Genomic DNA, 72,089 nt, shown 5'->3' with positions numbered 1-72,089 from the left:
GAGCTTCCTCAACATCACGGAGCAGCAGTGCCAAAGGAGGCTCAGCCTATTGCGCCAGGTCGTCACATGCATTTGCAGCTTGCTGGAGCCTTACCAGTGCCTGTCAAAGTCACCAGCACCCTCAACTTCTTCACCTCAGCCTCCTTCCAGGGATCTGCAGCAGACATTTGTGGCCTCTCGCAGTCGGTCATCCACAGATGCATCATACAGGTCACAGATACCCTGTTTGACAAGTCAGACAATTATATCAACTTTGCCACTGATGATGCCAGTGTTACTGAGTGGGCGCTGGGCTTTGCTGCTCTGGCTGGCTTCCCATGGGTGCAGGGTATCATCGACTGCAGACATGTGGCCATCAAGGCACCCCATCATCTCCCAGGAGTGTTTGTGAACCACAAGGGCTTCCACTCCCTCAATGTGCAGCTCGTCTGCAACCATACGAAGATCATCATGCATGTGTGCGCCAAATTCCCTGGCAGCTGTCATGACTCTTTCGTCATGTGCCAGTCCAGCCTCCCTCAGCTCTTTGTACCTCCAAACAGACTTTCCGGCTGGCTGCTTGGTGACAAAGGCTATCCACTGAAGACATGGCTCAGGACACCCTTGAGGAGGCCGAGTACTAAGGCCCAGGAGAGATACAATGAAAGCCACATTTCCACCAGATGTGTCAAAGAGCAGACAATGGGCTTGCTGAAAATATGCTTCAGATGCCTTGACAGATCTGGGGGAGCCCTTCAGTACGCATCATCCAGGGTCTCCAGAATCGTTGTGGTCTGCTGCGTGCTGCACAACATAGCGCAGCAGCGAGGATTAGCGCTGCATGAGGAGCAAGGCACAGAGCGCACAGCCTCTTCGGAGGAGGAGGAGCAGGAGGACCATCAGCTGGAAGACGAGGAGGAGCAGGAGGACCTGTGGTCCAGATGCCACCAGCACTAAGCACATTGCTGCCTGGGAGGCCAGGGATGGGCTCATCATGGCCAGATTTACTTAACTTTACACATTACACCCATGTGGCTGCCACATGATGCGCCACCCAACAGCAACACCATAAAGCATCGCTACAATGACCAAGCCATTCCTTTCACACTCACCATCATTTCTGGAGGTAACGTTATGTCTTACCATTCACTCCAACTCACTAAGATATATTTAAGGTTCAAGGGATCAAGGGATATGGAGAAAAAGCAGGGACAGGGTACTGAATTTGGATGATCAGCCATGATCTCATTAAATGGCGGAGCGGGCTCAAGGGGCCGAATGGCCTACTCCTGCTCCTATCTTCTATATTTCTATGTTTCCAACATTGCACACAAATTTGCTCATGATCGGAAAGTGGTGAAAATAAATATTTTTATCTGTGACATCACAGTAATGGAACCTTAACAGAAACAGTTCTTTAAACACCCACGTGCTTTTTTGTGCATCTACTGCTGTGTCATGATAGCAAAATACTGCGGATGCTGGAAATCCGAAATAACAACAGAAAATGCTGGAAAAACTCAGCAGGCCAGGGCAGCATCCGTGGAGAGAGAAATAGAGTCAACGTTTCAGGTCGAAACCCTTCGTCAGTTCTGCTGTGTCATCTTTCTCTTCCGCGTGCTTCTATGACATGCAACCCCAGTGCCTTCAGCAGAGGTCGAGGCAGCTGCTCACTTCCCTGCTCTGACTGCTTAGACACTTTCAGCGGACGTCCTCTGGGTTTTGGAGCCTGTGATGGCCCCGCCAAAGTCTGCTCCTCCTGCGACTGTGCAGGGGCAGACTCGGCCATCGAGTCCGAGGAGGCATCTGACTGACGGGGAGGCAATGGGTGAGCAGTGTGAGCGCTTTGAGAGGAGCCCCCACTTTCATGTCCCCTCTCACCAGCACCCTCTCATGGGCTGGACAGCACCTTGCTGCACAGCAGTGGGGCCATGAGGACCCAGATTTATGTTGACATCCCTCCGAGACAGGAGGTCTGTGAGTCTCTGCCATCTATTCTCCATAGAGACCATGTGCTCCTGTGAGTGGTGCATTAGCTGCTCCATGCAGGTGGCCATCCTTTCCATGGAAGAGCCTTCAGTCCCCATCACCTGCGACACGGTGGTGCTCATGTTGGAGATGGACTCCTCCATTCTCAGAACATTTGCAGACATCGCGTTCGCAAAACTTGTCAGAGCCTCCTACACTTCTTGCTGCATCTCCAGGAACGCCCTCTTTCTGGATGGCCCCCGAGGCTCAGTGTCTGCATGCGACTGAGCAGAACTGGGAGCATCCTGCACCCTCCGGCGAGGACTCTCCACTGCTGTCCCTGTCTCCACCATCTGCTCTTGCTCACTTGTGACTTGTGAGACACCAGGTGACAACACTATTCTATGTCGCATGGCATGCACCAAGGCATGCGTCTCTGCGCTAGTGCTGGGTGTGCTTATGTCTGGTGACGCTGCGCCCTCAGAGGCTGGAGGCTCCTCTGAGGAGACGTCTTCCTCTTCCGCCTGGACAATGGGGGAGGGCTTTTGATGGACCTGTGGGAGAGTAAAGAGATGAGTTAGATATATCATATGAAGAATGGGTACAGATACTATTATGCACATGATGAACATTCATTGGCTGCTGACATCAGTGCCCCATATGAGTGACTGCTGTATGCCTTGTGGCTGTATGCGATGTAATTCTGTCACCAGGTTGCTGAGATGTCCCCCTCTCGCCGTCTCCCACCACCAGCGGCTCTGCAACCCGTGAGACATCCAGGGCCACCTCCTCTGCTGTTAAGGTGCCCAATGATGGAGGGCCACCTCTGGTTCTCTCCCTCTCCCTCTTATTGTGGGCTCTCTTCTCCTGCAAGGAGGGAAAGAAGAGAAGCTTGAGTGAGAATGATGGAATGAGTGTAAGGAATGGATGGGTTCGACCTTTAGAGGGTGACTATGAGGGAGTGGGGTGGCAATGCCAAGTGGCCTCCTTGTGTGGTGTTATTTGCTTTGATTGCATTAGGATGCGGCTGAGTGTGAGGGGTGGTTAGTCAGATGGGGATGTGATTATGTAGATAGAGAGAGAGAGCGATGGGTGGACGTGCAAGGTATGTTGGTGTGAGTAAGGATGTGCAGGAGGAGGGTAGGAAAGGCAGAGTGATGGGGATGTGATGAGAGACACAGCAGGATGAGGTTAAGTGTGGCTTTGTAATCACCATTCCTGATCTAATGAGATAATTGAAGTGCATCCGGCACTGCACCCAGGTCCTCCTGACCACATCCTTGCTGTTCACCTCCTCTGCTATTTGGAGCCAGGCTCCTTTGGTCTCCTGGGGAGGTCTCTTGTGCCCAACAGAAGGGAAGAGGATCTCCCTGCGTGCTCTCGCTCCCTCCACAAGTATATGGAGGGAGTTATCTGAGAACCTGGGTGCAGCCCTCTGTCTCTTTGTAGTGATCTCTGGCTTGGAACACGCCAATGGTCCAGTGTGCTGCCTGCACACTCCTAGATGAACCTTCAAATGCAACGTGGCCATGGCTCCTTTAAATATCCTGGCTGAAACCGTGTCATCAATGACGTCATCAGGCCCGCACCAATTAATCGGGCTGGGTAACGCGCAGGGCGGCCTTAATAGGCCCCATTAACGGAAAGTCAATCTCAGGAGGGGGATGGAATGAGGTACGGGGTCGCGACCCACCACGGTGCCTGCCCCCACCCGACCCTCCCAGGTACAGAAAATTCAGGCCAATGGCTTCGATCTTCCCAACATTTAGTTGGAGGAAATTTCTGCTCATCCAGTACTGGCTGTCGGACAAGCAGTCTGACAATTTAGAGACTGCGGAGGAGTGGTGGTGAGGGTCGAGGGAGCAGGAGGTGGGTCTCATGGACAAGATGAGCTTGGAGAGGGAAAATAGTGGGAGATAGAAGGGAAAGTAGACAAAGATGTGAATTCAGGGCTAGGGTAAGGGGGTATTCTTTGGGGAAGTTTGGCCCGGTGGGCTAGGGGAAGGATGGGAAGTAGCAGAGGCAGCTGAACGGCAGATGGTCTCAATCTTAGAGACAAAGAAGTCCAGGAGCTCCTCACACTTGTTGTCGGAGGTGAGGGTAGAGGAGACAGGGGAGAAGGGTTTAAGAAGACGGTTAGCAGTAGAGAATAGAAGCCAGAGGTTATCTTTGCATTCGAGGTTGATCCTGGGATAGTGAGCAGTTTTGCCAGACGAGAGCATGACCCGATAGTGCTTTATGTGGTCCAGCCAGATCTGGTGGTGAATGGTTAATATCCGTTCAAGTCTGAATCCCTTGGACTTAAGGGAGCGGAGATGAGGGCTGTGCCGGCGGAATGGCCAGAGTGAGAGAGAGGGTAATGGTTTTAGTAGGGGCTAGGGCATCAAAGGTGGTGGTGAGGGTGTGGTTGAGCAGATCGGTAGCTGCAGAAATGTTGTGGTGAATGGAGGGCCAAAGGCTGGACCTTTGGGATTTTGAAAGTGCAGTTGTAAGCGAATAGGAACAGAGTTTTTTCCAGGGCGGACACAGAAGGAAGTGGGGTTGGGGGAGGAGGGGGATGTGGGTGGAGGGCGATACGAGGAAGTGGTCAGAGATGGCCTTATCTGTGATAGTTACGGTGGGAGTAGCGAGGCCACGAGAGATGGCAAGGTCGAGGGGGTGGTCGTGAATATGGGTTGGGGAGTTTACATGGAGGGAGAGATTAAGGGAGGATAGGAGGCTGGTGAACTCAGAGGAGAGAGAGCCTGATGAGTTGAGATGGAGGTTGAAATCACCGAGGATGAGAAGTCGTTCAGTGTAGAGGCTGAGGGAGGAGAACAGTGAAGATATCTCAGTGAGAAACTTGCCATGGTTCTTGGGCGGGCGGTGGAGAATGAGGATTTGAAATGAGAGGCGAGAGGGGTGGAACAAGGTGAGATGCTCAAAGGAGTAGAACGTGCCAGAGGAGTAGGTGGACAGACCAAAGTGTGATTTGGTGATGAGAGCCACACCGCCACTGCGACAGTCTGGGCGGGGCAAGTGGTGGAAGGTTTAGCCAGGTGAGGAGGCTTCATTAAGGGGAAAGGTGTCATCACCCCTCAGCCAAGTTTCCGTCAAGGCCATGATGTTGATGCAATCATCGACAATAAGCTCAAGGATGGCATTCTGGAGTGAGATGTGGAGAGGGACACTGATAGCCGGTCCACTGGCAGGGTTCAATGAGTCAGCGCTGGGAGGAGTGAGTGGGATGGGAAGGAGATTGGCGAGATTAGCCCCCAGTGGGCGCGCTGGGCGGGAAGGTCGGCGAGAGAGTAGGATGGGGCAGTTGGGGTTGCTGCTTGTAAGGAGGCAGCCAGGATCCCAGGTATCAGTCTGGTGAATCTTCGCTGCACTCCCTTCATGGCAAGAACATCCTTCCTCAGATAAGGCGACCAAAACTGCACACAATACTCAAGGTGTGGTCTCACCAAGGCCCTGTACAACTGCACAAGACATCCTTGTTCCTGTACTCGAACCCTCTCGCTATGAAGGCCAACATACCATTTGCCTTCTTAACCGCCTGCTGCACCTGCATGCTTACCTTCAGCGATTGGTGCACAAGGACACCCAGGTCTCGTTGCCCTTCCCCTTTTCCCAATCTATTGCCGTTCAGATAATAATCTGTCTTCCTGCTTTTGCCACCAAAGTGGATAACCTCACAAATATCCACATTATACTGCATCTGCCATGCATCTGCCCAATCTCCCAACCTGTCCTAATCGTACTTGAGTTTCTCTGCACCCTCCTCACAGCACGCGCCCACCCAGCTTTGTGTTGTCTGCAAACTTGGAGATATTACATCTAATTCCCTCGTCTAGATCATTAATATATATTGTGAATAGCTGGGGTCCTAGCACCGATCCCTGCGGTACCCCACCAGTCACTGCCTGCCACTCGGAAAAAGACCCATTTATTCCAACTCTTTGCTTCCTGTCTGCCAACCAGTTCTCTATCCAAGTCAGTACATTACCCCCAATCCCATGTGCTTTAACTTTGCATGCCAATCTCTTATGCGGGACCTTATCGAAAGCCTTCTGAAAGTCCAAATACCCAACATCCACTGGTTCTGCCTTATCTATTCTGCCAGTTACATCCTCAAAAAATTCCAGTAGATTAGTCAAGCATGATTTACCTTTTGTAAATCCATGTTGACTTTGTCCGATCCTGTCACTGTTTTCCAAATGCTCTGCTATTACATCTTTTATAATGGACTCTAGCATTTTCCCCACTACCGATTTCAGGCTTACTGGTCTATAATTCCCCGTTCTCTCTCTACCACCTTTTTAAATAGTGGGTTTACATTAGCTACCCTCCAATCCATGGGAACTATTCCAGAGCCTATAGAATTTTGGAAGATGACCAGCAATGCATCTGCTATTTCTAGGGCCACTTCCTTAAGTACCCTAGGATGTAGATTATCAGGCCCTGGGGATTTATCGGCCTTCAATCCTGTCAATTTCCCTAACACCATTTCCCTACAAATGCTGATTTCATTCAGTTCCTCCCTCTCATTAGACCCTATGTTCCCTGAAATCTATGGATGGTTATTTGTGTCCTCCTTTGTGAAGACAGAACCAAAGTATGTATTTAATTGGTCTGCCATTTCTTTGTTCCCCATTATAAATTTCCCTGATTCTGACTGCAAGGGACCTACGCTTGACTTCACCAATCTTTTTCTCTTCACATATCTATAAAAGCTTTTACAGTCAGTTTTTATGTTCCCGGAAAGCTTATACTCTATTTTCCCCCTCTTAATTAATCCCTTTGTCCTCCTTTGCTGAATCCTAAACTGCTCCCAATCCTCAGTTTTGCTGCTTTTTCTGGCCAATTTATATATCCTCTCCTTGGATCTTATGCTATCCCTAATTTCCCTTGTTAGCCACGGTTGAGCCACCTTTTTTGTTTTATTTTTATGCCACAGGGATGAACAAATTCTGTAGTTCATCCATGCGATCTTTAAATGTTTGCCATTGCCTATCCACCGTCAACCCTTTAAGTAATGTTCACCAATCCATCCTAGCCAACTCGCGCCTCATGCCATCGTAGTTTCCTTTATTTAAATTCAGGACCCTTGACTCTGAGTCAAATACTTCACTCTCCAAATTAATGAAGAATTCTATCTTATTATGATCGCTCCTCCCCAAGGGGCCTCGCACAACAACATTGCTAATTAATCCTTTCTCATTACATAATACCCAGTCTAAGATGGCCTGATCTCTAGTTGGTTCCTCGACATATTGGTCCAGGAAACCATCCCGTATACACTCTAGGAATTCCTCCTCCATAGTATTGTTACTAATTTGATTAGCCCAAACTATATGTAGATTAACGTCACCCATGATAACTGCTGTGCCCTTATTGCACGCGTCCCTAATTTCCCGTTTAATGCCATCCCCAACCTCAGCATTACTGTTTGGGGGTCTGTATACAACTCCCACTAATGTTTTCTGCCCCTTGGTATTTCTCAGCTCTACCCATACAGATTCCACATCATCAGAGCTAATATCCTTCCTTACTATTGTGTTAATTTCCTCTTTAACCAGCAATGCTACCCCACCTCCTTTTCCTTTTTGCCTGTCGTTCCTGAATATTGAATACCCCTGGATGTTGAATTCCCAGCCTTGGTCACCTTGGAGCCATGTCTCCGTAATTCCAATTACATCATATCCGTTTGCATCTATTTGCGCAGCTAATTCATCCACCTTTTTACGAATGCTCCTCGCATTAAGACACAAAGCCTTCAGGCTTGCTTTTTTAACACTCTTAGTCCTTTTAGAATTATATTTTACTGTAGCCCTGTTTGATTTACACCCTTGATTTCTCTGCCTTCCACTTTTGCTTTTCTCCTTCCTGTCTTTTGTTTCTACCCTTGCTTCCCTTTCCTCTGTCTCCCTGCACAGGTTCCCAACCCCCTGCCATTTTAGTTTAAACCCTCCCCAACAGCACTAACAAACACTCCCCCTAGGACATTGGTCCCGGTCCCGCCCAGGTGCAAACCGTCCAGTTTGTACTGGTCCCACCTCCCCCGGAACCGGTTCCAATGTCCCAGGAATTTGAATCCCTCCCTCTTGCACCATTCCTCTAGCCACGTATTCATCTGAAATATCCTTCTATTTCTATTCTGACTAGCACGTGGCACTGGTAGCAATCCTGAGATTACTACCTTTGAGGTCCTATTTTTAAATTTACCTCCTAACTCCCTATATTCAGCTTTTAGGACCTCATCCCATTTTTTACCTATATCGTTGGTACCAATATGCACCACGACAAATGGTTGTTCACCCTCCCCCTCCAGAATGCCCTGCATCCACCCCGAGACATCCTTGACCCTTGCACCAGGGAGGCAACATACCATCCTGGAGTCTCGTTTGCGGCTGCAGAAATGCCTATCTACTCCCCTATCACTATAGCTCTACCCCTCTTTTTCCTCCCGTCCTATGCAGCAGAACCACCCCTGGTGCCAGGAAGTTGGCTGCTGCTGCCTTCCCCTGATAAGCCATCTCCCCAACAATATCCAAAGTGCTATATCTGTTTGAGAGGGGGATGGTGACAGGGGACCCCTGCACTACCTGCTTGTACCTACTACTCTGCCTGGTGGTCACCCATTCCCTTCCTGCCTGTGCAGCCTTTACCTGCGGTGTGTCCAACTCATCAAACGTGCTATCCACGACGTCCTCAGCATCGCAAATGCTCCAGTATGTATCCATTCGCAGCTCCAGTGCCGCAATGTGGTCTGTCAGTAGCTGCAGCTGGATACACTTCCCGCACACATGGTCATCAGGGACACAGGAAGTGTCCCTGATTTCCCACATAGCGCAGGAGGAGCATGCTACGGGGCCGAACTTTCCTGCCATGACTTACCCTTTAATTAATTTAAATTAATTTAAATCAAATCAATACCACTAATTACACTACAATTAAATGATATACTCAAGGGCCCTTGGTTACTAGCACTCCCCGATACACAACAGAGAACTTAGAAACTATAACCACAAAAATTAAGACCTTCTAAATTTTATAAACTATTAATCTTAACTGTCAAACTATAGAGTAGTATAAATACTCACCTGGCCGTACTCACCCAATCAGCTGCTTCCTCTTGCCCGCCTCACTTTTTGAATCGTGACATGGTTCCGGAACGCCACTGCCGCCGTGAGATTGGTAAGCCTCTGTAAAAAAGCCCGCGAAAGTGAGTTTAAATACTCACTGTACCGCTGTTCTCTGCTCATAGAGTCATAGAGTTATACAGCACAGCAAGAGGCCCATCGGCCCATCGCGTCCGCGCCGGCCATCAAGCCCTGTCTAATCTAATCCAATTTTCCAGCATTTGGTCCATAGCCTTGTATGCTATGGCATTTCAAGTGCTCATCCAAATGCTTCTTGAATGTTGTGAGGGTTCCTGCCTCTACCACCCTTTCAGGCAGTGAGTTCCAGATTCCAACCACCCTCTGGGTGAAAAAGTTCTTCCTCAAATCCCCTCTAAACCTCCTGCCCCTTACCTTGAATCTATGCCCCCTTGTTATTGACCCCTCTACTAAGGGAAAAAGTTCCTTTCTATCTACCCTATCTATGCCCCTCATAATTTTGTACACCTCAATCATGTCCCTCCTCAGCCTTCTCTGCTCCAAGGAAAACAACCCCAGCCTGTCCAGTCTTTCTTCATAGCTGAAGCGCTCCAGCCCAGGTAACATCATGGTGAATCTCCTCTGCACCCTCTCCAAAGCAATCACATCCTTCCTATAGTGTGGCAACCAGAACTGCACACAGTATTCCAGCTGTGGCCTAACCAGCGTTTTGTACAGCTCCATCATAACCTCCCTGCCCTTATATTCTATGCCTCGGCTAATGAAGGCAAGTATCCCATATGCCTTTTTAACCACCTTATCCACCTGTTCTACTGCCTTCAGGGATCTATGTACATGCACAGCAAGGTCCCTCTGATCCTCTGTCTTTCCTAGGGTCTTACCATTCATTGTGTATTCCCTTGCCTTGTTAGTCCCTCCAAAATGCAGCACCTCACACTTTTCAGGGTTAAATTCCATTAGCTACTGTTCCGTCCATCTGACCAACCCATCTATATCATCCTGTAGACTGAGGCTACCCTCCTCGCTATTTACCACCCCACCAATTTTTGTGTCATCTGCGAACTTACTGATCATACCTTTTACATTCACATCCAAATCATTAATGTAGACCACAAACAGTAAGGGACCCAGCACCGATCCCTGCGGTACCCCACTGGACACAGGCTTCCAGTCACAAAAACAACCTTCGACCATCACCCTCTGCCTTCTGCCACTAAGCCAGTTTTGGATCCAATGTGCCAAGGCACCCTGGATCCCATGGGCTCTTACCTTCTTGACCAGTCTCCTGTGCGGGACTTTATCGAAAGCCTTACTGAAATCCATGTATACCACATCCACTGCACTGCCCTCATCCACACACCTAGTCACCCCCTCGAAATTTTTTCCAATAATTTCCCTACCACTGGTGTTAGGCTCACTGGCCTGTAATTCCCTGGTTTATCCCTACTACCCTACTTGAATAATGGTACTACATTAGCTGTTCTCCAGTCCTCTGGCACATCCCCTGTGGCCAGAGTGGTTTTGAAAATTTGTGTCAGAGCCCCTGCAATCTCCTCTTTTGCCTCACACAGCAGTCTGGGATACATCTCATCCGGGCCTGGGGATTTATCCACTTTTAAGCCTGCTAAAACCGCTATTACCTCCTCCCTCTCGATGATAATATGTTCAAGTATATCACAGTCCCCCTGCCCGATTTCTATGTCTACATCGTCCTTCTCTATAGTGAACATGTAGTGTATGTAACCGTTCCACCTTTAAGAGAACTATTTTAAGGGTTGCACTACTTTATCTTGGCTGCTGTATACTGTAATACCGGGGGTGACCACACCGGTATATAAGTGCTGTGTAATGATTTATTGGGCAGTTCCGCCCTGACCTTCGACTAGTAAAGACCTGTTAAATTTTACTCTTGTGGTCTGTGTAGTAATTCTCAAATAACACACAGACTTAACAGTGGCGACGAGTACGATCTTACCCTGCGGCAGAGATACATCCAAGGCAGTTTAACGGGCGTCGAGAGGAGACATCCGCCCTCATCATTCTGCTGAGAGAAGACTCGGGTCTGCAGAGCAAAGGAAGAATTCTGACACGAAGCCTTCCATCAGCAACAGGCAGTGATCATCCCTTCTATCACGGTGGTGGGTAAGCCGATCAGCGACGAGCAGCAAGTCGGCCACGTTGGCTGTGAAATAGGGGAGGGAAGATCGGAGGATATGGGGCGGAGAACTCGACCACGGCCGGGGAAAAGAGCCGGACAGAAGTCGGGGCCAGAGGCGCTGAGACTGGGGCAGCGTAAGGCATGGAAGCCGCGGTGAATGCAAACGCAGCCGGTGTGAGAGACCGGGCTGCAAGCGGGCTGGGAGACGCAACAGCGTCGAGAGCAAGCTTGACCGCGACCGGTGAAAAAGGCCGGGCAGCTACCGAGGCCGCGAGACGCAGCGACCGGGACAGCGAAAGGCGCGGGAGAAAATTAAAAAAAAAAACTGTGGAGAACTCAGCCGCAGCCGGGGGGGAAAGGACCGGACTGCAAGAGGGGCTGGGAGGCACGATTCGAGAACCGCTGGGGAGGGCGAACGCAGCAATACGGCAATCACCATTACAGCCAGCGGGGGAGAAAGGCAAACGCGGGAAGCCACCATTTTCGTGGGCGGGGAAGAAGACAAGCGCGGGAAACCGCCATTTAAAAAAAAAAGTTAAAGAAAAAATTTCTTTTTGTTTCTCAAGAAGATTGCGAGGATGCCTAAGCGTGGTAACATCAACGATTTCGATCCCGATGTTGAAGATTGGGCCACGTATGTAGAACGCATAGAGATATATTGTAAGGCAAATAAAATATCAAATGAAGATAAAGCACTAACCTTACTAAACTCAATGGGTGCAAAGACATACGGGCTATTGAAGCATCTTCTATCACCAGCTAAACCGGCGGATCAGACTTTCGCTAATATTGTTGCTGTCCTGAAGGATCATTTGAACCCCACACCGCTGATGTTAGCGGAACGATTTAAATTTTATGCGAGAACGCAACTGAAAGAGGAAAGCAACGCGGAGTACTTAATTGAACTGCGTAAGCTAGCGAAATACTGTCAGTTTGGGGAAAGTCTGACAGAGGCACTGAGAGACAAATTCGTGTGCGGATTGTCGAAAGAAGGAACACAAAAGCGGCTGCTTGAAGAGAATGATCTTACACTTGATAAGGCTGTCTCTATTGCAGCATCGCACGAAGCCGCAGCGAGAGGCACTGCGGAAATGCAGCTGAAGGCAGCGGTACTCGGCGTAGATCAAATGGCTTTGGGTACAACGAAATGTTATCGTTGTGGGAAGACAAAACACGATCAGAACCAATGCTGGTTTAAAAACCAGGAATGTAGAAAATGTGGCAAGCTTGGTCACATAGCTAAAGTATGCCGGTCAGGAAAGAAGACCAGCAACAAAAAGTCACCGCAGGAAAAGTGCAGAAAGGTACATAAGGTGGCTGAGAAGAGTTCGGATGAACAGAATTCGGATTCAGACTCCAACAGCAAGGAACTGGGTAGTCTGAGAATTCACAATGTGAGTAAGGAAGCCGACCGACAAACTATCTGGGTCACACTGCAGATAGCAGGAGTCCATGTGAAGATGGAATTGGACACCGGATCGGCGTTGACGGTCATGAATAAGCAAGATTACAAAAGGTTATTCACACATATTCCCCTACGGGATACGGAGATAGTATTGCAGACATACACGGGGCAAAAAGTATACCCCATCGGAAAGATAAAAGTCAAGGTGATACACAAGGGCAAAGAACACCAAGGAATGGACATATATGTACTACCTGAGGGAGGTCCACCACTTCTGGGATGGGAGTGGATCAGGAAAATAAATATGGACGGGCACTCCCTAAAAGCAATAACGGTAGATTCCGGAAAGAAAGATGTCAAACCTGAACGATTGTCCAGAATATTGGATGAGGCTAAAGAGGTGTTCCAACAGGGACTGGGAACACTGAGAGGAATTAAGGCAAAAATCAAGATTGCAGAACATGCAAACCCAAAATTTTTCAAAGCCAGACCGGTACCTTATGCGATACGACCTGCTGTGGAGGCTGAACTGGAAGGGCTTGAACGTTCAGGAGTACTGTCTAAGGTGGACTGGAGTGAGTGGGCCATGCCCATTGTTCCCGTCATGAAGCGTTCATCGAGTAACAAGCCAGGGGAACCGGGGAAGGTCCGCATCTGTGGAGACTTCAAGATCACAGTTAATCCGGTGCTTCACACGGTGCAATATCCGCTTCCGCGGATTGAGGATATCTTTGCTTCATTGTCTGGCGGGAAACACTTCACCAAGATAGACCTGGCGCAAGCGTACTTACAGATGGAAGTTGAGGAAGAGTCGCGCCAGTATCTCACAATCAACACGCACAGAGGCTTGTATCGATATAATAGACTGGTTTTTGGAGTGGCTTCGGCTCCAGCAATTTGGCAGAGGGCCATGGAGCAGGTATTACAGGGAATTCCAAGCACTCAATGTTACTTGGACGATATCCTGATTACAGGAGAGGACGATGAGGAACACCTCGCAAATTTGAAACTGGTGCTCACCAGGTTGAAGGAATATGGCCTTTGAGTTAATCGCCAGAAATGTGAGTTCTTTCAGAAACGGATCTTGTACTGTGGTCATGTCATTGACCAGGAGGGGCTGCACAAGTCACCTGACAAGATCGAAGCTGTTGTGAAGGCTCCCGCTCCGGAAAATGTATCCCAGTTGAGGTCGTTCCTAGGGTTGATTAACTATTACCATAAGTTTCTGCCAAATCTATCCACGGTGCTGCACCCGCTGAATGCTCTGTTGCAGAAAGAAGTACCATGGAAGTGGAGCGAGGACTGTAAGAAGGCCTTTCGCAAAAGCAAGGCATTGATCACCTCAGAGGAAGTGTTGGCTCACTTCAACCCAACGCTACCTCTTCGTCTAGCTTGTGATGCTTCCCCTTATGGTATTGGAGCAGTACTCTCACACAAGTTGCCAAATGGCTCGGAAAGGCCAGTCGCATTTGCATCCAGATCATTGACCTCCGCTGAGCGCAACTATGCTCAGATAGATAGGGAGGCTCTCAGCCTTGTGTGGGGAGTAAAAAAGTTCAATCATTACCTGCAGGGCAAGAAGTTTACACTGCTGACAGACCACCAGCCGTTGGTACCCATATTCAACCCTAAAAAGGGCGTTTCCATTATGACAGCGCAAAGGCTACAGAGGTGGTCCCTTTTCCCAGGGGCACACCAATATGACATAGAATACAAAGGATCAAAACAGCATGGGAATGCTGACGGGTTATCGCGCCTACCGTTGCCAACGGTAGAAGAGGCGCCTACAGTGGACCCAGTGGAGATATTCCACTCAACCATAGTGGAATGTCTACCAGTAACAAATTCTACCATCGAAAAGGAAACGAGAAATGACCCGACTCTCTCACGAGTCTACGATTTAACGGTGAAGGGATGGCCAGCACATGGCGAACCACTGTTGCCAGCATTCTCGCAAAGAAGAGAACAGCTGTCAGTGTGCCGAGGAACTTTGATGTGTGGATCCGGAGTGGTGATTCCACCCAAACTCCAGCATAAAGTGCTAAAGGAGCTTCACGAGGGACATCTGGGTGGAGTGAAAATGAAAAACCTAGCCAGAGCGTTTGTGTGGTGGCCAGGTATCGATGGAGACATCGAAGAAATGACCAAGAGCTGTCTAAGATGCCAGAAGGTCCAAAACGCCCCACCACAAGCCCCTCTACATCCATGGGAGTGGCCCTCATCTCCATGGCAAAGGGTACATATCGACTTTGCTGGTCCATTTATGGACTCAATGTTCTTAATCGCGGTGGATGCACACTCCAAGTGGCCGGAGGTAATAAAGATGTCCTCCACCACCACGGAAAAAACCATCACAGTATTAAGGACCATCTTTGCCAGGAATGGGCTGCCAGAACAGATCTGTTCTGATAATGGACCGCAATTTGTGTCCGAAGAATTCAGGAAGTTCTTAAAAAACAATGGGGTTAAGCACTACACGTCCGCCCCATACCATCCCGCCACCAATGGATTAGCTGAAAGGTTTGTCCAGACCTTCAAGAAGGCCATGGGTAATGAAGACATAAATCTACAACATAAGGTAGATAACTTCTTGTTGGCGTACAGGAATGCAACACATGTGGCTACAAACCAAACTCCCGCTATGATGTTTTTCAATAGAAGACTAAGATGCCGGCTGGATTTGATCAAGCCAAACATCAGAAGGGACGTAGAGAACCGGCAATTTCAAGGCATGAATGAAAGGCCAACTAGAACCTTCCAGATAGGCCAACAAGTTTTGGCCCGGGACTACCATACCAAGAAATGGCAGCCTGGAACTATTTGCACACGACTAGGACCGCTGATGTATACCGTGGACATTGGTGAAAGCATAATAAGGCGCCATGTTGACCAGATCATAGAGTCATCCGAAAAGGGACAACCTACTCCACAACTCTATACGCCTAATGATGAAGCAGAGAGACCCATAGTATCTACCTCCGATCCGGTGATACTGGAATCAGATGAACCCGACACTGGCATTCAAGCCGAATCGACCTTGCTAAAAGAACCTACTACACCACCGAAAACTACTACACCACCGAGGCGTTATCCGGACCGAGTCAGGAAGCCTCCAGAGAGACTGAATCTGTAAACTGTTTTACATGAAGTTGTGTATATATGTTATGATGTTATGTCTAATGGGGAATATATACTGTTAAGCTAAAAAGGGAGGATTGTAGTGTATGTAACTGTTCCACCTTTAAGAGAACTATTTTAAGGGTTGCACTACTTTATCTTGGCTGCTGTATACTGTAATACCGGGGGTGACCACACCGGTATATAAGTGCTGTGTAATGATTTATTGGGCAGTTCCGCCCTGACCTTCGACTAGTAAAGACCTGTTAAATTTTACTCTTGTGGTCTGTGTAGTAATTCTCAAATAACACACAGACTTAACAGAACACAGATGCAAAAAATTCATTTAAAACCCCACCTACATCTTCTGGCTCCACACACAGATTGCCACTTTGGCCCCTAATGTAATGATCAGTAACCTGTCATTCTGGAATGGTACACTAGGTGGTGCTGTATGTATATAAGAGTGGGCTACCCATGATGCACTAGGCTACCCACAAGGCAGCAGTCAAGATGGACGCCTCTACAGACATTGTACCTAGTCCACATGTGCTCAATAAAGTGTCTAGCAAAAGCTAGCTGTTCTTAATAAAAACGACTAGTTATTAATGAACATAACATGGTACCAGGATTGGTAAGATCTGCTGAATATTGTGCAACGCGACATGGAGAATTTGAAGCCACCAGAGTGTTTGAAACTCACAGGAAATGTCGACTACAATTGGCAGACTTTTAAACAACAATTCGAACTCTACATTGCTGCCATCGGGTACGGTACGAAGCCAGACGCAAGGAAAATAGCGTTGCTGCTCACGGTTGCAGGCCCACAGGCGATAGAGGTATTTAATACATTTGTATTTAATCCAGAGGAGAACAGAGAAAAATTAGACGATGTGCTAAAGAAATTTGATACACATTGTTCTCCCAAAAAGAATGAAACCTATGAGAGGTACATCTTCCGTTCTCGGACACAGCAGCAAAATGAGACCTTTGATAGCTTTTTGACTGATCTGAAACTGAAAGCACAGACATGTAATTTCTCTGAGCTGAAAGCATCCATGATTCGTGACCAGATTGTGTTTGGTATTCATGATAAAAAAGTCAGGGAACGTCTGTTGAGAGAAACCGAACTAACATTGGAAATTGCTGTGAAAATATGCCAAGCTAGCGAGCTAGCTCAAAAGCATGCCAAGACTTTCAGTGAAATCAATGATGATGCGATTGCAGTAAGTGCTGCTGTCGGTGCTGTGTCCTACAAGGGGAAGAAACATGGGCAGAACAGAAGTGAAAAGCAATCGGAGGAAGGAATTTTTAATTGTAAACGCTGTGGTTACAAACACCAGTTAAAACAATGTCCAGCGTTTGGAAAAATGTGCATAAAATGTCATGGAAAGAATCACTTTGCCAAACAATGCTTTTCAAAAGTAAAAACTAAGAAAGGGCAACGAGTTAATATAATTGAGGACACCGATTTAAGTGAGACATGTTTTGTAGGAATGGTGTCATGTGACAATATCAAAAAGGATACAGAAAATGTGCAGCCCTCAGGAATTAACAATGCTGAACATAAAGTTAATGCAGTAAAAGAGGACAAATGGATGATCCCACTGCAGGTAAATGGAGCATTAGTTACATTGAAACTAGACACTGGGGCAAAAGCAAACTTAATCAGTATGAGTGACATTAACAATATGAAAGAAAAGCCCAAAATACAGAAAAAGTCAGTACTACTGAAGGACTATAATGGACAGAAAATAGATAGTTTAGGTGTATGCAGACTTAAAGTGACAGTCAAAGACAAAGTGCATCATCTCATGTTTTCTGTTGTGGCTGAAGGACTTGATTCACTACTGGGTGACAAAGCTTGTGAGGACTTAGAACTGGTCAAGAGAGTATACCGTATAAACTGTGCCATAAGCAGGCCAGATGACTCGCTGGATTCTGTAGTGAATAATTTCCAGGATGTGTTCAAAGGATTTGGAGTTCTACCATTCACTTACAAGATCCAGCTAAAGGAGGATGCTCAGCCAGTGGTACATGCTCCACGAAGAGTTCCAGCACCCCTGCGTGACCGGCTCAAGAATGAACTGGACAGAATGACCACACTAGGAGTCATCAGGAAAGTCGAATAGCCAACAGACTGGGTTAACTCCATGGTATGTGTAAAGAAAAAGAACAATGATCTAAGAATATGCATGGATCCAAAGGACTTAAATGCAAACATAAAACGTGAACACTACCAGATTCCCAAGCGAGAAGAAATCACCAGTGAAATGTCAGGTGCCAGATACTTTACAAAGCTCGATGCCTCACAAGGATTTTGACAACTAAAACTGGATGAAGAGAGCACCAAATACTGTACCTTCAACACACCATTTGGCAGGTATTGTTTCCTCAGAATGCCTTTCGGGATAATATCTGCATCTGAAATCTTTCATAGAGCGATGGAACACATAATTGAAGGTCTGGAAGGAGTTCGGGTCTATGTTGATGACATCATCATCTGGGGCTCCACACTGAAAGAACACAATGAGAGACTGACTAAAGTGCTACAGAGCATACGCCAGAATGGACTGAAGCTCAACAAAGCCAAGTGTCAGTTTGGCATCCAGGAAGTCACTTTCCTAGGAGATAATCTATCTGGTAAAGGAATAGAGCCAGATATGGAAAAAGTAAATGCCATACTCAAAATGCCCCGACCCACTGACAAAAAAGGAGTGCTACGCATCATGGGGATGATAAACTTCATTGGAAAGTTCATTCCTAACTTGTCAGCCAAGACAGCCTGTCTGCGAGACCTGCTACGTAAAACAAATGAGTTTGCATGGACAGAAAGACATGAACAAGAGTGGATAAACCTCAAAACAGTGCTGACAACCACACCTGTACTCACCTTCTTTGACCCAACAAAAAGAATCAAAGTGTCAACGGATGCATCAAAAGATGGCCTAGGCGCGGTCTTGCTACAAGCAGAGGGTGAAGATTGGAAGCCTGTTACCTATGCCTCCAGGTCTATGACTGATACTGAGTGTCGATACGCCCAGATTGAAAAGGAATGTCTAGGCTTGGTAGTTGGACTAGAAAAGTTTCATGGCTACATATATGGACTTCCCACCTTCACAGTTGAGACAGACCACAGCCCACTGGTTGCCATCATAAAAAAGAACCTGAATGAGATGTCTCCAAGGATTCAACGACTCATGATGAAGCTGCAAAGATATGACTTTGAACTGATCTACACACCAGGCAAATACATAGGCCTAGAAATTCAGTTTTGCCAGTTTTGGGGTGCTAACGTTAGCGACCGCCCGACTTTAGCGCCCGCCCCAAAGTTGCGCCCCCTTCGCCGAAATTCAGTTGCTTCGCCCTAAGATGTTGCTGGAGCGCTAAAAGAGGCGTTACACGACTATCTTTAGGCGCTAAGCCAGCGGTGCAGAGGGATAGCGCCGAGGCGGGGCGCAGCGCGGGTGCGGTCATTTTTTGATTGACAGCAGACCCCGTGGCGCCGGCCAGCTCTTAAAGGGGGAAGGGACGATTTGGTCTGCTGCCACGCCCTGCACACTGCAGCTTTCAAACTAGGCCTCAACACTGCTGCTGAGCCCAAGGAGCCATGGCAACGCATGATAAGGCCCGTGAGCGTGCCCTGCGCTTCTCAGAGCGTGATCTGGATATCATGCTGACAGCATTGGAGAAGAGGCGCAGGATCTTATTCCCAGACAATGGCAGGAATCCCACCCACCGCGTCTACACCAAAGCCTGGAGGGAGATCGCCACCAGGGTGTCGTCTTACGGCGATGCCCCCAGGGACAAGGTGCAATGTCGGAAGAAATACAATGACCTGACCAGGATTGTCAGGGTGAGCACCCTTTCCACTCTCCTCCTCATTCTTGCATGTACACCTGACATGATGGGCAAAGGGACCTGAAAGGCCTAATGGGCAGCCCTCAGCCAGCAGCTTTGGGACAGTCATGAGCATCAATTGCATATTCTGCACTTTACACACTGGCCAAGCTATTCCACCATGAGAGGCAGTGCACACTAGATCAGGGCTACACTCTGCCCAAGCTATTCCACCATGAGAGGCAGTGCACACTAGATTAGGGCTACACTCTGGCCAAGCTATTCCACCATGAGAGGCAGTGCACACTAGATCAGGGCTACACTCTGGCCAAGCTATTCCACCATGGGAGGCAGTGCACACTACGTCACGGCTACACACCGTACTTAGAGCCCGTCCTTTCTCTTGCAGGCTAAACTTGCGAATAAATCGCAAGCGCCGCGACATCACCGGGGGAGGCCGCGCCAAGTTCCAGAAGCTCACTCCCCTGGAGGAGCGCATGAGTGGCCTCATGGGAGGCCGCGTGATTGTGCCCAGAGCGTGCGGAGAAGCCGACCCTCTGCTGCCCAGCAATGGTAAGGACCTCGCCTTTTGGCCCTCTCTCGTCGCACTTGCGCATCCGAGCTACCTCCTTTGCCACTGTGCCACCAATGCGCTGAATGCCACCAGTCATGACTCCCTCGCTGACGCCCTCTCCTCACTCTGAAGCTACTCTTGTGCCTTCCTGCTTTCAGCTGGTGACGAAGAGCTCCCTGAAGCTGCCAGTGACAGCCCCTCCGAACAAGAGGAGGAGGAGGAGGAGGAGGAGGAGGAGGAGGAAGAGCAACCCGGACCATCAGGGGAGGACTCAGGTCCCGCAGCAGAGGGCGAAGTGTTGGACACGTCTTCCCTGGACGAGAGCCTGGAGCAACTTTCGGAGGGGAGTGCAGCTGCTGGGACCAGTGGCATCCAGCCACCCAGGAGGGCTGCGGGTGGGCCGCGGCCTTCCCCCCAGAGGGGGGAAGGATCGGAGGGGAGTGCAGTTGCTGCGGACATTCGGCGCCAGCAACGTGCCAAGGGTCGCCTAGCTTGGACCCCTGCTCCCCAGCGGGAGAGTCCCGCCTCCAGTCCGGCCACCTTCACCTCGGAGGAGGTGCGCCAGCTGGACCAAATGGCCGAGGATTCGGACCGCCGCCACACAGAGCTCATGCAGGTGGTGGGACAGATGCCTGAGGCCATCGAGTCGCTGGCGACCAGTGTGCGGGAGTTTGGGGCATCAAATGCCGAGAGTGGCCGGATGATGATGGAGGTAGTGGAACGGATGCCTCCGGCGATGGAGTCGCTGGCTGATGCCGTCAAGTCAGTGGCGGATGTGATGCGGGCGCAGACCAGGGCAACAGGGGCACTCACTGCTGCCACACGCGCTGCCTCAGCCAGGCATCGCCAGGACACCCGCCGCGCTGCAGTAGCACAGTGATCCGCCCTTCGGCTGATTGGTGCGGATCGTGCAGTGCGAGCCCGGGCGAGTGCCAGCATGCGACATCACCAGCCAGCGCCTCCAATACGCCAGCTTGCCCACATTGCGCCATCCGTCGCCGCCACTCCCCCAGTGGAGCGTCAACGGCAAGCGGCTGGAGCTGATGGTGGCCATGCACATGTGCGCCAATCAACAGCCGGCCCCTCGAGGCCCAAAGCCCGTGTAGGCCGCCCCCCAAGGCCATCTGGCGGAAGGACATCTGACCCTCAGGCGCCTTCCCCCAGCCTCGCAGCAGCCACTGGGCAGAGCTTGCTGAGGAGCAGCAGGCCGGGCAGGGGCGCCAAAAGGCTGGACAAGGTCTCGCCCTCGCGGGCCACTAAGTAGAGGGTGTGGCCAGCTTTCATTTTATATGGCGGTGGACATCTTTATTTTGCCCATGGTTGTTTTGTTTATGGGTATGTTTTTTGCGTTGTACTGAGCCGAGGTTGAGGCCTGGTTTGTTCAAATGTGGAGTTACTCCTCCCCAGGTTGTGGGAGTGAGTCGTTTGTTGCACTTTTTGTGGGGGCCGTTGATTGTTTTTGGGATTCATGTGGGAAGGGGTTTCATTTTTGTCAAATATAAATTTATCTTTATTCAGACAGTGTCCATGGTTGTTCTTGTTAGTCTTTGTTGCCTTCGCCGGCTGAGGGCTTGCGGAGCGGCTGCATTCATCTTGCTTCATGGCCACAAGGCATTCCCTGACAGGGGGCTTAGAAGTTACGTTCAATAAGCTGGCGACGGACGGCCCTTGGACCTTGTCGCTCCCTCCTGGGAACGTACTCCTCCTCCTCCTCCTCCTGCTCCTCCTGCTCCTCCTCCTGAGGTGGTGGTCCAACGTCAGGTGGCAGTGCCTGAATCCTGCGGAGAGCCAGGTTGTGTAGCATGCAGCAAACTACGACAAATTGGGAGACCCGTTGCGGCGAATACTGCAGAGATCCGCCGGAACGATCAAGGCAGCGGAACCGCTGCTTGAGGACCCCAATAGTTTGCTCGATGATGTTTCTGCTCCTTTGATGGCTCTCGTTGTATGCCTCTTCAGCAGCGGTCCTGGGCGCGCGGAGCGGGGTCATGAGCCAGGTACACAAAGGATAGCCTTTGTCCCCGAGTAGCCATCCTCTTGGGGGAGGCTGTGCCTCGAACATGTCATGCACAGTACTCTGCCGCAGGATAAAGGCATCGTGGCAGCTGCCTGGAAAGCAGGCATTGACAGCCAGGATGCGCTGCTTGTGGTCACACGCCAGCTGCACATTGAGAGAATGGTAGCCCTTCCGGTTGCGATACTGCTCGCCATGCTCCAGAGGTGCCCGCAAAGCCACATGCGTACAGTCAATGGCGCCCTGCACCAAGGGGAAGGCCGCGAGTCTAGCAAATCCCACTGCACGCTGATGCTGGCTCTCCAGGGCCATGGGGAAGGAGATGAATTGGCGTCTCCTTCTGAAAAGGGCATCGGTCACCTGGCGGATGCAGCGATGCACGCCAAACTGGGATATGTTCGCTATGTCCCCAACAGCGGATTGGAAGGAGCCGGTGGCATTGAAGTTCAATGCCACTGTCACCTTCACTTCCACCGACAGAGACGTCCTGCACCTGAGCTTTGGACGCAGATCTCTGCGAAGCAGGTGGCAGATCTCTGCAACCACCTCCTTTCGGAATCTCAGCCTTCTTACACATCGCGTGCCACTCATGGTGAGGTAGGAGCGCTGCTGGCGGTATACCCTGACTGGGTAAGGCCTATTTTGCCGACGCCTGTTACCCCCTCTGCCTCTAGCCAGGGCTGCCCCTCTGACCCCGCGTCTGCGAGCCCTACGCACCCCATGCAGCCCCCATCAAATGCTGGCAAACAGTCAAATTTCCAACAGGGCACTTGCAGCGCTTTGGCCTGAGTCCAAAAATACCTGAGCTATTGCTGCACAAAACCAGTTAGCTCTCCTCCTTGTTGTGTGTCCAGAAATCCGTTGCACAAGAGTGTTTGCTGCAAAATGGCTGCCCTTTATACTGCAGGGTACGTGCCCTTTAATTTGCGCTCCCCGGGGCCCGCGTCGGCTGTGTTGCGTTCCATTTTACAAACGCTCTGGCCGCCAGCCGCACAATGGGGCGGTCCGACTGAAGTTTCGAATCGGGGCGTGCAAAGGGCGTTGCACGAGGATGTGACGTCATTTTCTGCGCGTGCAGCCGGGCGGGCGCTAAACTTTACGCCGGCGCTAAGGGTCGACTTAATTTGGGGCGAGGCGCAAACTGCGCTGCGCCCGGGCGCTACACGCATAGCGCCCGAAATTCATTTCTCTTAAGGCGCTAACTGCTGGCGCAACCAACTGAATTTCTAGGCCATAGTGTTAGCAGATACACTATCCCGAGCACCCACAATGAGTCATGTGAGCTCTACTGAAGAAGAGGTGGATGTTCATGTGAGTATGGTCACTGCTGCGCTGCCCGTGTCAGACACAAAATCAAAGCAAATAGCAGAAGAACCAGTAAAAGATACAGTATTACTAACAGTAATAGAGAACATTCATCATGGTTGGCCAAAAGGTTCCTGTCCAAAATATTTTCACATAAGGTCAGAATTGCGTGTCGCAAGTGGACTGATGTAAGAAAAAGGAGACTTACCATCAAGTAACTTTAAAGTAAGCTTTAAGTAACTTATAAACACACTATATACAAGAGAGGTCTTTACCATGCCTCTGGTAGAAGCCTCTTACAATACTGAACAGACCAGTATTTATACCAGTCCAACAGGAAGTGACATATGACAGGAAGTGAGGTATGTACACAGTTCATAGTTCATAGTTCATAGTTCACAGTAAGTGATGACATAACTTCCCGGAAGTTATTATTTTTATCACATTCTTCCCTCCTGCAGGATTAGGAGGCTGTGGTCTACCTTTTGGTCCGCAGCCGCCGAACAAGGAAGAGTCGCACCCGTTTGGATTCCCGTCGTAGAGGGTCGCTGGTCCGCTTACATGCGGTTGGCCATTGGTCAGAGTCTGTGTGGCCTGGATTGCCCTGTGAAGGGTCGGGGAGATCATGGCTTCGAGTACGAGCCCCAATAGGTTCAAAGTCGGACTGCCTCTGTTCAGAGGGAGGTGCAGAGCTGGTCTGTGGCGGATCAGTACTTTCATGCGCGGTACTGGGAGGGTCGCAACCTTGAGCACGGGGTTCTACCGGCACCAAGCTAGTTGGTGTTCGATCAGGATCCTGGAGAGGGGTACCCGATAGGTCCCAAGAGTTTCCTGGTGAAATGCCATCACCCGATGTCCCACTAGGTCCTGGTGGGCAGGGAGCCAGATCCCGTAATGATACGGTAGATTCTCGGCCGTCGGAATATCGTATGTTTGCATAGGTGGGGTTGGCATCGGTTCGTTCGACCTCGTCTACAAGAGGGTCATTTTTAGACATCCGAACGTATCTTCGGAGTAATACAGGTCCAGGAGTAGTTAGCCATGACGGGAGTGATGTCCCATGAGATGAGCGACGCTGGAATCCAAAGAACCGCTCATGAGGTGTAGTATTTGTGGCTGTAGAAAGCAGGGACCGTATAGAGTGCAATGCATCCTGAAGCACTGTTTCCCATTGCTGGTCTGGTAGGCCCCGAGATCTTAAAGCGAGACGTACGGAATTCCAGATGATACCGTTATACCTCTCTACCTGCCCATTTCCGATGGGATGGTATGGTGTTGTTTTGCTTGTAGCAATTCCCCGTTCTGAGAGGTAGTCCTTGAGTTCCCTTGACATAAAGGATGGACCCCGATCTGAGTGAATATAAGCCGGCATGCCACAGAGAGAAAATACCTGCTCAAGGCAGCAGATTACTGTGGACGCCAGCATATTGGAGCAGGGGAAGGCAAACGGAAAACGTGAATATTCGTCGATCATGGTGAGCAAATATGTGTTCCGAGTTGAAGAGGGCACTGGGCCCTTAAAATCGATGCTAAGTCGTTGCATCGGTTGGGTTGCATGTATGAGTATACCATCTGAGGGGCGGAAGAACTGAGGTTTTAATTCCGCACAAAGCCGGCATTCTGAGCATATTTTCTTTACATCTCCAGTGGAAAAAGGGAGATTCCGTGATCGTACGAAATGTAGCATGCGCGTAACGCCAGGATGACACAAACCATTGTGGACATCCATGAGAGTGGAGGATGACATAGTGGAGCAGAATGCCTGTGTGAGGGTGTCCGGGGCCACATTCTCCTTGCCAGGCCGATAGAGAATGGTATAACCAAAAGAGGCCAGTTCCATCCTCCAAAGTTGTATTTTATTATTCTTAATTTTGGTTCATTTTCGATTATCGAGCATGAAGGCGACTGATCGTTGGTCCGTGATCAATGTAAAGTGCTGGCGAGCTAGAAAATGGTTCCACTTCCGTACTGCCTCTATGGTGGCTGTGGCTTCTTTCTCAACCGGAGGATAATGTAGCTCGGCACCTTGTAAGGTCCTGGACATAAATGCTACAGGACGACCTTCCTGATTCAGAGTAGCCGAGATCGCCACCTCCGAGGCATCACATTCAACCACGAAAGGGAGATTCTCATCAATGGAGTGAAGAGCCGCTTTCTCCAACTGTTTTTTGAGAAGGTTAAAGGCTGCAACAGCCGCTGTTCCCAGTGGAAATGATCTAGCATGCAGCAAGGGTTGGATTTTGTCCGAAAAATGAGGAATCCATTTAGCGTAGTATGCAAACAGACCGAGAGCCCGACGTAAAGAAGCCGGATTCTTAGGTGACGGGAGCTCTTGGAGCGGGCGAAGTCTTTCTGGGTCTGGCTTAATGATACCATTGCCTACGCAGTAGCCAAGGATGTTGATGGTCGGTTGCGACTCAACAGATTTGGATTCATTCAGGGTCAAATTACGGCGATGGAGGGCATCCCGAAATTTTTGGAGGTTGGAGTCGTGTTCCTGTTGATCGTGACCTGCAATGGTAATGTTATCAAGATAGGGAAAAGTGTCCCTTAGGTTTTCCTGCTTAACCAGGCCATCCATTGCCCGTTGAAAGACAGCCACTCCATTAGTAACCCCGAATGGGAGGCGACGAAATTGGTACAGCCGTCCATTAGCCTCAAAGGCTGTGTACTGCTTATCTGAGACCTTCAAGGGTAACTGATGATAGGCACTTTTTAAATCGTAAGTTGAGAACACTTTGTATTCGGCCAGTTTATTAACCATATCATCAATGCGTGGCAATGGGTAGGCATCCAAGTCGGTATATTGATTGATGGTTTGCGAATAATCGATGCATAGTCGCTGTTTGTGAGGTTTTAGAGGGTTCTTGACAATGACGACTTGAGCCCGCCAGGGCGACGAACATGGTTCAATGATATCCTCTGCTAGAAGTCGAGAGATTTCAGCCGCAATAAAAGATTGGTCTTCCTGATTAAAGCGCCGCGATTTCGTTATTATCGGTTGGCATTGAGGCGGAATACTGGCAAATAATGAGGGTTCATCAAGTGAAGCTGCTGATAATGCACAAAATGGTAATTTAGACGGTATATTAGAAATAGTAAGTCCGGGTTTGGATCCACCAAACTCAATGGTGAGTTTCTTATGCTGTTTTTGGAAGTCCAGCCCTAAGAGGAGATCACTACATAAGTCCTTGAGCACCGAAAGTCGGGTGGAGGGATACATACGACCATGAAGTGTCATATCAACAACACAAAAGCCGGAGATTCTGGTATTAAGTGATGACTGAGCCATCGCAATTGCCTGGTCCGATGGGAAGACATGTAGTTTCAATTTCGCAACAATCTGTTCCTTAATGAAACTATCAGTACTTCCTGAGTCAATTAAGGCATCTAAGGTATGCCCTTTAATTGAAATTTTTGTGGCTGCATGAGACAGGTTCTGTGGGCAAGCAGCTGTAATTGGTGTCGTTGCACAGAGAGTGGCTAAAACTCTCGGTGTGCTTCTTCGGGAGAGAGCTCGAGAGGAAGCTTGATAGGTCCTAGCTGGAGCATCTTGATAGGCCCTAATTGGGGCAGTTCGGTAGGCCTTAGCTGGATTGGCCCTCGTAGAGGCCCTTGATAGGCAAACTTTAGCAAAGTGTCCTTTTTTCCCGCAATAACTGCAGATTGCATTGCGAGCAGGGCAGGTTTTCCTAGGGTGAAAAGCATCTCCACAAAAGAAGCATTCCTTCCTAGATTGCCAAGAGGCTGCTAAAGTGGGGTCGTCCTCCTCTTCTTCATCAGAATTATCAGAATTAGATTCCCCCATGATAGGGTTCACCTGAGACCGCTTGAATTGTCTGGTTGCAGCTACAGCAGCAGATCGAGATCTGGGCAGCTGATAGAGGTCTGCATTTCTCTTTGCCAAATCCAGTGAACAAGCTAGGTCAAAAGCTTTTTGTAGCTCAAGTGTTTTACTTTCTAGTAGACGCTGGCGTATAAATGGAGAGGCAATCCCGCAGATGAAAGCATCCCGAATCATTTCTTGGCGGTACAGCTCAGCTGAGGCTGCCTGAAAGTTACAATCTACGCTGAGCCTGCGAAGTTCTTGCAGGAATTCGTCAATTGATTCCCCTGGCCCTTGTCGGGCTGTGGCCAGTAGATGTCTAGCATAGACCTCATTTGGGGTCTTCGCATACAGTTTCTTAAGTGCCCGAATCACCTCTTCGTAATTATCCCATTCATCAACATATTCGAACACTTTTGGGGTCACATAATTGACAAGTATCTTCAATTTAGCAGGAGCATCCGCTTTACATTCATCCAGAAAATTCTCAAAAGTACGATACCAATGCTTCCATACCCTGCCAGCTGCTGGTGTATTCGGGTCCAAGTCCAGGCGAATAGGTCTAAGGATTTTCTCCATGATGGGTGGTTCCCTGGATCCTTAACTTCCGAGTTTGTCTGAAGGTCTAGTATTTGTCAGTGTAAATACTAAGTTACTTAAATTGATGTAAGAAAAAGGAGACTTACCATCAAGTAACTTTAAAGTAAGCTTTAAGTAACTTATAAACACACTATATACAAGAGAGGTCTTTACCATGCCTCTGGTAGAAGCCTCTTACAATACTGAACAGACCAGTATTTATACCAGTCCAACAGGAAGTGACATATGACAGGAAGTGAGGTATGTACACAGTTCATAGTTCATAGTTCACAGTTCACAGGAAGTGATGACATAACTTCCCGGAAGTTATTATTTTTATCACATGGACTATTACTAAAAAGAACAGAATAGTCATTCCACAGGCTCTACGTCAAGACATGCTCAAAAGGATTCATGAGGGACACCTCGGAATTGAAAAATGCAAAAGGAGAGCAAGAGACACTGTTTATTGGCCTGGCATAAATAAGGACATGGAGAACATGATAGGCAAATGTGAGACATGTCAGAAACACCAAAACAAACAAGCAAAGGAACCAATGATAGTAGCTGACATACCAACAGCACCATGGCAAACGGTTGGTATGGACCTTTTTCATTTAAATGGTAAAGACTATCTAATAGTGATTGACTACTATTCTAACTATCCTGAGATGGCGCTGCTCTCAAGCATTACAGCAAGCAGTGTCATAATGCATGTGAAATCCATCTTCACCAGACATGGAATTCCCAGGATTGCCGTTAGCGACAATGGTCCGTGCTTCAGCTGTAAGGAGTGGCAACAGTTTGCAGCACATTATGACTTTCAACACATCACATCCAGTCCTTTGTATGCTCAGTCGAATGGTAAGGCAGAGAAAGGTGTTCAAGTTCTCAAGCAGCTACTGAAGAAAGCGACAGAATGCAAGTCTGATCCTTATCTCGCCCTGCTGAGCTACCGAGCCTCACCTTTAGACTCTGGTTCTTCACCTGCTGAACTCCTAATGGGTCGCAAGTTGCGTACCACGCTACCCTGCTGTGCAAAAGAAAAGCAGAGTAAGGAACTGAGACAGAGACTTCAACTGTTAAAGCTGAAACAGAAATCATACTATGACAAGTCATCCAAAACTCTGAAACCATTGACAAGGGATGATGTTGTCAGGATTGAGGATCCAGATGCATGGAACAGGAAAGCTACAGTTCTTGAGGAAGTAGGACCAAGGTCATACACTGTTAGAACTGAGGAAGGACAGATTCTCAGGAGGAACCGCCGTTCCCTCCTAAAAGCACAAGAGACTATCGAAGAGCAAATCAATGACAATGCCGCAGCTGAATCTTGTCACTCACCACCAGAACAATCTAACACAAATACACATACAGGCTCTCATGAAAACACATCAGACTTACCTGTGCTGAGAAGATCCACACGTGAAGTAAAAAAGCCTGATAGACTTAATCTTTGAGCACAATGAAAACTACATTGAAAATGTATTGACTGTTGAAGATGTTTATGTTGTTATTGATTGATATTGATTGATACTGATTTTGTTTAACCTCAAAGAAAGGGGGATGTAATGATCAGTAACCTGTCATTCTGGAATGGTACACTAGGTGGTGCTGTATGTATATAAGAGTGGGCTACCCACGATGCACTAGGCTACCCACAAGGCAGCAGTGACGTTGGACGCCTCTACAGATACTGTACCTAGTCCACATGTGCTCAATAAAGTGTCTAGCAAAAGCTAGCTGTTCTTAATAAAAACGATTAGTTATTAATGAACATACCACCTAATGGGCCCTACTCTTTCCCTAATTATCCTCTCGCCCTTAATATACTTATAAAACACCTTAGGATTTTCCTTTATATTGCTCGCCAGTGTTATTTCATGGCCCCTCCTTGCTCTCCTAATTTCTTTTTTAAGTATGCCCCTGCACTTTTTATACTCCTCTAGGGCTTCCTCTGTCTTTAGTCCTTTGTATCTGCCAAAAGCCCCCCTTTTTTTCCTAATCCATTCTCGTATATCCCTTGACATCCAAGGTTCCCTGGGCTTGTTGGTCCCACCCTTGACCTTTACGGGAACATGTTGCCATTGTACTCTCTCAATTACCTTTCTGAAAGACTCCCACTGCTCCGATGTGGATTTTCCTACAAGTAGCTGATCCCAGTCCACTTTGGCCAGATCCTGCCTTATCATATTAAAATTGGCCTTCCCCCAATTTAGAACCTTTATTTCCGGTCCATCTCTGTCCTTTTCCATGACTACCTTAAATCTCACCGAATTATGGTCACTGTCACTAAAGTGCTCACCCACTAGCACTTCTACCACTTGCCCGGCCACATTCCCTAGAATTAGGTCCAGTACTGCCCCCTCTCTTGTAGGACTTTCTACATGCTGGCTCAAAAAGCTCTCCTGGATGCACTTTAAGAATTCTGCACCCTTTAAGCCTTTCACACTCTGACTATCCCAGTTAATATTGGGGAAGTTGAAATCCCCCACTATTATTACCCTATTATTTACACATTTCTCTGAGATTTGCCTACATATCTGTTCCTCTATCTCCCCCTGACTGTTTGGGGGCCTACAGTACACTCCCAGCAAAGTGCTTGCCCCCTTTTTGTTTTTAAGTTCTACCCGTATGGCCTCATTAGATGAACCTGTTAATATATCATCCCTCCTTACAGCAGTAATTGACTCCTTAATTAATATTGCAACATCCCCTCCTCTTTTACCCCCCTCCCGTCTGTCTCGCCTGAAGATTCTATACCCCGGAATATTGCTCCTACCGACACTGGCCTCTGTAAAAAAGCCCACAAAAGTGAGTTTAAGTACTCACTGTACCGCCGCTCTCTCCGCTCCCGACACTGGCCTCAATCAGCTCCCTTCCCTTGTGCCGACGTCACTTTTGACTTTTGACATCACTCTTTGAAAATTCTGCCGGTGCTGAGTCGGTACTGCTGCCGCCGCCTCGCTGCTCTTCCCAGGCCCGCATAGCCGCGACTGCTGCTTTGGGGCCTTCCTGCGCCTCGGGCTCACTTTGTACCGCCGCCGCCTCGCCGCTCCTCCCAGGTCCGCACTGCCTGAGTCCTGGTAATAAACAGGGAATAGAGAGGAGACAGTCCAGCGTTAAAGATCCAATATTGCTAATACAGTGGGCCGTATTTTCCGATCGGAGGCTTCCCGCGTGCAAAACAGATTGCAACAATCACATTAAAATAACTCTTGTGAAGAGAGCGATAAGGACTTGCTGGTGGCCCCATGGGACGGGTCTGCCCCAGGCTGGATTAGCTCTCGCGCTCCGTCAGCTGCCGCTCAGGTGAGAGGAGAGGTTGAAGGGCCTGGAGTTTCCGCTCAGTTGCGCTGTTTTGTTCGGTGCGATTTGCCCGAAATCGGCCAAGCCAGCGCAAAAGATCTACAAAAAGCAGGACAAATCCGACCCGGCCAATTACCGTCCCATCAGTCTACTCTCAATCATCAGCAAAGTGATGGAATGTGTCGTCGACAGTGCCATCAAGCGGTACTTACTCAGCAATAACCTGCTAACTGACGCCCAGTTTGGGTTCCGCCAGGGCCACTCAGCTCCTGACCTCATTACAGCCTTGGTCCAAACATGGACAAAAGAGCTGAACTCAAGAGGTGAGGTGAGAGTGACTGCCCTTGACATCAAGGCAGCATTTGATCGAGTGTGGCATCAAGGAGCCCTAGCAAAACTGAAGTCAATGGGAATCAAGGGGAAAACTCTCCATTGGTTGGAATCATACCGAGCACAAAGGAAGTTGGCTGTGGTTGTTGGAGGTCATTCATCTCAATCACATGACATAATTGCAGGAGTTCCTCAGGGCAGTGTCCTAGGCCCAACCATCTTCAGCTGTTTCATCAATGACCTTCCCTCCATCATAAGGTCAGAAGTGGGGATGTTCGCTGATGCTTGCACACTGTTCAGCACCATTCGAGACTCGTCAGATACTGACGCAGTCCGTGTCTATATGCAGCAAGACCTGGACAACATTCAGACTTGGGCTGACAAGTGGCAAGTAACATTCGCACCACACAAGTGCCAGGCAATGACCATCTCCAACAAGCGAGACTCTAACCATCTCCCCTTGACATTCAATGGCATTACCATCGCTGAATCCCCCACTATCAACATCCTGGGGGGTTACCATTGATCAGAAACTGAACTGGACCAGCCATATAAATACTGTGGCTACAAGAGCAGGCCAGAGGCTGGGAATTCTGCGGCGAGTGTCTCACCTCCTGACTCCCGAAAACAGTCAGGAGTGTGATGGAATACTCTCCACTTGCCCGGATGAGTGCAGCTCCAACAACACTCAAGAAGCTCGACACCATTCAGGATAAAGCAGCCTGCTTGATTGGCACTCCCTCCACCACCGGCGCACTGTGGCTGCAGTGTGTACCATCTACAAGATGCACTGCAGCAACTCGCCAAAGCTCCTTCAACAGCACCTTCCTAACCCACGACCTCTACCACTTAGAAGGACAAGGGCAGCAGACGCATGGGAACATCACCACCTACAAGATCCCCTCCAAGCCACACACCATCCTGACTTGGACCTGTATCGCCGTTCCTTCACTGTTGCTGGGCCAAAATCCTGGAACTCCCTTCCTAACAGCATTGTGGGTGTACCTACACCATAAGGACTGCAGCGGTTCAAGAAGGCGGCTCACCACCATCTTCTCAAGGGCAATTAGGGATGGGCACTAAATGCAGGCCTAGCCAGCCAGCGACGCCCACATCCCATCAATGAATTAAAAAAAATCACGGAACTTTAAACGCAAATTCCGTTCAGTGCAATTCGAGTCCACAACACTGGCCACGCCCCTGGATGAAATGAGTCACCGCGGAGCGTTTCCGTTAACTGTGCTCGTTCGCGGGTCTTCGAGGAGGCTCCGGAAATTAAGCCGGTTCTTTTGGGTGCAAGGACACTAATAGGAACATTTTAAAAGCTTTCCTTTAAACTTACTAAGAAGCTGTCTACTGTGCACCAAGATAACGAGGAAATGGTTCTGTATCGTTTTCTAATATCACTTTCAGTTATTTAAAAGCAGATTACTCTCAGGTGGTGGACTCTGATTGAAAATGTTTATTTTTTGTGATAAACCCATTTTCAGCCGTGTTAATCAAACTGCCCCGGGTTAGCAAGGTACACCAAGGAATCATTTAAAAAAAATTGCTGCCTGATTACACTGGTTCATGGCAGATTTTGCGTGCGACAATATGTAAATAAGTTTGAGCGGAAACTTGAGAAAAAAAACCCCACTTCTCAAAATGAGTGTAATTTGCAGCCGTCGGACCTCCGATTGCGCCCAATGCTGAAACTCTACGGCAACATGTCAAGTGCAGGACAGCACCGTCCCTCACAGGCAAGAAGGCAAATCGAAAGAAGGACTGGCCTCTTGTGCCACCATGAGGCCGTGTATGGAACTGCACCGACAGGCGCCTGGGAGCAGGGCACCCCTGGTCAGAGAGGAATGGTGCAAAAGGGGGCGAGAGGGAAACATCATAGGATCAGAATTAAGATATGAAATAATAACCGAAATTTTGCCCGCGCGGCAATGTAATTAAGAAAATGAGTTTGAGCAGGGATTTAAGGGGAGCTTTAATAGAGGCGTTCAAAATTATGAAGGGTCTTGATAGAGTAAATAAGGAGAAACTGGTTCCACTGGCAGGAGGGGCGGTAACCAGAGGGCACCGATTTAAAATAATTGGCAAAAGTACCAGAGGGGGAGATGAGGAAACACTTTTTTATGCAGCGAGTTGTTGTGATCTGGAATGCGCTGCCTGAAAGGGCGGTGGAAGCAGATTCAATAGTAACTTTCCAAAAGGGAATTGGAGAAATACGTGAAGGGGAAAAATGAGCAGGGCTCCGGGGAAAGTGCAGGGGGGAGTGGGACTAATTGGAGAGCTTCTTTCAAAGAGCCGGCACAGGCACGATGGGCCGAATGGCCTCCTCCTGTGCTGTGTGTCCCTAGGGTTCTATGAATAAAGCAGTACAACCTAATTTAGACAGTAGGTTTAGACGGGACTCTACCCAATCTAGTGAAATGATTTGCAAACCTCCAATTATCATCTTAGTGACTCAGTACAAGGTACAGTAATAGACGAAATCTGCACCTTTTCACTGACGCCTCTACATTGCAATAAAATGGAAAGATGGCTCGTGCTTCTTAAGATGAATTTTGATGAGTAATCTAATGGCTGATACACAATTCACTCGAATAAGGAGAAAATTGTGTGTGTAGAATCACTACGGTAACACAATCTCACCCACGCAGCCTGTAGTCTTTCCCTGTACGTAATGCCCCATGACTAACAGCCAGCACGGAATCTATGGCTTCACTCGTCCCACAGGCAACTGCTGAAAAACATGACAAGACTGATCGTTTACAGACAGATCTATGATAAACAGGAAACGCGTGCGATTCTAGAGGTTTACAGTCAACTGATTAAGTGGAGATTACTGATATTTTGAACAGCATTTACTTCCTGTTGTCACCAAACTATGGTTTCGATGTACCAGCAACCCAGAAATACAGCCGCAGCATTAAACATAAGAACATAAGAATTAGGAGCAGGAGTCGGCCATTCGGCCCCTCGCGCCTGCTCCGCCATTCAATAAGATCTTCTACCTCATCTCCACTTTCCTGCACTATCCCCATATCCCTTGATTCCCTTAATATTCAAAAATCTATCACTCTCTCTTTTGAATATACTCAACGACTGAGTCACCACAGCCCTCTGGGGGAGAGAATTCCAAAGATTCACCACCCTCTGAGTGAAGAGATTTCTCCTCATCTCAGCCCTAAATGGCCGACCCCTTATTCTGAGACTGTGACCCCCGGTTCTAGACTCCCCAGCCAGGGGAGACATCCTCCCTGCATCTACCCTGTCAAGCCCCCTCAGAATATTATACACTTCAATGAGATCACTTCTCATTCTTCTAAACTCTAGAGAGTATAGGCCTAGTCTACTCAATAGATCCTCGTAGGACAGCCCTCTCATCCCAGGATTCAATCTAATGCTGAACTGGGTATCATGCAAGCGTGTCTAATGTGATTATTATATTTATTTGTAGACAGATTTCTAAAAGCAATTTACCAAAACCCTAATTAACGACAGTCTCTTAATACAGCTCTCCCTGTCTGTACTGGGAAGCACTGCTGCAAAGGGTCACAGGCCGGAGTGAATTACAAAAAGAAGAAAGACTTGCATTTCTATAGCGCCTTTCATGACCTCAGGATGTCCCAAAGCGCTTTACAACCAATGAAGTACTTTTTGAAGTGTGGTCACTGTTGTAATGTAGGAAACGTGGCAGCCAATTTGCGCACAGCAAGCTCCCACAAACAGCAATGTGATAACGACCAGATAATCTGTTTTAGTGATGTTGGTTAAGGGATAAATATTGGCCCCAGGACACCGGGGAGAACTGCCCTGCTCTTCTTCGAAATAGTGCCGTGGGATCTTTTATGTCCACCTGAGAGAGCAAACGGCTTAACGTCTCATCTGAAAGACGACACCTCCGACAGTGCAGCACTCCCTCAGCACTCCCCTGGAGTGTCAGCCTAGATTTTTGTGCTCAAGTCTCTGGAGTGGGACTTGAACCCACAACCTCCTGACTCCGAGGCGAGAGTGGACCCGCTGAGCTGCGGCTGACACCTCTCAGCCATGTGGTCAAAGAGCCTCAGTGGCAAGATATAAAAAGACATGTGTGTTGGTACACGTCAGGTGATCTGCCCTGCTTTATTTGTTTATACAGAGAGAGGCCGAGGTGTAGGCAGAAATGAAAGTAGTCCATTGACCCGTGGATACAGGTTAGAACTCCACTGGCCTCACATTGCGTCACCTCAATCAGTGGCCCACATAATAACCGTGTCAACTCGCTTACACTGACTCATTAATGACAGAGGACATCATTGGAATGTCTGTTCCATCTGCCGTAGACTGGAAGCCCTAACATAGCCATTTAATGATCAAACACCTACATTTTATAGTAAAATCTCAAACACAAGATTGCTAAAGCTCTCCCCAAGCGTTCGTATTACTCAGGTGTTCCTTTTCATTCATTTTCACATTGCAGAAAATTTATTTTGAGAATTGATTTCCATATCGCAGCGCCATTGCGGAACTCTTTACGTGTTTTGTGTATTACTAATCTGGCCGAGGTCTTGAGGTAACCATATAAAAATTTGATAATATCTTGTGCCCGTTCTGCTACTCTTTTCTGTCATTTTTTTTTAAAGAAAGAAAGACTTTATACGATGCCTTTCATACCCTCAGGACGTCCCAAAGTGCTTCACAGCCAATGAAGTACCTTTTGAAGTGCGGTCACTGTTGTAATATAGGAAACATGGCAGCCAATTTGCGCACAGCAAGCTCCCACAAACAGCAGCGTGATAATAAATATTGGCTGGACACCGGGGAGAACTCCCCTGCTCTTCTTCGAAATCATGCCATGGGATCTATTACGTCCGCCTGAGAGAGCAGACGGGGCCTCGGTTTAATCTCTCATTTGCCAGTGCAGCACTCCCTCAGCGCTGCACTGAACCCACAACCTTCTGATGCAGAGGCGAGAGTGGGACCATTGAGCCATGGCTGACACCGCAATGAAATGCCATTACAATATGAAACTTACAGGAACTGACGAGGTGATTCTGTTAACCTGGACTGGCTGAGTGTTTCCACGCATTTCTGGTTTTTATTTCAGAATTTCCAGCATCTGCAGCGTTTTGCTTTTTGTTCCCTGCAGGGAAATTGTTACACGCATTCGCAAGATAATTATAAAATAAATGTCCTCGTGTCCTTCAGATAACGTCAGTATACGGACCCTCGTCGGGGCCGTACTGATGGCAGGAGGGCAGGCAAGCTGTTTGGGAGGGCAGATATCAAAAGCAAATAAAACCCTCAGCCTTGAAGAGGTCCGATTGCAGCCTATTTGAAGAGTAACATTGATCGATAACATGATTGTCTAACTATTAGGAAATAACTTCTTTCTTCTTCTGTGTTGTAAGTTGCCTTGGATCCCCAGCAGAATAATATAACAGTGCGTGTTTTTTCCCGTACTGTAGGGGTTTCGCAAAATTCCCCTAATTTCCCTGAAGATAAAAGAAACATTGGTCCACGTCGCGGATGAAGATTTATGTGTTTTGAATTGCCTCTGGGTCAGATCAATGTTTTAAAACATACTCAGAACCACAAAAGACTGCTGAGCTGGGCTGAGCTGGACTACAATGGAATCAAGGAAATTCGTGGAAATATTCACACACATTGAGACAGTACATCTTGATTAAAATTTGTGCCCTTGAGCCCAGTCAAAAACAAAGGTTTTAAAATGGCCATCAGCAAAAAGCATGGCAAAAGCAGCCAGGCAGCTTGTAATGTGTCTGTGTGAAAGACCTGTCAATCAAACCAGGGAGGTCAGGAGTTGCCCACTTGACCCGAGGCCGCAGAGACAGGTTATTATGGCTGGCTATGTTTAAACAAGCAATTCAGCAACCAATCACAGTCCTTTTTTTTGTGTACTGGAACTTTAGGCGGGAATTTTCCAGACAGAACGGCAGGAGCACACAGGTATAAAGATAGCTGCTGAGAAGCTATCTTTCTTTTTTTACTTCGCTGGACCACAGGTGAGCAGGGTGTTCTGACTCCTCAACAAGACAACCTAGCAAGGAGTTTGGGGTGGTGATTTAAGGGAATTGCTAAGATTGTTTAAATAACATTGTAGCCATTGTATCCCTCGTTTTCGCTGTCTGTACCCCCCCCCCTTGTTATACACTTTTACTGCATTTACTGTGTTCGTGTGGTATAGTTTATATTTGATTATGGTTTCTTTAGTTTAATAAATTTTGACTTTTCTCACATCCAAACCAATTGTCCATTTTAATATCATTAATTATAAGTCCTCCAGTCAGAACTGAAAGGTGGGGTAGCGATTCGGAACCGCTGTTAAAATTGGTTTACAGTGCAGCAGGCAAAAAGGCTGCTGGCCAGGTATGTTACCATAAACCAGTTAATAGATGCCCCCCTACAAAATGGCGACCCAGATGGGACTGGAGGCAGTTCTTGATTTGATGAGTGATTTGGATCTGCAGCAAGCATCAGCTCTTCTCTTTCTTGCTTTCAGTCTGTGGGCAGTCCTGTGGAAGGTAGTGGCAGCGTGTAGGCTGACCTATCGGGGTATAGGTGGCTGGGTTAGGAAGGGTGAGAGGAGAGAGCAGGAGGAGGTTAAAGAGGCCAAGAGTCAGGAGTCCCAGTTTGAAAAATGCCAGGCATTTATAGAGCACCTTGTGCAGGAAGTCACTGAGACCAGAGATAGTGAGACTGCGGGAAGAGAATGTCCGCCTCATCTCAGAAGTAAAAGAGCAGGAGGAAAGGTTTAGGGAAGCAGATCATGGCCCCTGTAGGGCAGAGATCGAAAGCCTTAACATGGCTTTAAAAACAAAGGGGATGATTTGCATGATCAGCCCGAAGGCAGGTCAGCCGGATTTTACTGGCAGCCCAAGTGAAACCATCCCACAGGCAGCACCCAGAACGGGGCTGGATAGGGAATGAGAGATTCCAAGACCGCAGCCCACAGCTCCGAGTCTCCAGGGGCTCTGGTGGCAAGGCGGGGTGGACAATGGGGCGGTAGGAGGACGCCAGCAGGTCCCGCTAGGCAGGCAGGGACCAGGACCAGTGTACCCCCTCCGAAAACGGAGGTACGGTCAGCCCGTGAATGCTAATGACCCAGGGGCTGTTCAGAATACCTTCCTCGTGCCTTATGATACCCCACAGCTCAGAGGTATGGTGAAACACATTCCCATGCTCTCTGAAAAGGGAGACCCCTCACTGCACTTCCAACAAGTAGACCAGGCAGCCGGTGTTAATGGCTGTGATGATGAAGAGAAAGCCAGAATGTTGCTTTTCCCTGTGGATAGCAGGCTCTATCAGACCCTCTCAGATGAGGCCAAGAGAGGGCAGAAGGGTTTTGAGGACATGAAGGAGGAAATACTGGAAGCCATGGGTGCGAACGACGGCAATCCGTTCGATCGCGTAAGAAAAACACTGCAGCAGGAAGGGGAGACTCCACAGGCATTTGCAGATAGGCTGTGGCCAGTTTACAACAGTGCGTGTACAGGGGGACTGAAATAAAGAGTAGATTGCCTTTCAAAAGCTAGGCTTTATTAACCTTAAAAAACCAGCAAGTACATGTTGAGCACCCAGTCTCAACCACTGTAGAAAACTGAATTTAAGATGGCCACCACAGGTCACATGGAATCAACTAACCAATAAGTTTACAGCATATATCTCAAGGCAGGAAAACAGGCAACCAATTACAATGCTTCTTATAAAACAAGAATAATCACCACAGGGACAAAATAGAGCACAGCTGAACCAGCGGCAGTGGACCCAATGGCTTCGTTGCCTGGTGTACAATTGCCTGCCCCGGAGAACAGCAAAAGCTGATGCTTGGTTTGACTCCCGAGACCCCCTAGCTACCGAAGGGACTGTAATCCGGCAGCTCACAGTAGCATTTAGGAACGGGAGGAATGGGGAGAGCCCCCAGCAAAAGGGTAAGGTCCACGAGGTTAAACCTGGGGATCGATATAGGAAAGAATGGTGCCAGGAGGGGAGCCATCCCTCCCAGAACAGGGTCACTTGTTACAAGTGCGGGGAGGAGGGCCACTGGCGCAGGGATTGTAAAAAGCCTGGGAGAAATGATACAGCCAGGAATCCCACAGCCCCAGCCCAAAGGGTAGAGACAGGAATTTCCCCCGCCTCAGTCGAGTCGCTACTGGAGGCAATGCGGTTTCTCCTGACCAACCAGGGAAAAGTTGTCCAGCCCACCAATTGGAACACTTCCCTACCCCAGTGGGACCCTAGTTTTGCCCAAACTTCAAATTTTAAAGGATTATGTGGCTCAGAAATGGAGAAACAGCAGCCTGGGATTAGAAATCAGCAGGCTGCTGCCCATTCATTCACAGAAGATCGCTTGGAGACTGCCCGCGCATGCGCAGTCACTGGTCTGGAGACAGGAATGCCCCAGTCTTCTGAACACCGGGTTCGCGCAGGCGCAACCGCCTGTGTGAAGACAGAGGCTTCACAGCCTCTGCCGCGGGACTCCGGGGAGGAGATTTGCGCAGGCGCACTCGCCTGTTTAAAGGGACCAGTTTCTCAGCCAGCCTCTAGGGGGGCTCCCCCTATGATGTGGGACCCTGGGGGGGCAGGGATAGCAATCCCTCTTGCAGGAGACATAGGGAGGGAGCTGACACCAGGTTTTGGATCAGGAGAGAGATTTGTACCGGCAGGCTGCCAGATATATTATACAGTGCGGGCTATTTGGACATGGGGGAGAAGGTTTCCAGCCAGCTAGGGCTGTGACCCAAGCTCAGGGCCCGCCAGCCAAAGTTTCCCCCACAGAGACGCCCCTCAGAAGGTCTCTTCGGGTGCCCCAGCCCAAGAAAACATGGTCACCCACTTTACAGTGGAGTAGGGCGGTCTCCCGAACCAGGGAGAAGCCAAAGAACAGAGGTCCCAAACCAGCAGCCAGAAGTTGCGAGGGACCAGCAGCAGGAGGCAGTCCAGCTTCGCTGCAGCCAGCAGCAATCTGCGACGGGGCCAGAGATTAGCCTGGCCGCCCGGAGACAGGCGGCATTTGTATTATAGCTTTGTATTGATTGCGTTTTGATCGTAGTGTGCTTTTAAGATGTATTTTAAGTTTAGAATGTTTTCAAATGTTTTGAGTTTAAGTGTAAGTTTAAGTTTACAAGTGTGCCAAATGTTTGTGTTTTGGTCCGAGGTTGAGGGACCCGACCACGCCTCCACCTAAAGCAGCAGGTCAGGGAGAGACCTGGCTGCATGTCCTTTTATGTTTTGCAGGAGAATGGACGAAAACCAAGGAGCAGCCCTATTCGCCCAGCCCGAGCTGGGCATTGAATGAAGGTATGGAGACAGAGTGTTGGGGATCACCTCGCCACTGGACGAATCCAGGAGACCCCGCAGCGATCTTCGGGAAAAACTGGACAGGGTCCGGAGGAACTTGCCTACTCCTCCTACGGGGAGGAGATGGCCCCAGCTGGGTGGGGCACGGCCCCCAACCCAGCACTATCCTGATTGAAGTTCACTTGCAGGAGACCTCGCTGTTGAGGAGTCATGGTGGGGAAGCGCGGGCGCCTGGTCAGATAAGGACGCGTTCCCCGGGAGTGGGTGGTGATGGCCCGGGAAAGATTGAATAGGGGAGGGGGAGATGCAAGAGTCGTGTGGGTGTGTTCGGGGGAGGGAGGAACTCACCCGGGGGCCCACGGGCAAAGTTAGAGTGTAAGTGTGGCTGGGGAGGATGAGTGGGTGGCCGGATCTGGGCTCCAAGGTTGAGTGTGGGGCCAGGGAGAGCCACCACACAGGCACCCATCATTTTCTACAGCCAGTTGAGGGTAGACGGGAGGGGGAAAGACTGGGAGTCGAGATCCCATGCTCCCCGGTCTCGGTCTGTGCTAAGATATATTTTAAACATGAGGGGTACCCCGCCTCCACAAAGGGACAAGGGAACGGCTCGGGGCTGGTGGAGCAGACTGTTCTGGAAAATCCATTCTGTCTGTTTTTAAAGTTTAAGACCATTAAAGGGGGGGGGTGGAAGGAATATTTACTGCCCGGGTGGGAGGAGCAATACCCACTCGAGTTTCAGGACCCATCATTGGCACGGGATGGTCGTGGTTCTATTTCAGCATTTTGTTTAAAATTTTTAATGGAGTTGTTTTTTTGTATTTTGTGTTACAGACCCAAGTTGAGCAGAGGCGTAGGACCCTCTCCGTGCTTGGGATCATTTTGATTATAGCAACATTTTGTAATAAGTTGTAATGTAACCAGCGATTGTAAATTTTGATTGATAATGTAACAAATGATGCAGGGGTATGAGACACCTTATTGTAAATTGATGTATCTGTAAGATGCCTACTGTACCACGGTTTTGTTTTTCTCGAATTTTGAGGGGAATAGACGGGATGGGGATCAGTGGCAGATAGCTATTAGGTAAATACAGGGGATGGTTGTTTGTGAGGGGGTCAGAGAATTTTGCTCACTCCTTCGAGTCGATAATACAATCAAGTTTGAAGTATCAAAGGGAAGGAATGTAGGGGTTTTGCAAAATTCCCCTAATTTCCCTGAAGATAAAAGAAACATTGGTCCACATCGTGGATGAAGATTTATGTGTTTTGAATTGCCTCTGGGTCAGATCAATGTTTTAAAACATACTCAGAACCACGAAAGACTGCTGAGCTGGGCTGAGCTGGACTACAATGGAATCGAGGAAATTCGTGGAAATATTCACACACATTGAGACAGTACATCTTGATTAAAATTTGTGCCCTTGAGCCCGGTCAAACACAAAGGTTTTAAAATGGCCATCAGCAAAAAGCATGGCAAAAGCAGCCAGGCAGCTTGTAATGTGTCTGTGTGAAAGACCTGTCAATCAAACCAGGGAGGTCAGGAGTTGCCCACTTGACCCGAGGCCACAGAGACAGGTTATTATGGCTGGCTATGTTTAAACAAGCAATTCAGCAACCAATCACAGTCCTTTTTTTTGTGTACTGGAACTTTAGGCGGGAATTTTCCAGACAGAACGGCAGCAGAACACAGGTATAAAGATAGCTGCTGAGAAGCTATCTTTCTTTTTTTTACTTCGCTGGACCACAGGTGAGCAGGGTGTTCTGACTCCTCAACAAGACAACCTAGCAAGGAGTTTGGGGTGGTGATTTAAGGGAATTGCTAAGATTGTTTAAATAACATTGTAGCCATTGTATCCCTCATTTTCACCGTCTGTAACCCCCCCTTATACACTTTTACTGCATTTACTGTGTTCGTGTGGTATAGTTTATATTTGATTATGGTTTCTTTAGTTTAATAAATTTTAACTTTTCTCACATCCAAACCAATTGTCCGTTTTAATATCATTAATTATAAGTCCTCCAGTCAGAACTGAAAGGTGGGGTAGCAATTCGGAACCGCTGTTAAAATTGGTTTACAGTGCAGCAGGCAAAAAGGCTGCTGGCCAGGTATGTTACCATAAACCAGTTAATAGATGACCCCCTACAGTATCAAGGGATATGGCGGTAAGGCCGGTGAATGGAATTGAGGCAGAAGATCAGCCATGATCTCATTGGATGGCGGAGCAGGCTCGAAGGGCCAAATGGCCGACTCCTGCTCCTATTTCTTATGTTCTTATGTATTGCCAGGTTGGGCGGGCACCACAGAAAGCCTTTGCCATGTAACATAACATCAGGGACCCAGTTAACAGATTCTGCAAAGGCCAGTAAGACTTTGAACACCATTATTTTTGTAACTATTTACGTAGTGCGCATGTCAAAAATTATATTACGCGTCGTCTGCTGCTCTTGTTTGCTTCTGTATAATTGATTTTTTGTATATAAGTTTGATTTTTTTTTAAATTTAAATTTTGAACATTTTACAGTAAATGACATTTACAGAGCTCAAGTCTCAGCTCTTTGTACAAAGTCACAAGCCCTCATGCCTACAAGGCAGGGGTCACAGTCTCTATAAGCTTCTTGGTCGTCTTCACTTGTTCATCCAGATAGTGGGTCTCCAGGAATTCACACAGATGAGGGTCGGCGCTCCCAGTGGAGAGATTGTGCAGATCCGGCAGACTCTGGTTGACATTCTTCTCCATCTGCAGGGCTCTCTCCATCGCCGAGCGGAGCCTCCTGTTCTCCCAACCGAACAAGTGTACTGTAAAGAAGCTTAAAAACACTAGATTAATTAAAAAAAAACTTATCAAATTAAATTAAAATCACCCCGGCCGGGGTGATGGTGCACTCCAGTCCCCGCGGCGCCCACCGGTCTCGGAAGGCCTCGAGCGTGCCGGCGGACACCGCGTGCTCCATCGCCAGGGCCACCCGGGCGCGAACACGGCAGCGGAAGAGAGGCAGGCAATCGGGCCGAACGACCCCCTCGACCGCCCGCTGCCTGGACCTATTAATGGCCACTTTGGCCAGGCCCAGGAGCAGTCCTATGAGGATGTCCTCTGACCCGCCCTCTCCCCTCCGCACTGGGTGGCCGTAGATCAGGAGCATGGGACTTAGATTTATCCTAATCGTGTGTTTTTTTCCCACTATTTGAAGTGAGAGGACAGCCCACACAATGTCTGATGCATGATTCTAAAGTAAAAGGGTAATTATTAGTCCCACATGTTGCTGTTCCCATTCACATCACACATAAGAGAGCAAGGCTCCGATTTTAGAGTTTTGAGGGGGGGAGGGGTGAGCTCAGTGCGCACGGGACCCAAAGCGGGCGGTGCACCCGGAGAGTCCGAGAACATGGGCCCAGGCCAATTCTAATGGCCGGATCTCATTTACATAACTGTTCCCGGAATCCCGGCCAAATCAGGCTAGTAACTGACCGGCGGGCGGGGGCGGGAATTTGGCGGCAGGAGGCCGCAGCCAGAGAGCCGCAGGAACGCTTCTCGGTCGGCGGTGGGTTGGATGGGTCTGGCTGGCGACGGGGGTGTTGGCGGGGGTGGTGCGGGGCCTGGGGAGACCCAACTGCTCCATGAGGGGCCTGTGGGGGAGGGGCGGGGGAGCACTCTGACTCCCTCCTGGCCTACAAGGAGTTTGTGACCAAAGCTATCTCTAAAAGCATAACTTGGGCTCTCAGGTTCCGCACAGTGCGGGATGACACCCCCCAGACTCTGCGTTAAGGTCGCGTCGTGACACGGGATACGCAATCGAGCCGTGACCTTTGATTGTGAGGTAGGCCCCCGCCTGCCTGTAGACTGAGCCTCGGCCTACACGGAGATGTTGGTGTGGGTGAAATGGGGCTGGGCGGGAGGGTGGATTCGGCCTGATCTCATCCCCCTCCCACGCACCTTTTCCACTGGGCGATGGGGTTCAAACCAAGGCCCAAGTTTTAGTTTGTACAGACACAAGTCTGCTACTAGAAACCGTCTTGTTGTTATGAGCCCCAATTTTAAAGTGTTTACAGACAGCTCACATTGTGACACTTAATAACAAGTCCCTTCTAACCAAACACTACCCCTACCCAAATTATTATTTTTTTCAACAAACTTACTTTGTCTTGAAAAGGAATTGCATTGTGTTTTAGATATACAGAAGGGGTTAAAAAAAGCGTTACGTGATGTGCTGATTATTCGATGGAATAATGCTCTCCAGCCACGTCTGTATGTATTTATGATTTAAGGGAAAGCTGGATAAGTGAATGAGGGAGAAAGGAATCATAGAACGATACAGCACAGAAAGAGGCCATTCGGCCCATCTTTGAACGAGCTCTCCAATTAGTCCCACTCCCCCCTGCTCTTTCACCATAGCCCTGTATATTTTTTCCCTTTAATGATTTATCCAATTCTCTTTTGAAGGTTGCTATTGAATCTGCTTCCCCTGCCCTTTCGTGCATTCCAGATCACAACAACTCGCTGCATAAAAAAATCTTTCCTCATCTCGCCCCTGGTTCTTTTGCCAATCACCTTAACTCTGTGCCCTCTGGTGATCGACCCTCCTGCCACTGGGAACAGTTGCTCCTTATTTACTCTGTCAAAGCTATTCATGATTTTGAACACCTCTATCAAATCTCCACTTAACATTCGAAAATGCTGGAAACACTCAGCAGGCCAGGCAGCATCCATGGCGAGAGAAACATGTCTCCTCGACGCTTTTGTTGTTATTTCAGATTTCCAGCATCCGCAGTATTTTGCTATTGTGTCCTCTTACCCTTCTCCGCTCTAAGGAGAACAACCCCAGCTTCTCCAGTCTCTCCACATAACTGAAGTCTCTCATCCCTGGTATCATTCCAGTAAATCTCCTCTGCACCCTCTCCAAGGCCTTGACATCCTTTCTAAAGTGCGGAGCCCAGAATTGAACACAATACTCCAGCTGAGGCCTAACCAGTGTTTTATACAGGTTTAGCATAACTTCCTCCATTAATAAAGCCAAGGATCCCACATGCCTTTTTAACAGAAGGTTGTGCTGATAGGGTGAGATGAATTAAGATGGGAAGAGGCTCATATGGAGCATTAAGACCAGCATGGACCAGTTGGGCGGAATGACCCGTTTCTGTGCTGGTTTTCTACGTACTGCTACGTGTGAAGCATCATAATACCGTTGCTAATTACAGGCGGTTTGTGTCAGTTACCTTGTCGTTTCCACTTAGCGGCAGGAAACTACGAGCTGGAGAAAGCCCTTTTTTCCTCCCAGCTGTGTGTTCTTATCGGTCTGACAATCAGCAGTGTGGCTTGTAGCCAAGGGCGCCGTGAGTACTTTGCTGCTTTCCCTGACGGTGGAAAGAACGAATGTTGCTGACGAGCATAAATATAAAACGTGCCGGTGCCTTCTCGAGAGCTCAATAGTGTTTCCAGACTCGCAGGGGAGAGTGCGCCCAATTTTAGATTTCAGTATCAATGAAAGCCAACTGCAAATTCGTGCAATACTGGGCCAGCCAAGGTACGTACAACACTTTTAACTGGTGCTGTTCCGCCTCGCTGCCCTTTTCTTGTAAGCTGGTTAACTAATGCTACATTTTACACAATAACAATAATTACAATTTCCTGTGTTGAAGTGAAATTCAGGTTTATATATTTTATCTTTCAAATGGGAATTGGGTATATATGCGGAAAGGAAACATTTGCAGGGTTACGGGGAAGGAGCAGGGGAGTGGGGCTGATTAGTTCTTTGGTGAAAGAACCACAGGGGAGATAAGGAGAATCTTTTTAACACAGCGGGTTGTTGTGATCTGGAACGCGCTGCCTGAAAGAGCGGTGAAAGCAGGTTCGATAGTAACTTTCAAAAAGGAATTGGATAAATATTTGATAACATGTTGCAGGGCTGTGGGGATAGGGCAAGGGGAGAGAGGCTAGTTGGAGAGCTCGTTCACAGGGCCGGCACGGGCACGATGGGCCAAACGGCCTCCCTCCTGTGGTGTACCATTCGACGTGAAGTGAACGTTGTGACATTTGTGAAGCGCGATACAGCCGCGGAATAGGATTCTCGCTGCTAATGTTGATTGTTGAAGCAAGACTCTCCTGGATCTTGAAGTGACTCATAGCTCGTAGTTTGTGGCAGGCTGAGATTAGTAAAGAGTAGGGCGAGCAGAGGGCGGCTTTCTGTAAAACGTTTGCAGTGTGTGTTTAGCACAACCGTTGCTCGAAGCTTCTCTTGCAGATGTGTGGGTTTACTCAGCCTTCAAGGATAAATGATAGAATCAGATCATTCGGGGACTGAAGGACCTCTTTAGGTACTTTTCTACATAGCGGTTGTTGTCTCTATTTTCTTCACTCAGAGGGTTGTGAATCTTTGGAATTCTCTGCCCCAGAGGGCTGTGGATGCTCAGTCATTGAGTATATTCAAGGCTGAGATTGATCGATTTTTGGACTCTTGGGGAATCATGGGATATGGGGATCGGACGGGAAAGTGGAGTTGAGGTCGAAGATCAGCCATGATCATATTGAATGGCGGAGCAGGCTCGAGGGGCCGTATGACCGACTCCTGCTCCTAATTCTTATGTTCTTATGTTTTTTTTTGCGGTGGAGACATCCCAATTATTTGAAGGTAATTACCATCCATTTCCCTGGTCCCTTTCTCCCCTGTAGCACTGAGAGGCCGAGCGGGTGGGTGACCAGTTCTCGGGACCCTGGCAGTGCCAGGCTAAAGGTGGCTCCTAAGAATCGCTCGGGAAGGTCGAGGGATGAGGCTGCCTCTGAATGCTCTCCCTCCTCCATTGGGCAATTGCTTACTCTCCCCAACAGCATGGACCGAGTTTGGGACCATGGTGTCTTGTAGAATTGCAGCTAAGAATCTGTGTCATGTCCCTCAGTGGCCGAACAGTCAGTGCCCTAACACACTGAGATCGATAGATTCTTGGGCGCAAAGGGAATCCGGGATAGTGCAGGAAAGTGGAGTTGAGGTCGATGATCAGTCATGATCTTATTGAGTGGTGGAGTAGGCTCGAGGGGTCGAATGGCCGACTCCTGCTCCTATTTCTTAGGTTCTTATGTTCTGTCCCACTGGGATGTCTCTTCCTTCTGTCAGAGTGATGTGGCGGGAGAGCTTCTGACTAATTCATGGGTTAACATTGATTCCAACTTTACCAACTGAAAATGGGACATCTTTGGCACGTGACTTGTTCTGGCAGTTTTCTCCCTGGCGTCAGATTCCCAGGTATCCAGAGGCACCCAGCTAACGCCGGCCGGACTGAGAACCGGCATGTTTGAATGGCCAGCGAGACTGTGATTTAATGTCTGGCCTCAGTCCTCTCGGAGGGAGTGACTTAGACTCAGCTGTCACTTCTTTCCAAGTTCCACAGTAATTGACTTGCCGAGGGACGGGAAAGCGATGGTGCAGTGGTTTAACAAACTGCCCTTTCACCCACGGGGCTGTGATTCGACGCACGTGTAGCTGATGGGATGGACGCTGTCTCTCTCTCTCTCTCTTTCTCTCTCTCTGCTGGCTGGATGGGTTTTATGTGAAATGTCTGAATACAGCACGTGGAGCCACAGCACAAGGCTGTCCACAAAAACACTGACTGTTCTTCGAAGGGAGGCAGCTTGTACACCGCGAGGGCAGGTTATATAAATTCACCTTCCTTCTGTCTGAATCCTCGTTTGTTATTGAAGTCTGTTGAGGAGCAAATACAAACTGACGGGGGGCCTGTCCCAGTTTGGGGGCAGTTTTAACCGGACTCACGGGGCAGGAATCCCACGGGATCGGGTGGCACCTTGCTCGACGCTATTGACTTCAATGGGGGGTAAGATCGGGCGGGGCGTAAACTCAATTCCGGCAGCTTCCTAATCAGGTGGGTGAGGTTAAAATTCCGCTGTGTTCTGTTGTGAAGGATATATTGGCCTTGGAGGGGGCACTGCGCAGATTACCACAAAGGGTTAAATGACAAGGACTGGTTGCATACACTTGGGTTTGTATTCCCTTGAGTTTAGCTGGTTGAGGGGTGATCTAATCAAAGGCTTTAAAATGATAAAACGATTCGATCGGGTAGATTCAGTTAAACTACGTCCCCTGGTGGGGGAATCCAGAAAAAAGGGGCAAAATTAGAGCCAGGCGATCTCGGAGTGGAATCAGGAAGCACATTTTCACTCCAAGGGTGGTGGAAATCGGGAACTCTCTCCCCCAAAAGGCTGTGGATTCTGCAGGGTCAATTGGAGCTTTAGAAACTGAGGTCGATAGATTGTTGTTGGGTAAGGGTATCAAGAGATACGGATAAAAGGCGAGTAAATGCAGCTGAGGAACAGATCAGCCAGGAACGGCAGAACAGGCTCGAGGGGCTGAATGGCCTCCTCCTGTTCCTGTGTAACAGGGTCAACGGGCTGAATGGCCTCCTCCTGTTCCTGTGTAACAGGCTCAAGGGGCTGAATGGCCTCCTCCTGTTCCTGTGTAACAGGGTCAACGGGCTGAATGGCCTCCTCCTGTTCCTGTGTAACAGGCTCAAGGGGCTGAATGGCCTCCTCCTGTTCCTGTGTAACAGGCTCGAGGGGCTGAATGGCCTCCTCCTGTTCCTGTGTAACAGGCTCAATGGGCTGAATGGCCTCCTCCTGTTCCTGTGTAACAGGCTCAATGGGCTGAATGGCCTTCTCTTGTTGCTGTGTACCAGGCTCGAGGGGCTGAATGGCCTCCTCCTGTTCCTGTGTAACAGGCTCGAGGGGCTGAATGGCCTTCTCCTGTTCCTGTGTAACAGGCTCGAGGGGCTGAATGGCCTTCTCCTGTTGCTGTGTACCAGGCTCGAGGGGCTGAATGGCTTCCTCCTGTTCCTGTGTGATCTCTGGTTTAGCTTGTAGATACAAGATTCTTACTTCAGCAGGGTATGAATCCCGTTGCACACTAGGGGGTAGCAAAATCCTAAATGTGTTTGTTACATATGTGGAGGAAGAGGGAAAAAGATTTCCACAGAGTTACGTGCAACAAATCGAATGGTTGGATGATTCAGTTGTCAATGAGCTGAGAGAGGAAATCTCTCCACCCCACGGTACACCCAAAACCTGCCGGGAGGGGCTTTCTGCAGAGCAGTTTGCCAAATTGACTGGGTTAAGGAGGAAGCTGGCGGTGGATGGTCACGTCTGTTAAAATGACACTGGTTTTCATGTTGGGTTTGGCTGTTAACTGTCACCATGGGTCAGGATGTTGCCCCACAGTTTGAGAAGACCAGAGATCAAATCTGAAACACACAAAACCATCCGTTCCACCTCGGGAAGGACATCCCGGCCTTGGAGGGGGGGCAGCGCAGATTCACCAGAGTGATCCCGGGGCTAAAAGGGTTAAATTACGAGGACAGGTTGCCCAGACTGGGCTTGTATTCCCTCGAGTTTAGAAGATTAAGGGGTGATCTAATCGAGGTGTTTAAAATGATTAAAAGAGTTGACAGGGTACAGATAGAGAAACTATTTCCTCTGGTGGGGGGAGTCCAGAACAAGGGGGCAAAACTTAAAATTAGAGCCAGGCCGTTCAGGGGTGATGTCAGGAAGCACTTCTTCACACAACAGGTAGTGGAAATCTGGAACTCTCTCCCCCAAAAGGCTGTTGAGGCTGGGGGTCAATTGGAAATTTCAAAACTGAGATTGATGGATTTTTGTTAGGCAAGGGTATTAAGGGTTAGGGAACGAAGGCGGGGAGATGGAGTTAAGATACAGATCAGCATGAACTAACTGAATGGGGGAACAGGCTCGAGGGGCTGAATGGCCACCTCCTGGTCCTAAGCCTTGATGTTGGTGAGGAGGCAGAGCTGGACACTTGAAGTGCAGCCCCAGAGAATGGGGAGTCCCATGCACACAGATCAATTAAATAAGTTATCGAGGAGATGCAGAAATCATAATGTCTGAGTCAGGGTGACTTAAAAGGAGTTTAAAATATGATTTTATAGCTTGGTTTCCTTAGTAAAGTTTAGTCTCATCTTATTGCAGACCCCAACAGAACCCAGGTGATTGAGTTCTATTTTGTCTGCTGGTCAACTGGGTTCTATTGGGCTCTGCTGGTCAGCTGGGTTCTGTTAGAGCCCGCTGGTCCGCTGGGTTCTGTTGGGCTCTGCTGGTCAGCTGGGTTCTGTTGGGCTCTGCTGGTCAGCTGGGTTCTGTTGGAGCCCGCTGGTCAGCTGGGTTCTGTTGGAGCCCGCTGGTCAGCTGGGTTCTGTTAGAGCCCGCTGGTCCGCTGGGTTCTGTTGGGCTCTGCTGGTCAGCTGGGTTCTGTTGGGCTCTGCTGGTCAGCTGGATGCTGAGTTCTGCAGGCAGTCTGACGGCGACCGTGAAGACCTCACGGCCGGGAAATAAAGTGAAACGCATTAAAGAACAACCACTTGACAGAGAAAAAAACAAAGTGAAAAGGACTGAAGGTTTTGTCAAAATAAAATCGGAAATTGACTGCCTGCTTGCTGTTGAGCTGAAGAGAAAGGTGGAAGTTGTGTGTCAGCAGGCAGAGGCTTTGGATGGATGACAGCACCTCTGTACAGTTTGGGTTTTGCATACCCAGTCTGGTGAACTAATACTTGCGTACTTCTTCCCTCTCAGACAATGTGTGGTACAGTCGACCTTTGTTCCAACCTTCAGCTCTGAGCTTCGCTCTACCCCATCACTCGGTGTCGCAGGGCAAACGGAGTCATATCTTCTCCAATTCTAAAGGGATCTGGCCTTACCTCAAGTTACCGCAGTTTAAGGTCAGTACATCACAATATTGCAGCACTCTCTCACCGTGCAGCTTTGCGGACAGTCTGGATGCTTTTTTTTTTGCAGTTCTGCACAAAGTCAGACATTCTAGAGTTCAAGATTTCATGTTTGTTTAATCTTCTGAAAGAAGTTGGCATTTATTATCAATAATAAAGCAACCACAGAGGTTTACAGTGCAGATGGAGGCCATTCAGCCCATCGTGTCTGTGCCGGCTTTTTGCTAGACCAACCCAAAATGATACACTCTGCCCTGCTCTCTACCCGTAGCCTTGTATCTTCGCCTGCTTCAAATTTGGACTCTTCACTGAAAAGATGCAATGGTCTCTCTCTCAACTATTCCCTGTAACAAAGCATTGTGTGCCCCCGATGTAAAGACATTTCTCCCGACCTCTCTCCCACTCTCTTGTCACTGACTCCGCAAACAGAGGAAATGGTCTTTCCTTTTCACTTGAGCAAAACTCCTGCTGATTTTATAAGCTTTGATTAAATCTCCTCCGAGGTTTGAGTGGCCATTATTTTTGATTATGCCCCTGGGATGGTTTTCAACGTTAGGAGGTGTTCTATGAGTGCAAGCTGGAGCCTTCATCAGCTGCCAGTCTGACTCACATACAGGTGCGCTGTTATCTTTGTTGTACGTTCAGTACTTTACATAACACCCACTCGCCTTTCTGCCTTCATTATTTGCTATCTTTAGCTTCCATTGTGGGTGAGTGACTGCCTAGTCAAATAGTCACAGTGACATTTATCTGATAACGGCCTGTGCAGCAAAGTTCAATGTACGTTAACCGTTTCAGTAGCTATTTCAATTATCAACACTTTGCCCCAGCTATGAAAGTGAACAGGTTTGGAGTTACCCCGGGTACAATTCTCCATCCACGTTTTAGGAACATAGGAACAGGAGGAGGCCATTCAGCCCCTCGAGCCTGCTCCGCCATTCAATAGGATCATGGCTGATCTGTATCTTAACTCCATCCACCCGCCTTGTTTCCGTATCCCTTAATACCCTTATCCAACAAAAGATCTATCGATCTCAGTTTTTAAATTTTCAATTGACCACCAGCCTCAAAAGCTTTTTGGGAGAGATTTCCACTAGCCTTTGTGTGAAGAAGTGCTTCCTGACATCACCCCTTGTTCTGGACTCCCCCCGCCAGAGGAAATAGTTTCTCTCTAGCCACCCTATCGACCCCTTTTAAACCCTTTGACGTAATAAAACTCACTACACACTTGGTTTGAGTATAAAGCAAGGCTTTAATCAACTTGTTTCAGAACATGGAGGTCTAGTTGTACTTCACTAGCTCCTTGTCTTTACAAAATGCCCCTGGAAAGCTGGGGCCAACGCCTGAGTATTTATACTCCTTGGACGGCGCCACCAGCTGGCCGTCCAGTGTTATTTCATAGGTAGTTTCTCGATGATGAGATTTATGACACCCTGCATCACTTCTCTTGCCATTTTTACTCCTCCATTTCTCGCCATACGGTATTCACTTCCTGCTGGGGTAATATCCCACTGCTGTCACTCGACCTCTAGCACATTGGCCTAAGTGGCTATTATTTCAGTGTGAGCCTGAGCAGGCTATTCGACCATGGGAGAATATCTCAGCTGAGCCGGACCCTGTCTTCACTCAGTGTCCACATAATATTAGCTTGAAGAAAGAAAGAAAGACTTGCATTTATATCGTGCCTTTCTTGACCACCGGATGTCTCAAAGCACTTTACAGTCAATGAAGTTCTTTTGGAGTGTAGTCACTGTTGTAAATTGGTAAACATGGCAGCCAATTTGCGCACAGCAAGCTCCCACAAACAGCAATATGATAATGACTAGATCATCTGTTTTTGTTATGTTGGTTGAGGGATAAATATTTGCCCCAGGACACCGGGGAGAACTCCCCTGCTCTTCTTCAAAATAGTGCCACGGGATCTTTTACGTCCACCTGAGAGGGCAGACGGGGCCTCGGTTTAATATCTCATCTGAAAGACGGCACCTCTGGCAGTGCAGCACTCCCTCAGCACTGGGCTGGAGTGTCAGCCTAGATTTTTCTGCTGAAGTTTCTAGAGTGGGACTTGAACCCACGACCGTCTGACTCATCAGCGAGGGTGCCACCCACTGAGCCACAGGAAGAGGAAAAGAAAAAAGTTTTTGTTTCGCTGATGTACCAGTTCTGGGGTGTTGCCACTTTCATTACACACAAGTTAATCTGAAGCCATTTAATCAATTTGCCTGACATCATTGTGGAGAGTTTTGCTCTTAAATTAATAAGATTTAATGAAAGTAGACTGGAATTCCCCGGCTTGTCAGTATATAGAATTGTTCAGAAAGAACCGCTGCCAATAAAGAACAATGTGGAACTGTTTAAACAAACATATTGAACAGAGCGATAGCAAAATACTGCAGATGCTGGAAATTTGAAATTTCAGATCATAACCTCGGCTCCTATTATATATTTATATAATTTTTATCCACAGCTTTGGTTTGTGTCTTTTCTCTCTCTCTCCCACAGGGCAGCTGTCTCTCACTCTGTCAGCGCATTTCACACTTCATCCAGAGCCATCTCTTGTTTCTTAACCTGTCCTATTACCATCTCATCTCGTCTTGAATATCTCTTGATGTCTCTTTACTTCTCCCAGACCTTCCCTTTTGTTCTTTCATCCCCTCCCCCATTTCCCAGCCCCCAACTTGCTTTTTCATCTGATTAATTTCCAGCTTTGTTCTCAGTTCTGAAGACGGGTTTCGACCTGAAACATTGACTCTGTTTCTCTCTCCGCGGATGTTGCCTGGCCTGCTGAGTTTTTCCAGCATTTTCTGTTGTTATATTGAACAGAGCACTGGGGAGCGTTGGGCACTGCAAGCAGTTTGATCTGGTTCTGTCGGAACCATTCTTGTTACTGGCTAAGGTGGTGGCTGCAGTAAACTTGGAGAAGGAAGCTTACCATTTCACTCCAATCCCCACCCCCGGGCTAGGGTAGCAGCCAGAGCAGTTGAGGATGGTAGGACGTGACGACAGTAGCAAAGATGTCAAAGTGTTTGTCCAGCTCTCGGCTAATTCCACAGATGATCTGTTGAGATTGGCAAAGGTCCCATACTCACCGCAGCTGTCCAGTTGCATGGGGACTGGAGCAAGTCAACGCCCCTCTTTCCATCAAAGACCGTGTGCAGACAATTGTTCATGAAGCAAGCCTTTCAATCTACTCTGCTTCACCACAGCATGATTCCAGAGCATGGTGTCAGCCGTGGCTCAGTGGGCAGCACTCTCACCCCTAAGTCATGAAGGTGGTGAGTTCAAGTCCCTCTCCAGGGACTTGAGCAAAAAAATCCAGGCTGACACTCCCAGTGCAGTACTGAGGAAGTGCTGCATTGTCGGAGGTGCCGTCTTTCAAGTGAGACATTAAACTGAGGTTCCAGTGTTCCCTCTCAGGTGGATGTAAAAGATCCCATGGCACTATTGGAAGAAAAGCAGGAGGCCTGGGCCAATATTTATCCCTCAACCAACATCACTAAAACAGATTATCTGGTCATTATCTCGTTGCTGTTTGTGGGAGCTTGCTGTGCGCAAATTGGCTGCCACGTTTCCCACATTACAACAGTGACTATACAAAAGTATTTCATTGGCTGTAAAGTGCTTTGGAATGTCCTGAGGTCATGAAAGGCGCTATAGAAATGCAAGTCTTTCTTTCTCAAAAGAGCATCAAAGTAATGGTGTCTTGACACACCACTTGACATTGTGCAACTGAGGCCCAGCGTTCCATAACATAATGAGCAATGAGGATAAACAGTTCAGCCTCTCAGCATTGTTTGTGCAAAGCCAAAGCAGTCCAACGGGATTGAGTGACACTGTCAACAGAATCTTCCTGCGGGCTACCGTTCTTGTGTGATGGGAGTAAGAGAGTTTAGATAAGATCACTCCTGACGTGTTGTTGGTCTTCCAATGGATTTATATATAGGTAGGCTCTGGGTAGAGATTGCTTAACCAATGGATTTATTCAATCCCCTTTTTTCTGGGCGGAGTCTCCCTCCATGGGGGAGATAGATTGACGAGGGATTAAACTCCTTTCGGACTCTGGGTCACAGGCCAAAAAAACGTTCACTGGTCTCCGATAATGTGTGAACTTGTCTTGTGTCAGTCTGAGGTACTTTGAAAGAAAAACCTTCCTCCCTTCTTCAGGTGATGTCCGGCTTGCTATACCGAGCACAGGTCATTTGAATAATTGTAGTTATCAGGAAAGGGAAACCTGAAAAGCATTTACTTTTTCCAGCTGTTTTTGATCATTTGCATATTGTTTGGTATACTCCACACTCTTCCCTTCCTTTCTGATGCTGTAATGGAAGTGCTTAACTGAAGGTGCCGTGCCAGTACGGAAAGAGCTGTTGGTGCAGTGTGTGTTACTTAGGAACATAGGAACAGGAGGAGGCCATTCAGCCCCTCGAGCCTGTTCCATCATTCAATGAGATCATGGCTGATCTGTATTTTAACTCCATTCACCCGCTTTGGTTCCATAACCCTTAATACTCTTACCTAACAAAAATCTATTGAGCTCAGGGTGTGCAGGGTCCGAATTTGATTTATTTTAGTCCTGAATGGAGTCTCGAATGGAGAAGAATGAGAAGAGATACTGAGGCATTTGTTGTTCGTCTCCAGATGCAACAGACTCCAAGTGGTTCATTTTCAAAATAATATACAAACCCTATCGCATCCACGCTGGCCCCATCGGCACCTGTGCAGAGGCTGTGACCTGAGCGGCACACTTTAATCCTGCACCTGTCTCCAACCCTTCTGGGTCGGGGACCTTGAAACCACAGGCCTGCGCCCCAGGCGTACTCTGCCTCCACCCTGGGATAAAGAGCCCACACGGAGCGCAGACTCGCACGGGTCTCATTGTTCAGAGTGAGTGAGTTCATCCCCTTACGACGCAGCAGCCTCACTCTTCACCAAAGGAAAACAGGTAGGAACAATGTCCATGGGACATTTGCCAGTTGGTGCGAGTCAATCACTTGGGAGGATCACTTCCGCTACTCCTGGCCCCTCCAAGGGCAGGTTTTGACTTCCCTCAGAGGCTTTACTGAGGGGGGGTCACCGCAGCTGGCCATTAAAAATGGCCTTGGGGTCCTAATGGCGTCATAGGGCCCTGGTTCGCATGTATTAACGAGGCTCCTACCCGAGTCAGGCAAGTGCATTGGCTGCCTAATAAAAAGGGCCCAGTTAAGGTCGGGGGAGGGGGCAATCGAGCGGGAATGGGGCAGTAAGTCTTTACACAGCTACTTTATCTGTGTGCTTGCCCTACCCCCGCTTGGAGCGGGGGTGGTGGTGGGGGAGGGGGGGAGTGGAAGGCTTAAAATGACCTGCTGTTACACTAAGGTTTGTTAATCATGACTTTTCTTAGCCCCAACAGTGGCGAGAACAAGATCTGACTACTCTAACCACAGGCAAACCAAGGGGCAGACAGTGCTCGTCACATATCTCGCTGTTGGATAGTAGATTCCTCTTATAAAAACAATTCTATAATGCCTCTTCTGTCGCTGAATCAAACTGAGGTCAACAAAGCCCCGTAGAGTGTAACCACTGGCCCCATTCCAGATCGGTGACATGTAGGCTTGTATTTGAAATTCTAATAGGTTCTTGCAAATACAGATATTGATGTGACATTTCATGTTGAACAAAGGCCCCACTGATACCTACTGAAAAATAGGCAAATGCGTCCTGATAAAATAAAGAACCCACTTCCGCTAGACTGCTGGTAGACTTGACGATGGTGTGATCACGTTACAGGGTTGCGCCTTTGGAAGGATGGGAGAGCCACGGAGGCTGGTTACTTCAGCCCAACAGCCCCCTGCTGCTTCAGACACGATGGTGGTGGGAATGCTGAAGGAGATGACCCTGAAATGGTTCACCGAGACCCAGGCGGACCTCATCCTGCAGCACGGCAGGTTACCGGAATGGTTCCACGGCTTCGTTACCAGGAAGTAAGTTCCCCCAGGATCAGAGTGTGACACTGAGTCTGTGCCCTGTGAAGGGACGGCTACAACTGCAGAGGAAGTGGCACAGCTACACGGACTGCCCAAGGTTCCAAACCGCTACTACCAATGATAGCATGGTTCAATTACTGCTGCGAGCCTCTAACCTGCTCCTTGCACCGTAATTACAGGGACTGTAATCCGCTACTTTACACTGTAATTACAGGGACTGTAATCCGCTCCTTACACTGTAATCACAGGGACTGTAATCCGCTCCTTACACTGTAATCACAGGGACTGTAATCTACTACTTTACACTGTAATTACAGGGACTGTAATCTGCTCCTTACACTGTAATCACAGGGACTGTAATCCGCTCCTTACACTGTAATTACAGGGACTGTAATCTACTACTTTACACTGTAATCACAGGGACTGTAATCCGCTCCTTACACTGTAATTACAGGGACTGTAATCCGCTCCTTACACTGTAATCACAGGGACTGTAATCCGCTCCTTACACTGTAATCACAGGGACTGTAATCCGCTACTTTACACTGTAATTACAGGGACTGTAATCCGCTCCTTACACTGTAATCACAGGGACTGTAATCCGCTCCTTACACTGTAATCACAGGGACTGTAATCACAGGGACTGTAATCCGCTCCTTACACTGTAATTACAGGGACTGTAATCCGCTCCTTACACTGTAATTACAGGGACTGTAACCCGCTCCTTACACTGTAATCACAGGGACTGTAATCCGCTACTTTACACTGTAATTACAGGGACTGTAATCCGCTCCTTACACTGTAATTACAGGGACTGTAATCCGCTCCTTACACTGTAATCACAGGGACTGTAATCCGCTACTTTACACTGTAATTACAGAGACTGTAATCCGCTACTTTACACTGTAATTACAGGGACTGTAATCCGCTCCTTACACTGTAATCACAGGGACTGTAATCTACTACTTTACACTGTAATTACAGGGACTGTAATCCGTTACTTTACACTGTAATTACAGGGACTGTAATCCGCTCCTTACACTGTAATTACAGGGACTGTAATCCGCTACTTTACACTGTAATTACAGGGACTGTAATCCGCTCCTTACACTGTAATCACAGGGACTGTAATCTACTACTTTACACTGTAATTACAGGGACTGTAATCCGCTCCTTACACTGTAATTACAGGGGCTGTAATCCACTGATTACACTGTAATTACAGGGACTGTAATCCGCTCCTTACACTGTAATCACAGGGACTGTAATCCGCTCCTTACACTGTAATTACAGGGACTGTAATCTGCTACTTTACACTGTAATTACAGGGACTGTAATCCGCTCCTTACACTGTAATTACAGGGACTGTAATCCGCTCCTTACACTGTAATTACAGGGACTGTAATCCGCTCCTTACACTGTAATTACAGGGACTGTAATCCGCTCCTTACATTGTAATCACAGGGACTGTAATCCACTACTTTACACTGTAATCACAGGGACTGTAAAATGGGCCCGGGTTTGGGGTTTGTACTCCTGGTGCAGAGCCTCACTTGAGGGGAGCACAGGTCATGTCCGAGACTCCAACATCCCAGCCCCAGTTCTCGGAACATAGGAACATAGGAACAGGAGGAGGAAATTCAGCCCCTCAAGCCTGTTACACAGGAACAGGAGGAGGCCATTCAGCCCCTCGAGCCTGTTACACAGGAACAGGAGGAGGCCATTCAGCCCCTCGAGCCTGTTACACAGGAACAGGAGGAGGCCATTCAGCCCCTCGAGCCAGTTACACAGGAACAGGAGGAGGCCATTCAGCCCCTCGAGCCTGTTACACAGGAACAGGAGGAGGCCATTCAGCCCCTCGAGCCTGTTACACAGGAACAGGAGGAGCCCATTCAGCCCCTCGAGCCTGTTACACAGGAACAGGAGGAGGCCATTCAGCCCCTCGAGCCTGTTACACAGGAACAGGAGGAGGCCATTCAGCCCCTCGAGCTTGTTCTGCTATTCAATGAGATCATGGCTGATCTGTGACCTAACGCCATATACCTGCCTTTGGCCCATATCTCTTAATACCCTTGGTTAACAGAAAGCTATCAATCTCAGATTTAAAATTAACTATTGACCCAGCATCAATTGCCGTTTGCGGAAGAGAGTTCCAAACTTCTACCGCCCTTTGTGTGTAGAAGTGTTTCCTAATTTCACTCCTGAAAGGTCTGGCTCTAATTATCAAACTCTGCCCCCTAGTCCTAGACTCCCCAACCAGCAGAAATAGTTTCTCTCTCTCTACCCTATCTGTTCCCCTTAATATCCTGAAAACTTCGAACAGATCACCCCTTAACCATCAAAATTCCAGGGAATACAACCCTAGTTTGTGTAATCGCTCCTCGTAACTTAACCCTTGGAGTCCGGGTGTCATTCTGGTAAACCTACGCTGCACTCCCTCCGAGGCCAATATCTCCTTCCTAAGGTGTGGTGCCCAGAACTGCTCCCAGTGCTCCAGGTGTGGTCTAACCAGGGCTTTGTACAGCTGCAGCATAACTTCTACCCCCTTGTATTCTAGTCCTCTGGATATAAAGGCCAGCATTCCATTAGCCTGTCTGATTATTTTCTGTACCTGTTCGTGACATTTTAATGATCTGTGTACCTGGACCCCCAAAGTCTCTTTGGACCGCCACTGTTTTTAGCCTTTCACCATTTAGAAAGTTCCCTGTTCGATCCTTTTTAAGTCCAAAGTGGATGACTTCACATTTGCATAAATTGAAATCCATTTGCCACAGTTTTGCCCATTCACTTAATCTACTAATATCCCTTTGTAATTTTATGCTTTCATCTATAATGCCACCTATCTTTGTGTCATCGGCAAATTTGGATATATGACTTTCTATGCCATCATCTAAGTCGTTAATAAATATTGTGAATAGTTGAGGCCCCAACACAGATCCCTGCGGGACACCACTAGTCACCTCCTGCCAATTTGAGTACCTGCCCATTGTCCCTCCTCTCTCTCTCCTGTCGCTCAGCCAATTTCCTAACCAGGTCAATAATTTGCCCTCAATTCTGTGGGCTTCTACCTTCACAGAATCACAGAAACCCCACAGTGCAGATAGAGGCCATTTCGGCCCATCGAGCCTGCACCGACACATATCCCACCCGATCCCCGTAACCCCTACACCAACACATATCCCACCCACCCCACGTATTTAATCCCCCTAACACTAAGGGTCAATTTATCATAGCCAATCAACCTAACCCGCACATCTTTGGACTGTGGGAGGAAACCGGAGCACCCGGAGTAAACCCACGCAAACACGGGGAGAATGTGCAAACTCCACACAGACAGTCACCCGAGGCCGGATTCGAACCCGGGTCCCTGGCGCTGTGAGACAACAGTGCTAACCACTATGCCACCTTAGTTAACAATCTCTTATGAGGGACTTTATCAAATGCCTTCTGGAAGTCCATATAGATAACATCCATAGACATTCCCCTGTCCACTACTTTAGTCACCTCTTCAACCATTCAATCAGGTTTGTCAGGCATGACCTGCCTTTCTATGCAGGTCTCCAGGCCCCTCCCTGCCCTATCAAACTTCAAAATCTCTGCCCTAAGATGTCTTCCCTCGGACCATCTGTTTAAAACATAACAGGGACCGAGAGAGGCGACTTGTGTCCTCTATAACATTCCATGTGGTAACTCGCCCCAATACACGCCACCCATAGCCGCTATCAAAGCATCCTGACTCCGGCAGGCTAGGTGCTGTACTAATCATTATTGCCCTTCTGTATTTCAACAGAGAAGCAGAGAATGTCCTGAGGGATAGAGGCATCGGAGACTTCCTCATCCGCCTGAGTGACAGAGCGATTGGCTACATATTGTCATACAAGTAGGTACTTCTAGGAATGAGAGCAGTAATGGATAATAAATCAATTTCTGGTTTGCACTCGTAACATTAGCTCTCCGGTGTAACTCGCCACGGATTCTACCTTTAATTGGAAAGAAAGAACTTGCATTTATATAGCACCTATCACAACCTCAGGACGTCCCAATGAAGTACTTTCAAAATGTAATCACTGTTGTAATGTTGGGAAATGTGGCAGCCATTTTGCACAAATAGTGCCGTGGGATCTTTTACATCCACCTGAGAGGACAGACGGGACCTCGGTTCAACGTCTCATCCGACAGTGCAGCATTCCCTCCCTCAGTACTGCACTGGAGAGCCAGCCTGGATTCTGTGCTCCAGTATTAATCTGTGCTTGCTGAATCAGTGCTACAGGAGGCAATTAGGGAAAAGTTGTAGTAAGATTTTTAGTGCAGTTTGTGGGCATTACCTGTAAGGATGGGATGCACAGAATCTAACCTGCTGATTGGTTTATCTTTAGGGGCACTGATCGTTGCCGTCACTTTGTGATTCAGCAGTTGAAGAATGGAAGGTACATGGTCGATGGCAGCATCCACATGCACAAGAGCCTGGCAGCACTGATAAATCACTACATGACAGAGGTCATCCAGCCCTTTGGAGAGGTCCTCACTGAGCCCTGCAGTCAGGTACGGGATTGCCACTTCACAGATAAACTGCTTAATCGCCGAGGCGGTCTTTCTTCACCTCCATCTTTCTTGCTCTCCTTTCTTAAGCTGTGGGTGCCTCATTTATTCGGGGTGGTTGAGCTAAAACTGAAAGGCCTCCCTCATCTGTATCGATCTTGTGAAATAGATAGAAAGGATCAGAAGACTAGAGGCCAAGCTAGAGCAAATTGAGGAGCAGGATGGGCCCAGAGACCTGGATCATAGAGAGGGAGAGGGACAGAGGAGTCTTTTGTCCTTATGGTAGTAACAGAATGGCCAGCAAGACACCAAAGACAAGCAAGGACAAGAGGATTTTACTCAACATATCTTGGTATAAGCTGATCATCAAACTTTCACCGACCAACAATCATGGCCAGTAACTTTCCGATTGACGTGTGATGCAGACTGGCAGATCTCAGTTTCACATGTGGGTAAAGCAGCTAGTGTTGGTCAATCTCCAGCAGGAGAGCGCCTGAGATTTGGCTGCACAATGTGTGACCTCTGACCCAGTGATTGACCTCTGCAGTGACTGAAGTAAAGTGTAACAGTGGATTGACACAAGGAGAGGGGATTCATTTTACAAAAAGGTATTTGGCCTCAAAACACTGCCCATTGCTGCCCCTTCCATGTGTCTCCTGAGTGTGAAAGGGAAATCTTCCAGTGCTTAAAAAATAAACAAACGCTTTCCATTCCATTCCTTGCGGTGATTTTGTTGAGTCAGAGAGGACTTCCCCAAACACTGCAGGCACAAGAAGAGTTTCCCACATCCAGTCTCTCCCTCTTCCCTCTCACATGTACAACAACAGGGCTCAGTCTCACCGCCAGCTTCTTAAACTTGCCCAGAAGTACTTTCGACCAAACCTCGGCCCACAAGCATTTTGCCTTTTGTTTTAATTGTTCCACGGGTGTACTGCTGGCCAGCAAACAGAATATACTTTCATAAAACAACTGGGCTTTCTCTTTCAACTGCTCGGTTTAGGAAATGGAGCCACTTGATCTCAGTTGGAAGAGAATCAACACAAAGCCGATATGATTTTAGATAATACCCTTATTTGAATTTGGAACTTTTTCTTTAAGCAATATATAGGGGTCATCAATATAAGATAGTCACTAATTCAATCAATCGGGATTTCAGGAGAAACTTCTTTACCCAGAGAGTGGTGAGAATGTGGAGCTCACTACCACAGGGAGTGGTTGAGGTGAATAGTATCGATACATTTAAGGGGAAGCTGGATAAACACATGAGGGAGAAAGGAATCGAAGGCTATGGTGATAGGGTGAGATGAAGAGGGACGGGAGGAGGCTGGTGTGGAGCATAAACGCTGGGATGGACCCGTTGGGCTGAATGGCCTGTTTCTGTGCTGTAAATTCTATGTAACACGCCTCACTTTTGTGTTACAGTATGACAGGGACAACCTGTACGACCATATTAGCATCAACCCACCAAACAGCTCCCGCTCAGGAGAGGCGGAGAACAAAGAAGTTGCAGCCAGAAGGCCGTCCCCTCACAGTCACTCCGACCCCGAGGAGGGCCCGCGGAGACCACCTGCCATCCCTCCAAAGGTCAACAGGATGCTCAACGCCAGGAGGCTGAACTCATCTTTGGAAAGCAATTCCTCCAGTGAGGTGAGTGTCTTGTTACAGGCTCAATACAGGGAACTCCATGAGAGGTGTACTCTCAGTGCAACAACAACTTGTATTTATGTAGCACCGTTAACGTAGTAAAACGCCCCACGGCGCTTCACAGGAGTGTTACCAGACAAAATTTCACACCGAGCCGCATAAGGAGATATTAGGGCAGGTGACCAAAAGCTTGGTCAAAGAGGTAGGTTTTAGGGAGCGTCTTAAATGAGGAGCGAGAGGCGGAGAGGTTTAGGGAGGGAATTCCAGAGTTCAGGGCCTCGGCAGCTGAAGGCACGGCCGCCAATGGTGGAGCGATTAAAATCAGGGATATGCAAGAGGGCAGGATTAGAGGAGCGCAGAGATCTTGGGGGGTTGTGGGGCTGGAGGAGGTTACAGAGATAGGGAGGGGGTGAGGCCATGGAGGGATTTGAAAACAAGGATGAGAATTTTAAAATCGAGGCATTGTTGTACCGGGGGCCAATGTAGGTCAGCGAGCACAGGGGTGATGGGTGAACGGGACTTGGAGCGAGTTAGGACACGGGCAGCCGAGCATTGGATGAGCTCACATTCACAAAAGGTGCAAGGTGGGAGGCCGGCCAGGAAAGCCCAGGATTGAATTGCCTTGGATAAGTGGTCCCTTACTTGAAGTAAAGGGATTATTTGCCAGATAGATTCAGATTCTAGATATATGCTGCTTCAAGGAATGGTAGACGACAAGATCGCATCTGCAGTCCTCCATGCACTGACCTTGCAATCCTAGCCGTGCCACCAGGCGGAGACACTGAGCAAAGGCAGGACTCCTGTCATGGGGAGACAAACCAAAGGGTGTGTCCCAGACCCCTCCCAGGAGATGACATGGCTGTGGGGGTGGGGGGGGGAGGAAGTGTCTGGTCACGATGCTGCCTCTATCATGAGTGTGGGGCAGGCTAGATGGACCAACTGGTCTTTTCCCGCTGGTCAATTTCGTGTGTTGGTATGTTCATGGGAACCTCCTATCGATCGATTCCAGAGTGACATTTGTAGAGACCCGAAAGTTGTTCACGAATCCACTGTAATTTTGAAGCGTGGTCACCGTTGTAATGTAGGCAACGAGGCAGCCCACTTGTGCAGAGCTCAGTGGGCACCCTCGCCTGTGAGTCAGAAGGTTGTGGGTTAAAGCCCCACTCCAGGGATTTGAGCGCAAGACCCAGGCTGACACTCCAGTGCGGTGCTGAGGGAGTGCTGCACTGTCGGAGGTGCCGTCTTTCAGATGAGACGTTAAACCGAGGCCCCGTCTGGCTCTCTCAGGTGGATGTAAAAGATCCCATGGCACTATTTGAAGAAGAGCAGGGGAGTTCTGGCCAATATTTATCCCTCAACCAACACCTAAAAACAGATTATCTGGTCATTATCAAATTGCTGTTTGTGGGAGCTTGCTGTGCGCAAATTGGCTGCTGCGTTTCCTACATTACAACACTGACTACACTTCAAAAAGCACTTCATTGGCCGTGAAGCACTTTGAGACGTCCTGAGGTTGTGAAACGCGCTGTAGAAATGCAAGTCTTCCTTTAGAAATATTTATTGTTTCTCAAAGGCCATTTCCTATCTATCTGATGAAAATGCTGTCTTGTGTTGAAGGATTCTGGCATCGCGCCACCTTTGCCGAGCAAGACGAACCTGATCTTTGAGGAAGAGACTCAAGATGGAGCGAAATACGGGCGTGTTAATAAATTCAAATCCAACGAGAAGCCTCTACCCGCAGTATCGAGTGAAGAGCACACAGTCAGGGAACGTTTGACAAATCCACTTTACAGTGCAGGAGTGGACACCAGAAAACCACAGACTTCAGGGAGGACATCCCATCCCCTGTTGGAGTCAAGTAGTGTTATATATTCCCTGGCCGTTGAGCCCCAGCCAATATATAATGAACCATTCGAGCTGGCGAAGATTAATTCAGCCTCGGATGTTGTGTACACCGAGGTCGACATGAAGCAGTGGAGGATAGGGCCCTTGCCCACTGTAGGTGAAAGCAGTTATGCCACGATTTCTGAACACATGTGCCAGATCTCAGAGGCCAAGCATTTGAATTTGGCCACTCCACCATCAACTCCACCTCGTCTGTCACCCAATTTGAATAACAAAATAAAACCTTCATCAGCCGCTGACTCTTCACAGAAGCATGGAGCAGGCCAAAGGTTCCTGCCCAACCTTCGCCCGCTTCCTCACCCCATTGACTTCAATGAACAAATGCATGCAAAGGATTCACTTTACGAAGCTTCCCTGGGCATGAAGGGCTCCACAAACTCTCCTGAGAACACGTATGAACAGATTCCTGATGGATTCTCAAAGCGTTGTCAAGCAAAGCCAGTGTCTGCGGACAAGGTAAGGTTCATCCTGAATCGGGTGCTCCACCATATCCTTTAGTTACTTCTCCCCTGACTGACGGGTGCCAGCCTTTGAGGTCCCGAAGTTGCAGTGGCAAAGTAGCACCACTAGGAAAGAAGGAGCAATGACTGAGACTGAACGGAGGAAAAGCGTAGGTGGCAAATAACTGAAAATGCTTCCATTCATTTCTCTGGAGAAGTGACACCGAGAATTCAGTAAGATTAAACTCAATCTTACATTGTAAATGAAGGGCAAACTCAGTGGCCCGGCACTCCCAATGGGGAGCTTTGCTGGAAGGGAGTACAGTTTAAGGAATAAAAACAGAAAATGCTGGAAATACTCAGCAGGTCAGGCAGCATCCATGGAGAGAGAAACAGAGTTAACGTTTCAGGTCGATGACCCTTCGACCATTGAACAGATTGTTGGACAAGGATGAGAAACCCCAGACCCTGTCATACTGTGCCATCAGTTCCTATCCTTACTTTTCCCGAACCATAGCTTTGTTTTACAAGCTTATGATGTCTTATCCCTCGCAACTACTATCGTAAAATTAACCCATTGCCTTATTTATACTGCAGCAATTTCCTTCTTTTACACTTCCCCTGCTGTAACGTAAAGCCTGTTTTTCAAAAGCTTATGTTTCAACCTAACTGCCCTGTTAGCTCCAAATTATGTAATTAATGCCAACTAGCTTATTTATTTACTAATCTATATGTGCCTATCCTCCGGCCCCGGAATTCACCCCCTCTCCAATGTTATCAGTGTCAAAAGGTAGAATTTGTGAGCACACAGTTTAAATCAGTTCTGTCTACATTAGCTGCTCTGTAACAGATGTCAAAACATATCTATATTCTTCCAATGAGAACACTTAAAGCTGGGTGCGAATGAGGAACTTTGGTTCCTGTCAGGATACAAGGTAGCATGTTCAACTTTAAAGGTTGTGAAAGCGTTTACCTGTTAGATAGACGCTGCCCATGTGTTGTAATAATCCACCAATCTCGGAGATGAACTAACCACGGCAGGTGTGCTGGAATTCACGTTAACATTCCTGAACTAGTGAGGGAAGAATTAACCTGCGTTCCTAGCTTAAAAAAAAAGGGATTGGGTAACTTCACCGTGCGATGGGGCACTGAGGGCCACACAGAGCAGGAAGATCCCAAGCTCAATGGCTGCTCGGTGAGTTAGTCAGTAACAACTTACTGCTACAATTGGCCCCAGTAAGTGTGTTGGGCATGATGGTCACACACGAAGAGCGGGCAAGGTGCTGGAAGGCTAACCACACTGAGCGCGAGGATCTTAATTCAGGAGGGGGGGGTGGGTGGGTATAAGAGAGGGGAAAAAGCGATGGAATCAGTTGCTAATCCTAAATCAGCTTGGAGTGGGAATCAGTTAGGACCAAACTGCCCTCAAATGTTGGGCAATGATTCAATGAGCTGATTCAGAAAGAATAGGAAAATCAGCTGAGAAGCTGGAAGTGTCCAGCAGAGGGTCCCCTGGAGTTGGGCGTGATGTTGGCCATGGAGGGACAATTGTCCGAGCTTGTAATAATCAGAGTAATACACAGAACAATTTAACACAAAATTCTCTGCTTTTTTTTCTGCAGGATGAAATACGTAAGAAATGGTTCTCAGATTGGAAATGCAAGTGAAGAGAGAATGTGCCGGTGAGCCGCCATCTGTTTAGGGCACATCTGCAGCACTGGCCAATGAGGTGCCCAGGCCCCTCGACACTCATTGTATTTAACCCACCGATCCTCGCCATCTATCCTCTAAATATACAACACTACGTCGAAAATGGGTCCAGCGTTTTGCTACTGTCCAACACGGACACTAACCCTGGTTCCAGTCTACAATTTCACACAGTCAGAATCTGATGTCAATGTTAAAAATCTTTGTAGATATTACAATAAGCTGTCATTAACTTAAACATACAGCACTGATTAGTGTCGTATAATGTTTTGTTCCTCTGTAACATTAAACCTTCTACAACAGTGCATTAAGCTGACACTAGGGTTGTTAATATTTAAGTGGTAGTAAATGGGGGTAGACCTGGACTTTGTGCGATAGTATAAAACTAGTGATGGTCCATTTAACACCTCTCCCCATTGACTCCATCGGATGTTATCACCCAGTTTACATTATTGCACAAAGCCAGAATTACCCCCCATTACGACCCTTTCCACTTTCCTCTGGTCATCCCCGACCACACATCACCTGCAATGCAAAGGGCAGGCGACCTGCTCTCAGGTTTCTGCTGATGTCACTACAGAGCCAGTTACGACAAGGTTGTATGAGAACAGCCTTGTGACCGAGCCACCCTGTGATCTGTGAGCGCGCACTGTGTGGAGTGGTCTGACATTTACTAGGTGCTTCCGCTTGGCAACTCCACTGAGATTGGAAACTCGGTAGAGCGGGCCGATTGAATTTGCACTGCACCCGTCTCTGGTACATAAGAACATAAGAATTAGGAGCAGGAGTCGGCCATACGGCCCCTCGAGCCTGCTCTGCCATTCAATAAGATCATGGCTGATCTTCGACCTCAACTCCACTTTCCTGCCCGATCCCCATATCCCTTGATTCCCCTAGAGTCCAAAAATCTATCGATCTCAGCCTTGAATATACTCAAGAACTGAGCATCTACAGCCCTCTGGGGCAGATCTGGTGTCACCTGGTACTCTTTGTGCCTGACTTGAGAAATGTTGACCTTTAACAAATAGCACCATTTCCACCTTCCCTCTCGATGCTAGATACAAAACCCAACTGGTTGACTGACTCATGAATCTATCCACAGAAGGCGTGAAAAATGGAAGTAATGACTTTGCTGAAGGTTAGAATGATTTCACAGAAGTTGTTTGACATGTAAAAGGTTATTTTTTTGTTTCCATATCTTTAAGCTGTTTTCAAATGTTGATTTTATTGATTCCTCCATTTATTTTTATGACATTCTAATACTTGATTCATCTTTCTTGGATGGAAACTTGTGAGAAATAGCTTCATACCTACATTGTTGTGTAATAGCTGCCCAGTTGCAAGGCTCCTGAGATGTTGTATAGGGACAAGCCTCACTGCAGCAAGTACTTGTTGTTTTCTTGGGATGTGGGCAAGGCTGGCATTTATTGCCCAACCCTAGTTGCCCTGAGAAGATGCTGGTGGGCCTTTTCCTTGAACCGCTGCAGTCCTGGTGCTGATGCTGCTCCCTTGATGGAATTCCAGGATACCAGTTTGGATGGTGTGTGGCTTGGAGGAGAACGTGGAGCTGATGGCGCTTCCACCTCTTGTCCTTCTCAGCGGTGGTGGTCCTGTGGGAGAGAGATGATGTGGAAGGGCAAAATTCCCATTTATACTTACAATGGGAATCATGGCTGCTTGGAGAGGCAAATGAGCACGGAATAGTTGCTTGTCTATTATATCACAACGAGAAGCAGAGGAACTTCGGAACGGGGAGGCCATTCAGTCCCCCGAGCCTGTTCCGCCATTTAATTAGATCATGGTTGATCTATATCTCAACTCCATCTACCTGGCTTGGTTCTGTATCCCTTAATAACCTTGCCTAACAAAAGTCCATCAACCTCAGTTTTGAAATTTTCAATTGACCCCCAGCCTCAACAGCTTTTTGGGGAAAGAGCGCCAGATTTCCATTACCCTTTGTGTGAAGTATTTCCTGACATCTCCCCTGAAGATTATGCCCCCTTGTTCTGGACTCCCCCTGCCAGAGGAAATAGTTTCTCTATCTACCCTATCAACTCCTTTAATCATCTTAAACACATCAGTCAGATCACCCCTTAATCTTCCACACCCGAGGGAATACAAGCCCAGTCTGGGCAACCTGTCCTCATGATTTAACCCTTTTAGCCCCGGTATCAGTCTGGTGAATCTGCCCTCACATGTAAGCAGGACAATGATGTTTCTCAACCTGAGTGACATCTTCTAAGTGACAAACACTACCAGGACACTCTGCCAACACTGGGGGGTGAGGCCCAATGTTTCCGCTAAGCTGCGTAGCCCCGCGGCGGTCTGGAGGTCCCGCGTGAGCCGCACACCGGCCTTTACACAGAAGAAACCGCGCATGTGCGAAAATTTGAATGGGCCGCGCGGCCAGTTAAAGGGACCGCGCGAAAGAAAAGAAAGTTAGAGGGAACATTGGTGAGGCCCCTTAAACATGTTAGCAGAAATGTATCTACAGTCCTGCAAGTTTAAACATGAGAAGAAATGATGCTTATAAGAAACTTTTAGAACAGTTGAAATAAGCCTGAGACTGCTGTTTTCTGATGTTTGTAGTTTGTGTGTTTTACTCTGTATCTGGTCTTTGTTGCCATTGTTGAGCCAGTAGCGATGGGCCCAGACCCCTTTACCGTGCTTGGTATCGCTCAATAACTGGTCTTATTTTTAAGTTATTACAAGTTTGAAAGACACTTAAATTAAATTTTTTGTTTGTTTGCTGCAATAAAGTTATAATTCTGCCTGCCCAAATTTGTGAAAAATCCATGAACAACTGCGTGAACCGGAAGTGTAAAACAGCCTCGACACATCGGGACAGAGGTGGAAATGCACCCGGCAGGTTTTATTTGATCGGAGCTTTGTTTATAAACTGACTCTGTTCGTGCCCAAGGTCGAAGTGCAAGGGGCCATTTTGTGAGTCCTGCGTAAAGGATTTAGGGTTGGGGTGCGGGTCGGGGGTCGGGGCGAGGCTCAGGGTGAGGACGAGTGTCGGGGTGAGGGAAAGGGTCAGTGCGAGGGTCGGTATGAGGGTCGGGGGTCGGGTGAGTGTCGGAGTGAGGGTCAGTGCGAGGGTCGGAGGTCGGTGCGAGGGTCGGGGGTCAGTGCGAGGGTCGGGCAAGAGTCGGGGGTCGGTGCGAGGGTCGGTGTGAGGGTCGGTGCGAGAGTTGGGGGTCAGTGCGAGGGTCGGGGTGAGGGCGAGGGTCAGTGCAAATTTCAGTGCGATGGTCAGGGTGAGATCGGGGCGAGGGTCAGAGCAAGGGTTATAACATTAAAGGGCCAATTCTGTGAGCCGTTACACAGCTAGCCGTTTTCAGCTGTCAGATTAGAAAATACCAATTGGTGCATTGTCAGCACATCAATACACCATGCATTGGATTAAAAAAATTCCTTCTCATGATATGGGCGTCGCTGGCAAGACCTGCATTTATTGCCCATTCCTAGTTGCCCCTTGAGAAGGTGGTGGTGAGCCGCCTTCTTGAACCACTGCAGTCCGTGTGGTGAAGGTGCTCCCACAGTGCTGTTAGGGAGGGAGTTCCAGGATTTTGACCCAGCGACGATGAAGGATCGGTGATATATTTCCAGGTCGGGATGATGTGTGACCATGCCAGGGATTGTTACAACAACAACAACAACTTGCATTTATATAGCACCTTTAACATAGAACCTCATCCCAAGGTGCTTCACAGATGTGTTATCAGGCAACAGTTGACAGGATCCATATTTTTACATTATAACACTACACTTCAAACTGTAAACCGCTTTGGGATGTCCTGAGCAATGTTCCTTTAAGCTGTGTGGCTGTGCAGCGGTCTGGAGGTCCCGCGCTGGCCCCTCACTGACTTTAAAGGGAAAAACCGCGCATTTGAATGGGAATGTTAAAGGGGCCACACGACCCCAAAAAATGAGAGGGAACATTGGTCCTTAGGTTGTAAAAAGTGCTGTATAATTGTAAGACTTTCTTCTGTTTCATTTCTTTATGTATTATTTATGTAAATTAGTTTATCCCAGTGTTATTAGCCAAATAATGAATGCTACTAGGGCTCCTGTATTTCTTGATGCCAGATTTGGTCAAATGCTGCCTTGATGTCAAGGGCAGTCACTTTCACCTCACCTCTGGAATTCAGCTCCTTTGTCCATGTTTGGACCAAGGCTGTAATGAGGTCGGGAGCCTAGTGGTCCTGGCGGAACCCAAACTGGGCATCAGTGAGCAGGTTATTGGTGAGTAAGTGCCGCTTGATAGCACTGTCGATGACACCTTCCATCACTTTGCTGATGATTGAGAGTAGACTGATGGGGTGGTAATTGGCTGGATTGAATTTGTCCTGC

The 72,089-nt window shown here is 48.3% G+C and overlaps 1 protein-coding gene across 1 annotated transcript; it reads left to right on the top strand.

Moving 5' to 3' along the window:
* The first annotated feature begins 46,265 nt into the window (after positions 1-46,265).
* Positions 46,266-70,508, top strand: LOC147097246 (SH2 domain-containing protein 7-like). The gene is made up of 8 exons (XM_085972016.1): positions 46,266-46,323; positions 51,384-51,529; positions 57,302-57,495; positions 61,289-61,378; positions 61,875-62,040; positions 63,460-63,684; positions 65,299-66,042; positions 67,649-70,508. The coding sequence occupies exons 1-8, from the start codon at positions 46,281-46,283 to the stop codon at positions 67,691-67,693; spliced, it is 1,653 nt and encodes a 550-aa protein (XP_085828142.1). The 5' UTR covers positions 46,266-46,280; the 3' UTR covers positions 67,694-70,508.
* Positions 70,509-72,089: the final 1,581 nt, after the last annotated feature.

This window comes from Somniosus microcephalus, chromosome 32, assembly GCF_052327205.1.
Source record: "Somniosus microcephalus isolate GS21.2 chromosome 32, FLI_Smic_1.0, whole genome shotgun sequence".
NCBI lineage: Eukaryota > Metazoa > Chordata > Chondrichthyes > Squaliformes > Somniosidae > Somniosus > Somniosus microcephalus.
The sequence above is the reverse complement of the archived record's forward strand: the minus strand, read 5'-3'. Positions and strand labels throughout refer to the sequence as shown.

Excerpts from the sequence above, each read along its gene's own strand:
- LOC147097246 (XM_085972016.1), top strand. The coding sequence starts at position 46,281 with ATGAAAGCCAACTGCAAATTCGTGCAATACTGGGCCAGCCAAG. Across the intron at positions 62,041-63,459 it reads TCACTGAGCCCTGCAGTCAG|TATGACAGGGACAACCTGTA; the intron begins GTACGGGATTGC and ends TTTGTGTTACAG. Across the intron at positions 66,043-67,648 it reads AGCCAGTGTCTGCGGACAAG|GATGAAATACGTAAGAAATG; the intron begins GTAAGGTTCATC and ends TTTTTTCTGCAG.